The sequence below is a fragment of the Sander vitreus genome, chromosome 1 (assembly GCF_031162955.1).
Source record: "Sander vitreus isolate 19-12246 chromosome 1, sanVit1, whole genome shotgun sequence".
Taxonomy (NCBI): Eukaryota; Metazoa; Chordata; class Actinopteri; order Perciformes; family Percidae; genus Sander; species Sander vitreus.
The window spans coordinates 16,396,153-16,467,786 of NC_135855.1; the positions used below are offsets into that span (position 1 = coordinate 16,396,153).

The window sequence follows — 71,634 nt, forward strand, 5'->3', positions numbered from 1 at the left end:
AAAAAAGTCATAACAGGCAAAGTATACTGTGTTGGAAATAAGTCATGAAAGTTATAGTATAGTATGTCGAAAAAGTCATAGTACAGTATGTCGAAAGAAAGTCATAGTACAGTATGTCGAAATAAACGTTGTAAAAAAAGTCATAGTGTAGTATATTGAAAAAAGTCATAGTATTGTATGTCGAAAAAATTAAAAAAGTCATAGTATAGTATGTCGGAAAAAGGGCAAAAAAGTCACAGTATAGTATGTTGAAAGAAGTCATAGTAAGTATGTTAAAAAAAAGTGATAAAAAGTCATAGTATACAGTAGTATGTTGAAAGTCATTAAAAGTCATAGTATAGTATGATGGAAAAAAAAAGTCAGAGTAAGGTATGACGAAAAGAATCATTAAAAAAAGTCACAGTATAGTATGTTGAAAAAACTCACAGTATAGTATGTCAAAGAAAGTCTGGAAGAACATGAAAACTCCACACAGAAAGATTCAGCCTGGACTGGGGATTGAAACAAGGACACTGCAATGGCTACTTTCTGGTTTTTGTTGGAGCTTTGCTAACCACTGAGCCACTGTGTCACTAAAAAAAAATATGTCAAAATAAGTGATAAAAAAAGTCATAGTATAGTATGTCAAAAAGTCATTGTATAGTATGACAAAAAAAAGTCATATTATAGTATGTCGAAAAAAAGTCATACAAAAGTCATGGTAGTAAGTCAAAGAAAGTCTGGAAAAGAAAACTCTAACCAAATAAAGGCTAGCCTAGAGATTGAACCAAGGGTGAAAGTCTGCAATGTCTTCTTGCCTACATGCTAGGCTTAGTTTGAGCTGTGCTAACTACTGAGCCACCAAGCCATCAAACAAAGTATGTCAAAAAAAGTGATAGAAAAGTCATAGTAAACAGTAGTATGACTAAAAGTCATGAAAAGTCATGGTATAGTATGTCGAAAAAAGTCATCATAAAGTCAAAGTATAGTATGTCGAAGAAAGTGATCAGAAAGTCATAATATAGTATGTTGAAAAAGTCATAGTACAGTATGTCGAAAGAAAGTCATAGAAAAGTCATAGTATATTATGTTTAAAAAAGCCATCAAAAAGTCATAGTATACTTTGTCGAAAAAAGTCATAGTATAGTATGTCGAAAAAATGTCATAAAAAAGTCATAGTATAGTTTGTCAAAAAAAGTCACAAAAAGTCATAATATAGTATGTCAAAAAAAGTCATAAAAAGTATGTTGATAAAAAGTCATAGTATAGTATGTCGAAAGAATTCATGTCGAAAAAAACTGATAATAAAAAGTCTTTTCAACATACTACTGTAAAGTATACAGTAGTATGTTGAAAAGTCATAAAAAGTCATAGTATAGTATGACGGGAAAAAGTCAGAGTAAGGTATGATTAAAACAATCATAAAAAAGTCACAGTATGGTACTGTATGTCAAAAAAAATCCTACAAAGTCATAGTATAGTATGTCAAAAAGTCATTGTATAGCATGTCGAAAAAAATGTATACAAAAGTCATAGTAGTAAGTCAAAGAAAGTCTGGAAAAACAAACTCTAACCAAAAAATATGGCTGGCCCAGACTGAGGATCGAACTGAGTGTCAGAGTCTGCAATGCCTACTTGCTGGGCTTAGCTTGAGCTGTGTTAACTACTGAGCCACCGAGCCATCAAATAAAGCACTCCTAAAAAAAGTGATAGAAAAGTCATAGTATGTCGTAAACAGTCATGAAAAAGTCTAAGTATAGAATGTCGAAAAAAGTCATAGTATTGTATGTTGGAAAAAAGTGATAAAAAGTCATAGTATAGTGTGACGAAAAAAGTCAAAGTATAGTATGACAAAAAAAGGTCATAAAAAAGTCATAGTATAGTAAGCTAAAAAAGTAATAATAATGTCAGAAAAAAAGTGATAAAAAAGTCACAATAGGATGTGATGCATAGTGGCTGGTTCTAGTTGGAGTTGTGCTAACCACTAAGCCACAATGACACCAAATAAAGTCTGTTGAAAAGAAGTGATAGAAGTCATAGTATAGTTTTAAAAAAAGTCATAGTATAGTAAGTTGAAAAAAGTCATAATGTCACTTAAAGAAGTGATAGAAAAGTCATAGTATAGTATGTCGAAAATAGTCATATGACTATTTTCGACATACTATACTATGACTTTTTAAAAAACTATACTATGACTCCTATCACTTCTTCGGAAAAAAAGTCATAGTATACAGAAGTATGTTGAATAGTCATAAAAAAGTCATAGTATAGTGTGACGAAAAAAGACGTGACAAGTAAGTTGACAAAAGTCATAGATGTCAGAAAAAAAGATTAACAAAAGTCATAGTATAGTTTATCGCAAAAAGTGATAAAAAAGTCACAGTACAAAGTCATAGTATAGTATGTCAAAAAGTCATTGTATAGCATGTCGAAAAAAAATGTATACAAAAAGTCATAGTAAGTCAAAGAAAGTCTGGAAACAAATCTAACCAAAAATATGGCTGGCTCCAGACTGAGGATCTAACTGAGTGTCAGAGCCTGGGGCTCTGCTTTGCTGGGCTTAGCTTGAGCTGTGTTAACTACTGAGCCACTGAGCCATCAAATAAAGCACTCCTTAAAAGTGATAGAAAAAAGTCATAGTATGTCGAAACAGTCATGAAAAAGTTTATATAGTATGTCGACGTCATACAAGAAAGTCATAGTATAGTATGTCGAAAAAATGACTAAACAAAGTCATAGTATAGTATGTCGAAAAAAAGTGATAAAAAAGTCATAGTATAGTATGTCGAAAAAAGTCAAAGTATAGTATGCCAAAAAAGTCATAGTATTGTATGTTGGAAAAAAGTGATAAAAAGTCATAGTATAGTGTGACGAAAAAAGTCAAAGTATAGTATGACAAAAAAAGGTCATAAAAAAAGTCATAGTATAGTAAGCTAAAAAAGTAATAATAATGTCAGAAAAAAAGTGATAAAAAAGTCACAATAGGATGTGATGCATAGTGGCTGGTTCTAGTTGGAGTTGTGCTAACCACTAAGCCACAATGACACCAAATAAAGTCTGTTGAAAAGAAGTGATAGAAGTCATAGTATAGTTTTAAAAAAAGTCATAGTATAGTAAGTTGAAAAAAGTCATAATGTCACTTAAAGAAGTGATAGAAAAGTCATAGTATAGTATGTCGAAAATAGTCATATGACTATTTTCGACATACTATACTATGACTTTTTAAAAAACTATACTATGACTCCTATCACTTCTTCGGAAAAAAGTCATAGTATACAGAAGTATGTTGAATAGTCATAAAAAAGTCATAGTATAGTGTGACGAAAAAGACGTAGACAAGTAAGTTGACAAAAGTCATAATGTCAGAAAAAAAAGATTAACAAAAGTCGTAGTATAGTTTATCGCAAAAAGTGATAAAAAAGTCACAGTACAGCATGTCGAAATAGTATAGTATGACAAAAAAAGTCATAGTATGGTATGTTGAAAAAAGTGATAAAAAGTCATAGTATAATACGTTTGTATATCAAAAAAAGTCATGGTACAGCATGTCAAAATAGTGAGAAAAAAGTCATGCTATAGTCTGTCAGAAAAAAAAGTCATAGTATAGTATGACGAAAAAAGTTAGAGTATAGTCAGTCCCTCCAGAAAAACGTGATTATGCGATCGCATAATTCAATGCATAATCAGCCAAAGTCCGCATATTTATGCGGGGGCCGCATTTTTTCAAATTCACCGCACTTTCGTCGCATAAATTGCCGATTTCCACGCAAAATATGCGGGGCTTGCATGATTTCATAATCCCCGCATTTTCGTTGCAAAAAAGTCACATATCTTAGCAGAAAGTTGAAAAATGTTCCGTTTACTTCACACAAGAGCAGCCATTTTCCCCTGTTGCCATGGGAACGTTATGAAGTGACGTTATGAAGTGACGTAATTACGCAACGTGAACATCATCGAAAAGCTGCAAACCCCGCGATGAAGTCATGATGAAACCACAGTTTTTGCAAGTTCCCGCAATTTCATCGTATAAAATTGCATAAAAATCCTCATCCGTATAATCAAGGATTTTTGCCCGCAACAATCACAAAAAAACTCTGTACAGTATGTCAAAGAAAGTCTGGAAGAACATGCAAACTACACAAAAATAGCTGGCCTGGACTGGGGATTGAATCAAGGGTCAGAGTCTGCAATGCCTACCTGCTGGTTTTAATATAAAGTATGTCGAAAAAAGTGTTAAAAAAGTCATAGTACAGTATGACAAAAAAAGTCATAGTCATAGTATAGTTTATTGGAAAATGTGATAAAGTCATAGTATACAGTAGTATGTTGAAAAAGTCATATAAAAGTCATAGTATAGTATGACGAAAAAAGCAATAGTAGTAGTAGTAGTAGTAGTAGTATGGTATGTCAAATAATTGATAAAAGTTAAAGTCACAGTACCCGGCATAGTAGGCGTGGACTGGGGATCGACCCAAGGGTCAAAGTCTGCAATGCCTACTTACTGGTTTTAGCTGGAGCGTTGCTAATCACTGAGCCACCACGCCACTGAAATATGTAGCATAGTATGTCAAGAAAGTCATGAAAAAGTCATGACTAGACTGGAGTTGGTTATTGATGTTATAAGATGCACTTAAACTCTGCATGTTTGCAGCCCTCTCCTCGGGAATGTCTTGTCTGGGAAATCTGGTGTTTTTCAATGTGGTGCCACTCATTGCAAATGAAACACATCGCCATGGGGGTAAAATTACCAAGTATTTTTCAGTCCAGGCAGGGTTAAACCGACAGTTTTCATTATCAATTGTTCATTCATTTCCCTGTTTGTATTGTTTCCAGAAAGGCTGGACCAGTTGCTCAACATGAGAAGACAGGTCTCATCTGTGCAGTGAACACTTTGGAAGTCATCACTTCATCATCACTGATGTCAAGGCATCGACTCATAAGACATTACGATTTTGCCAAATTATGACACTGGGTTGTTATTTATAGGTTCTATTATTATCACCGTTTTACTGCTAATTCTTTTAATTTAAGTTTTCTTAAAACATATAAAACAACTTTTGAATTTGTAACCTGTGAAATTGATGTTTTCATGAAAGCAAGATTTAACTTGTATGTCAAACTGCTGCTTGTGTATTGGTAATCATTTCTTATATAAAAGAATCAGAATAAATTTACTTCACGAGTTAAAGCACATTCCTAAAAGCTGTCATTGATCAGTTGCCTGTTATTTGTAAATATAGTGATCTATATGCAGATGTGTTAATGGCTATTATAGCTTCTTAGGTTCTGGTGCTGAGTATAATCTTCACATAGAAAGTTGAGCAGAAATAGACTGCATAAGACTGAAACACGCGGGAGTATTTTCACTTTCCTTTCTTCCGTTAATGTTTCATCTGAATTGTGTAATTTGCTTGTCCTTTAAATAGATATATTTGAATAGGGAAATCTAACATTTCAGTCAGTAAAGACAAAAGCAGTGCAAATATATTGAATTTAATATAAAACTATACAACAGTAAACAGCTACATCAGCTACATAAACAGCAGAATGGGTCTTTATAGTGGTAATAGCTACGCCCAACATAGGCCCAGAGAGGCTGTAGAGGGAAAAGAGGATGAAGAAAGGGTGGTAACAGTGTGTATGCTACAGATGTTATTTAACTAAAATCCATAATTAACATATATGAACACATTTTAAGGTATGAACAAATGTAGACTGTTGATATATTTCCTGGCCTTGTCTATCTTTGCCGGATTGGAAGCAGCCTTTCACCTGGCACCTTTAGGTCAGTAAAAAACATTATCTTCATGCCAGGGTGTAAAACACTAGTGCAGGATCTCCATCACAGAGATCAGCTTGATGCTCCTGACCGCCATATGGGATGATGATACCTGGAGTTGCTCTTCTGCAGTGAGTGGCAAAAAAAGGGGAGAAGATGAGAAATGGATTAGACTTACTACGGGAGAAAAAATAAATGCTTCAGGTAAAGAAAAATATAAAGTTAGCTATATGTTTATATTGACAATACTATTGTCACATCTGTAGGATAAAATGTAGGGAGCCTAAATCTCAAAATATAGATGACAGTAAATACTTTTTTGTTGTTTTCCTTTGCAGACCGCTAAGGTAAGTAGCCGAGACTGTTACTCAGTTATGCTGTGTGGTGAAGGTATAACAGGTGCCTATGACCTCTACAAGGACCGAAATAAACATCTTGTAACAAATATATATATAAGTTGGCTTTTTTTTCTTAACAGTCATATTTCAGATAATCACGCAAAACGCTGTTGATTACTGTAACGTAACACAGTCCCCTGTGGACGTCTACCATACAGTGTTTGCCACAGAATAAGATTGTATAAACTTTAGCTGACAGGTGTTGCGCGAAAAACGACTGCCTGCTAAAATAGGACTGCACCCGACGTGAAGGCGAAGCAATATATATCTTTTCACTAAATGCACTTGTTGCAAACATACTGCACCCCCCTAATCCTAATAGCAGGAGCAGAGCTCTGTGGCGCTGCTAAGTCGGTTCCTGCTGCTGACGATCCATGGCCGGCACGTTCCCAGATAACGTGGTGAACATTTATTTTCCAACCTCACACAAACAATAGTATTATCACGCTACATTTAAGCACTTGTCTATGTGTGTCTAAGTTGTGTGTTGACTTCGGTGCATGCCGGTTTAAAGGTGCGATGTGACGCGTTTTTTAGGCTACAAAATTTCAGATACATACAGCAAACATTTCTTCACTATCCGCTATAGCTGCCTGTCCCCTGAACACACTGTAAAAACACGGTCTCTGTAGACAGCCCAGGCTCCAAAAAAGGCAACAAAAACAAACTGGCCAACCTGCACCATTAAACATAACAAACAGTGTTCCAGCCAATAACCGATAAGAAGGATTTGGGGGTGGGGGTTGGGGGGTTAGTGCCGTGGATGTATTAGTGCGCGGAAGGGAGGGGGAGGGGACGGGATGAGGAGGAGGGAGGGGCGAGCTTGTGACAATACATCGCTTAGAGCACCTTTAAAGGGGTGATAGAATGCAAAACCGATTTTACCTTGTCATAGTTGAATAACGACAGTTCGGTGGGTAAATAGGACATACATAAAAGCTCAAAATCCCATTGATACCCCTATCCTCTGCAAATCTCACATTTTGAAACTGCCGCTGAAAACGGGCGAATCTCAACAAAGCTGGAAGCTGACGTAAGCATCCCAAATCCTAGTCTTTGTCACCCCCCAACATTTGCATAGGCTACGCAACTGACCTGAGGTCAGCTTAGTCTTCTGAATCTAGCTAGGTCATGCAGATCTCCAGAGGTCCGCTATTTAATTACTAAATTAAATAGTACAAAAATGTACAACTATGTAGAGGTCAAATATGGGCCGTTTTACAAAAATTGATGGTTAATTGCAAATTTTGTCCGACTGTGTGTTGCAGTTCAGCAGGAGCTCAGCAGGCTACGTGACAGCGGCCGGTGCTGCCTCACCGCCCGGCATGTCCTACTTCATAGACTCACTGTGAGCTAGCTGGATCTCCGTCACAAAGGGAAGCCCGCGGCGCTCCATACCCACGCAAAGTCACCGGTTCTGGGTTACTGGACTACAAAATGCAGAGGCCCTGATGGAGCTCCAGGCCCTGCAGCTAGCCGCGATCTGTACACATAGGATTGAAGGGACAGTAGCAGCTAACGAAATCCCTAATGTTCACAAAAATGCATTAAATTGAAATTGGACACCATTGTTAGCTGTATAAGACCTTGGGGTATATGTTATATAAGTGGCATGACGAAATTCAAACTAAATATGCTCTAGTTATGCCGGCAGCTGGCAGCCAGCCAGCTCCACGAAGCTCCGCAGAGCCCCGAGCCCCAGTAGTCCAGTAGCCGAGAAACGGTGACTTCCACTGGGTATGGAGGTTGCCGTTTTCTTGTCAGACCATGTGGAGCTCCTAAAGTCCAACACGTCTTACCAAATTTGCAATTAGCCATAAATTTTCGTAAAACGGCCCATAATTGAGCTTTATAAAGTTGATTTCTCACATAAAAAAAGTCTCAGAAGTGAATTTAATAACGAAATAGCCCGACAAACAACGTATAACTTTGCAGTGTCTGAAATATGAGACCTGCTGTCTCTTCTCCAACGTGTTCTATGGGGTTTGCTCAAACCAATCAGCGTACAGCTCATCTAAATATTCATGAGCATACCATATTTGGAAGAAAAGCTTTTGTTCCAAATAGAGCCATATTCACAGGGTAGTTAAGGACCTAATAAAATAGCATTCGGGCAATTTTCAGCCCAACCAATGTAACATACCCTATTAGGAGACCTTAAGGAACAGTGTGAAATACCCTATATAATCATTCTATCACCCCTTTAACGTTACTTATTGTGGCTAACTTGGCTCCCATTAGCTGGGCGTCTTGCTCCTAAGCTAATAAGCTAGTTAACATGAAAATAATATTTCATTCACCGAAAGAACTGGAGCATACTTGCGTTCTTGGAGGGTCTGTTAGCACAATTAAACATTCAATCCACATCATGTGTCGGATATCTTCATAAAACATTCTCCAAAAAGCATCAACACGGCCGGGAGGTCAAGTGTAGCTTTAGGTGAAGATGCTGGACGCCTACCAGAGCTGCAGCGCTTAAATGTGGGTGTGGCCATGCCCAGCCAAACCGACCAATAGAAACTCTTATCTAAGCCATTTTTGACTTGCAAAACTTTTTGACTCAAAACTTTTTAATTAAAAACGTTTGCACTCAAAACTTTTGCACTCACAAGCATAACTTTTTGATTCAAAATCAAAACGTTTTGATTCAAAAGGATAACATTTTGGGATGCAAAAAAAGACACTTGCTTTTTGATTGCAGTGAGAAATATGCTCTCAAACCTTTTTTGCTTGGGGTATAAAGAAACAAAAATAACTCCATTAAAAAGACGTCGTGGCATTTAAAAAAGCGCTCAGGACTTTTTTGAAAACCCGGTTTTCCATGGGATTATAATGTAAAACAGACGTTGGCAGCTTAAAAAAAGATGCCAAGTGTGAACATAGCCTTGTGTTGTATTTGGAGTGGTTCCTTAATAAGTGAATCCAGATACAAACAAATAGTAGCGCCTTTAAAATTAGGTGTGTCAGTTATATTAGTGTTGATATTGGATCATTTATTAAGATGTAACTGCCCGTGGTGGTGGCTTTGTAGCCATGTCGGCAACAGTTTGTGGACACATCTGTTGTTCTTTTCACCAGGTGGGAGGTACGATCAGAGGTCCCTGATATCTCTGACTAAGAATTATAACTCAGAGGCAGATGTGAAAGTTTTTTCCCCATTTGGCTGCCCGTAATTGCGGTCTGAACGATAGGATGGGAATGCATGTATTGTGGTTTGCTGTTGGGCCGAGCTTTTTCAGCTGCCTGGATTTGGTTGAAGCATTTTGCCATAAACACAACAGTTTGTTTCAACTTTATAATTGAAAAATACAGTTGTTTCTGTGGTTGTATTCATCAGGGGCATTGTGAAAAGTTAACTCTGAAAAGTTAACTACCTGCTGGCATTAATACACAATATGTGCTTAGGCATAGTTTTTGTTCTCTAAAGCATATTTCATTACTTTTCTAGTAGCTCTTCCTGCACAACTGGGGAATAAATGAATCAATAGTACAAAAACAAAATTGCACTAGAGAAAATATTTCCTGGCTCAGCAAACAACTGCATTCTCTCTCCAGCATCAGCTCCTGAAAGTCCTGATACACACCTGATGAAAGGCCAAAGTAGCAAAGACAGACAGAAGGAGATTCACATCCAGTGGGCTGGATGTCATATACCAAAGCTCAATATTGGTTAATAAATGATTAGGACAGGGTATGGAGACCAAGTAGAGAAGTACAACTCTAATAAATAACCTTTATCTCCTTAATGAGACAACATTAATTTTGGTCTCAAGGTCTGTCAGAAAGCGAGCTGATTTATCGACTGCCTTTAACGTTGTGGGAATTAGTCTAATTACCAAGGGTGCGGAGAGCTGATTTTCTTTGCACAGACAGCCCATTGTGCACCTGAATCATTTATCACAGACGCGGTTCGGATGTTGTACTCCAGGTCTGGTGGGAAAACTGGTGCTGGAAGACAGCGTCCCTGAAAGCTACACGTGTCACAACAAGCCTGAGAGCAGATACAGGAATGTGCTCTTACGATGCAAGTTTAATCGGAATGAATCAACATGTTTTACAGTGAATCTGCATCTTTCATGGGTCGTTGTATGGTGTTGGCATGTTTTCGTATAATATGATTCATGCTATCAGGCAGACAATGTGTAGAAGCTTCTGAACAGTCTTCAATCAGTAGGTTAAGTAAACTAACGAGGATCAGTGTACAATGTCGAAGTCAACAATGTGCTGACTGTAGGCAGAGCACAAAAGCACACCCGGATTAGTTTTAGGACAGGCAGGCTGTCTCAGAGCTACGGTAATGATTGAAAAACATGCCTGTAATTGCTGATAAGCTCTTTAATGTTTCAGTAAACTCCTGTTGGCCGCTACGTTTACTGACGCATAACTCGTCGATAAACTCTGGCTTTGTAGTCAAGGGCCGGCGGTCTCTTTGAACAAATTGTCTCCTTACGGTGTGAAAGGTGTGCGCCGCACTTTGAAAGTTCGGCAAAAGGTTCAAGAGGGCATGTGTGAAAGAGGAAGTGAGAGTTTAGGTTGGTCACATTAGATTCAATTTTGCGATAAATAAAACTTTGAGATAATCACACAATCTATCTGACGAACTACATCTTGCTATTGCTGTTTTTGACTCAGTTTTGAGCATCATCCACACTGTTGAAGTGGCCCTCAGCAACACAGTAAACCGTACTAGTCCCACTGCACTGTGGCTGACCCTGACCTAAGAAAGCTTTTTCCTTAATGAATCAACATATGACCCCATTATTATCTCTGCTATTTATAAGTATAATGCAAAAAAGAAGGGAAAAAAGCGCCGCAATGCAGCTTTGTGAAGCTGTACTTAATACAGTATATACGTAAATATATTTAAAACTTAATGCACGTGCACCGCGCAGAAAGGCAAGACAGATACATGCTTATTTTGGGCTGTTAGTAGATTAGCAACAAGGTAAAGTCCCAGACCCACAGGAGCCCCAGGAAACCTGGGTTAACTGCATGTCAGTTAAGTTGCAATTTGATTAATTAAAAGTATGTCTCGGGATTTGCAACACTGAAGTTCAGTATCAACTAAGACAGTAGGGCTTTTTTGGTTTGGTGAGGTATTAAAGAGGGGCCCTGTTTTGAAATCAACTTTCAAGACCTTAATTATTTTAGTTCGTTTTGCGCTTACATTTTGTATTTTCCTAAATAAAGTTGTGCTTATTCAGATTTCCTCATAGGGACCTAACAAGAAATATTTGCCCTGGGGCCCCCAAAGTGGTCCCTGCATTTTATATTGTTTGTCTAAAAAAAAACGTCCCAAAATCAGCCTCTATTTATTTATTTATTATATATTAATTTTTGTTGGCATTTTGCCGTTTTAATATAAAGAAAATTACCAATATTGACTATCGTGGCTTTTATATGCACACATACAGCACAGTTTGATCTCTTCAAGGAGAGCGACAGTGTGCATAGCTGCTCAGAAGGCAGCTGACACTGGCAACACACTGGAGGCAGGAGCGCAGGTTCAGGCACCGATTCAATTTCATTTGTGCGCCTCTGTCAACAGGCCCGGGTGACGGATTTACCCGTGGCCTGGCTATTTAAATCACTTTCAAATCATAAAAGCATGTGGGGACGAGGCATTGGAGGGGTAAGAGGTTGAGAGAAACAGGCAGAAAGCAGCACTGATTTCCCTGGAGCAAATTACCTCTATATCAGCGCCGGAGACAGGCGGTAATCTGCCTGATAGAGAGCGGAGGGCGAGAGACACAGAGCCACACTGGTGAAGGAGAGAGAAACAGAGAGAGAGAGAGAGAGAGAGAGAGAGAGAGAGAGAGAGAGAGAGAGAGAGAGAGAGGTGGGCGGACCTGCAAGACCGCTCCAATTTTCTGGAGGTCAACGTACACGCGCGCACGCCCGCACGTGCACCAGCCAATTACATACCATGGTGTGAGGTCTTAGAGTGGGGGGTCTTAGAAAGATTCTCCTAGTGTATCTGCTGAATGGATTTCAATTTCCTGAGAGACACCATTTACAGGTTTTTCAGGCGGGAGCTGCAGTTTGAATTAAACTGCAACATTGTGACATCTGCACTATGATGTTTGTTATTGAGGGTGTTTGAAGAGACGAAGAACCGATGACGACACTTAAAAACTGGTGAAACTCTTTTAATTGATGTCTTCAAGACCAAACACCAGCTCTTTATTTCTGGATTAGAAGTTAATTTCTAGAATGAAGATTCGATCGCTGAATATTGTCTAATATCTAGGCTAGGGCTGCAACTATCGATTATTTTCATTATCAATCAATTTAAGTATTTTCTCGACTAATAATTAGGTCCCTAAAATCTTAGTCAATAGTGAAAATGGCCCATCATAAATTCCCAGAGCTCATGGTGGCACCTTTAAAATGTGTTGTTTTGTCTGATCAAAAGCACAAAACTCACAGATATTCCGTTTAGCTTTTTAAAAGACAAAAGAAAACAGAAAACACTATATTAGTATTAAAAATAGTAGCCTACATTAGTGCCATTTCTGCTAAAAACAACTAAACGATGAAAATTGTGGTTGTTTGATTTTATGTGCATCAATTAATCGAGCAATTGCTTCAATTCTGTTGTCTAATGCACACCTAGACAGGGCTGAGGACACTTTTACTATTTTTAATTGTATTATTCTTTTCACATCCAACAAGTGTACAAATGTGCAGATGTTGAGTATAGTTTTCCATGATTACAGTAGCTATATTGTTATACTCAGCATATATTTAGATTTTAGGTCAACAAGTAACCTAAGTAAATAAGGAATAAATCAAATATTCAATATTTTTTAACCAGAGAAACTCTTTAAAACAACATTTAAACATTTGTTCTGGGAAAACATAACTAAACATTTTACTAAATAAACAACATTTGACATATCTGCATAATTAACAATTAGAGGCTTTTATTTTGAAGACTGGGTTGGGCTATTACACTAAATTTATTTAAAAACAAACGACGTTTCGGTAAGATCCAGAGATCTATGACAGAAACGTTGCACTTTCACAAACGTTCACTATCTTCTCTTACATAACGTCAATCCTAAATGTTGAGCATCAGTTTTGGCCCATATTTTGTTTTGACATGCAGACTTTCATTTTAAAATAGTTCAATTAAACATTTCAGATAAGAAGCATTGTCTTAATTCATATTTGAACAAACTGATTGTGTCTGCAGCCCAATTAGACACGCCTTTTTTATACTGTATCATTATTTGTACATGGTACATTCTTTTAGTCAATGAAATAACAGGGAGTATGTTAGACCACTTGTATCCAGCGGACAGACATGTAACCATGTTGAAAAGAAGTCAGACTCCACTTCAGCTGATACACCTTCGCTTTTTCAGGTCTTAAAATGGCATTAGTTCACCTCAAGCAGAAGGCCAATTAACTTATAGCCTCTTCTGCCAAGTCATTACACTTTTATATGGTCTGTGTGCAATTCCTGATCGTTAACTTTAATGGCATTGGTATGGCCTCAGTATGAGAATGAAGCCATCCATTAATATTAATGATTTAAATAGCGGAGTGGACACAATGTTGTTTTTTTTACTTCACCCATTCATCGTAACCTCAAGACTGCAGAAAAACAGCCATAGCCTATTTGTTACTAAGGTGTGGAGGATGTTTGCAGCACTAATAATTAGTTTGGATAATCAAAGAGGTGGACATAATTCTTTGTTTATGGCATGGTAGATGCAATCTGTGTTGAGTATGATATGCTGGCAGTGAGATACTGAAAGTACAATCGCCTAATCTTCTAATGTACCTCCGCGCTTTGATGCAGTTGAAGGTGTTTGCAGGCGGGACAAGGGTTGGACATTACCTCACTCTGAGCGCTTTCTGGGGGGAGAAACGAGCGAGTAATTAGCTGATTAGAGGCCCGTCAGAGCAGCTCAGCCTCCAGCCAATCCCAGCTCACATCGGCCTGCAGGGCTGGAGAAGGAGGGCTGATAGAGTGTGACATACGCCTCTTTGTGAAGTTAGTGTTAAACACCGAGACGGAAGCAATGTTGCAGAGTAACATGTGCAGGTAGCTACGATTCAAGAAAATAGATGCAGGGATGAACAAGCAAACGCCAGTAATTTCGAGTGTCAAAAAGTTTTTCTAAGTCGTTAAGATACAAGTTGATATTGTATTAATTATTATTTTTGAATAACGTATAATTGTGGTGGTCTTTCCAGCCTGAGCCTTTTAGGAAAAGATAAGGAGAACATATGAGTTTGTGACTGAAGGAGGCTCCGCTGTCTGCGCGCTGACGCACGGCACAGGTGCGCACCCGCCAAGCAAAACACGTTTGTCTTGTTTTGAGACTCTGCAGTCCTCCTGAGTGAAGCCGTCATGGAGAAATCGAAAAACTTCCGAATTGATGCCCTGCTTGCTGATGAGACCAAACGTGTGAGCCGAGACCTCTCCCCTGGTCTGAGCAGCGACAGCCCAGCAGGCAGCCCGTTATCCTGCCGCCGCGCGGACACCCCGTCTCCGCGGGCCGCACAACTTCAAGGAATAATCCACAAACCGGGTGTCCTGAATCTCCCGCATCCAGGTCTCGCTTCAATTCCCGGCATGTATCATACCCCTATGTACCCATTATCCGCGTTGGGTGGACAGCACCCTGCGTTTGCATACACCGGTTTCACACAACTAACACAGACCTACCCAGAGCACCTAAAGGCAGCTGCCATGGCGGGATCTCTGCCCCTGGAGCACTGGATCCGCGCCGGTATCATGATGCCACGACTACCAGATTACAGCAGTAAGTATATGATGAAATAAAATGATTTTATAGGCCGAAAATATCCAGACTACAGAACACAAGAGAATTACTATGTACATATTGTTTATCCTGACCAGATTTGATTTTCCAAACACAGGCACACATCTGTCACTCAAGAAACTGCAGTTCATTTTTAACTTGACTGGATTTGTGTTCTGTTTATATTAGTAGGAGTAGCCTAGTAGCAGTAGTAGTAGTAGTAGTAGTAGTAGTATTTTTTTATTAGCATATGCAATTAGTATATAGAATATAAAAGGCCTTATTAATCGTTCTTTGTTTTTGCTTGTTTATTTATTGTTTGTTTTCTTCTTTTCATTTTCAGAATAATCAAAGCCACTGATTTAGTAGTTCAATTATATCACTGATTAGCCTATCAAGTCTGCTACAGATGATTTTTTTCATATGCTTCAGAGTTTTTAATTTAAAAAATTAAATGCAATGTCGATGTCTGTGGGTTACAGAAACAGGCAAACAGAAAAAGCACAATGTGCTGAATTGATTTGACAGTCACTATAATTATACTTGTTATACTTTGTTTTCCAAGCCATGCTTTGTAGAATATTTTCTTCAATGTAATGCCGGAGATCTTCGTAGATTTAGTGTAAATAACACCCACACACTGTCCCGTGCAGTAGGCCACGCTTCTGTTAACTGCTTATCTGTGTGTCATATTTTAATTTTGGCCCATTTATTTCTCTATAAACGCCAACCAGATGGAAATTGTCTTTGTGTTACGAAGAAACTATAAACAAACACCTAAAACGTTCTGTAGTTCATCAATAAAATCCCAAAAGCCTTCATTGAATTTTCATTAAGTTAATGGCATGCCTGTGTTTTTATGGCCTCTGCGCCTGCTTCTGCGGTGTCCCCCCCGTCAACAATAAACTGGAGTAAAGCTATTATAGTTAATGATGGCGAGAGAGTGCAGGCATATGTGTGCCTGTTCCCACCCACAACATTATATTGAACTCCCTATGTCCTTGGTGTTGTATAAATAAGACTGGTGGCAGTTACTGGCAAAATATTTCATGTAAGACTTGTATATTCTTTAAAGGGCAAATATTCATAAATCAGTTTAAGTTGAATTATCAGAAGAAAAAAAATTCAGACATTGTGTGTTTAGTATATAAAATCCCTAATTAATAATGAATCAACAATTAATCAATCAATAATGAAGGGAATCCATGAATGTCTCATATCAAATAAGAAATAAGTTGTCATAAAATCAATAATAAATGTAAACTGTCCACTAGCCACAGACTGATAACTTTGCTCTTCCTCCTCCAGCGGGCCCTCAGTCTGGTTTGTTGGGGAAGTGCCGGAGGCCCCGCACCGCCTTCACCAGTCAGCAGCTGCTGGAGCTGGAGAACCAGTTCAAGCTCAACAAGTACCTGTCCAGACCCAAACGCTTTGAAGTGGCCACCTCCCTCATGCTGACCGAAACCCAGGTAAGAAGAGACGGACCAGTCCACTTTGACAGCCAACAGGTTGATTTCAAGGTTAAAAACAAAATTCACAGAAACCAGAATGAGGCGAGAACTCATCGCAATGAATACTCCAAAACAAAGTCTACACACTCATCGCAGCACACTCATCCAACATGATAAATGGATTTTAACAGACTTCTAAGAGCAGGCATCTTATTTGTATAACTCCTGTAGGTGACATACTTTTAATTCATTTAGTTTGATTATTTATTTTCTTAACTATTAACGCCTAACTGCAATCAGAAATCTCTTTTTCAACAGAGTACTGGCCAGAATATGTAGCAATAACAATGAGTTACAGACTGACAACATAAGTAATAAATATACACAAAATCTGAATTAAACAGTAATGTTATTCTAAAACCATGAATGACATTTCTAAAACAACCATGTCAAATATTTAATCCTAAAAACAACATAAATGGCACCTTAAAACAACCCATGAACTGTCTAAACCCATACAAATAAGTAAACAACAGTTCATTGGTAGTGTGATAGCCATTGCACTAAGTTTAGTCTTTGTGAAATACTTGCATTCTTGTTCATTGCTTAACACATTGTGACTGACACATACTAAAACATCACCCTATGCACGGATTAAGCTGACAGCTAAAATTCGTTTATTTGAAAAAAGGGCAAACAAGTCATGCAAAGATGCAGACTGTAGAACAGACACATTACTATGTCTCCACTTTATGTTTCAATATTGTGGTGATATCTCATCAACCATCTGTGACTCTAAACTGGTGAGTTAATCTCCCAAAGAACCAAACAAAGACTTCATTTGGCTTTCTCTAGATTTTATCTGTAAGATTTCAATTTTTAGTTTTCTGTTTCTATTTGATAATTCTGGTAGTGTTGATGACTTATAACAACAGTATATTTGATCATAAATAGTCATATATTTCAAGTACATTGTTTAAAGGTAGGGTGCTTTTATTGTTGGATGTCCCGAACAGATGCAGGAGAACAAAGATAAAGCGTTAGTATTCAGTAAAGAGTTCTAAATAAATATTAAGGTCTACAGATTTTGTGTTACTGATCTTCCTCAGAGGATTTTACAATCAGAACAGCTTTGGCAAAGCTGTAAAAAAAAGGTAGAAACCTCAGACAGAAGTCCTCTTGCAGGACTGGCATACATAGTGAGAAGATATTTTAAAGAATGAAAACATATTGGCAGCTTTTAGAATAGCTTCTGTTCAAGAGCTGCAAATAAGAGATGCAATAACAAAAATATACATCTAAATCTGTTCAGACAAACTCTGGACTACATTTCCTAAATGTGACCATCTAGTGAACAAATTGTCTTTGCTCTTTTGTCTCGCCGCAGGTCAAGATCTGGTTCCAAAATCGGAGGATGAAGTGGAAACGCAGCCGTAAGGCGAAGGAGCAGGCCACCACTTCTGCACCGTCTGAGTCCCAGCGAATACGCAGCGGAGGAAAAACAGCCACGGACAAAACTGATGAGAGCAGACGAGCTGTGAAACCAGACAATAGAGGGATTGATCTTGATCTGGAGGATGGAGAAGAGGAGGAAGAGGACGAGGAGGAGGAAGAGGAGGAGGAGGAAGAAGAGGTGGAAGCCCAGCATGGTTTTCCTATTGGGATGCCACGATCCACAGACTTCTTACAGCGTAGCACCGACATTGGCTACAATCCCCACAGCCCTTTCTCTGACGAGGAGCTGGAGGGGGTGCAAGTAGGAGGAGGTGACAGGAAGATCGGGGCAGGACTGTGAACAGACTGTGAGGAAACACCGCTTTGACTTCCTGAGTGTTACAGAGACATTACACTGGGACATTACTGTGTTTGTGGTCACTAGAGAAGACAATTTACGGTAACACTTTACTTGAAGGTATCTTCATAAGCGTGACATGAAACTGTCAAGAACACATGACACTGTCATGACACAGTCATGACACATGAACCCTAACCCTAACTCTAACCCTAACTTGTCATGACAAAAACTGAATGACACTTACTAAAAGAAGCGTTATGTCAGAAACGTTTATGACTTGTTTATAATGTTTATGACACGTTCATGACAGTGTCATGTCACTCTTATCTAGATACCTTCAAGTAAAGTGTAACCCAATTTACAAACACACACAAAAGACACAAATATACTGTATAAAATATCTATGAAAAAAATCATCTCTAAATACTGTAAATTTTGTAGCATGCAGGAGAAAAAAAAAGGTGCTCATTTCCTCCCTAAATGTAGCTGTTTTCATTCCAATCACCTTCTGGTCACCTTGTCTTTGCTCCATCCACTGACAGCTGGAGCTCCAGTGAACACATGGCTACATGAATGAAGGATGCAAAGTGAGACAAGTGAACTGTCGTGCGTTCAGACAGCGTGAGAATGTGCAGTACAGGTGCAGCCTCCACTGCATCATGAAGACAAAAAAAAGTGAAACAAGCAGTGTGATGTTGTAAATGAAGAAACAATACAAGCTAACAAATATCTGCCGTTCCAGATGTTTTTAGGTAGCAAATACTTTGCAGAACATCTCATGTATTACATTTACTTTTGTGGATTTTATGTGTAAATATTGGTGTGTCTTTTGTTCTCGTGAGGTTTATGAATTTGTTCTCGTCACTCACGTCATGTAAATTAACTTAATTTATTTGAAAGATTGAAAAGATGAATCATACATGTATTTATCTGAAACGTGTTTGTAGTGTAACTGTGAATTTAAAAAGAATGACAGCAAAAAAGAAATAAAAAAATATATAACTGAAAAATGAATGAATTATTGACTAATGTCCCATAAAATGTTAATTCATGGATTTTAAAAAGAAATAGTGATAAGCAGGGGCATAATACTGGGTTTAGTAAACAGGGTCCCAGATAGATAGCTAGATAGATAAATAGATAGATAGATAGATCTGTGTCTATAATGTAAGATGAAGAAGAAAAGAACAAACACTAAGAGTCTATCATGGTGTTCAGCATAATGGTTACCATGTTTACCATCTTATTTTAGCATGTTTGCAATCCATCCAATAGTTGTAGAGACATTTCACTTAAAACCACAAATTTCAACCTGCTGGTGGCACTACAGAAGAAAAGCCAGAGAATCACCAAAGTCATTTATTTATCATTATTATTTATTTATTTAGGATTTATCCTCTGGGGACCATGAATGTCTGAATAACATTGTATGGCAATGCATCCAATAGTCTTTGAGATATTTCAGTCTGGACCAAAGTGGTGGACAGACTGACCTACCCTATCATAATTCATGTTAAGACAAATATGTGACTTGTGATCAAAAGAAAGTAAAGTAAGTAAATCTCACTCACAGGAAAATGGTCCATATTTTCATTAACAATCCGACATAATGAAGAAGAAGAAAAACCTTATTGTGTACACATCTCCTTCAACTCCTTCTCCCGCTGCGCTGCCTCTGGTAGCAAAAGTAATTCTTTACTGTTTTAATTTATTACAAAGTCTCTCAGATATTAATTACTCGATGGGGTTTACTGATAGCCAAATAATTAAGTTAATGAAGAAGAAGTAAAGCAATCAAAAGCCTGATGGTGATGTCACACAGGCCCATTTTAATTTCCAAGAGCAACAGCATGATGAGTGTGTGTAACTGCGAAGGGGCGTTTTAATGGCCACACATGTAAGGGTTGTGATTAGAGATCAGATTGGAGGACATGCAGTATGGTGTCATTTAGCCCCTTCTCAGACCACAGTCCCATGTTTATATAGTGATTAAATGCATTCTTAACTGGCTGGACACACACTCACACCCCTCAAAGCTGTGCAATGATTGGAAGTGCCTTTAAACACTGATGGGACTTTTAGCGGAGACTTTGTTGTGGTTATCATGTATTCTGCTCAAAAGCACAGAGAAGGTGATAACAGTCTCAAGATCATGTATAACATGCATGAATAATCTTAACATGCCTGTACATGTCCTACTTTGCATGATACTGCATTCTAAGCTCTTTATTCTGTTCAGCTGTTTATGTTTTGCTTTTTCCTGTTTCTAGTTTTACCTGTTGTGTGTTTTATTGTTGTTTTAATTGCGGACTTAACATCTGGCCAAGGGACAACAGTTAAAAAAATTTGCCTTTTGGCTAACACTGTCACATTTACAGTGATGTTGATCTATGTGCATTGTCCCTGAGAATAAATAAATAAATCTTACAGTTTGTCAGAAAAGTTCTTTTAAATATCCACAATCATCTTTTAAATGATTAACTACAATATCTCTAAAGGAGTCTTTACAACATCATTACATGTCATTTAGCTGACACTTTTATCCAAAGTGACTTACAATTGCTATATATGTCAGAGGACGCACGCCTCTGGAGAAACTAGGGATTAAGTGTCTTGCTCAGGAACATACATTGGGTGATGTATCACAGTGCATTGAGGGAATTGAACTCAGATTGCCCACACCAAAGGAACGTGTCATATCCACTGCACCATCACCACCCGCAACAACCCACAACAAAAGTAATTCTAATGTCCAGATTTTATTCAGGATGTATGGCTACCACCTCATGATGACAAAGTATCACTTTTATTGTGAATGCAGTTATCAGATGTAGGTTTCTTTATTGGGTCCTGATTGTCCCACATACGTTAATTACAGCTCAATGGCCACCAAACCAAAAACAATAGGCCAATACACTTTCTAAAAATAAAAAAAATAAACTGTATTGGTATGAAAGTAATCTATGAGAAATCTTTACTAGATTAGTGGTTTAGTAGTGTGGCTATGTTATCTGGAGGTTTGGATATATACATTGATGTGCTATCATTTGAATTAAACTAAATTATCCACTTACATTCATAACTATATGTGTATCACTAACATTTCATTTGTATTTGTGTTTCTGTCTTATGTTTTCCATTTAATCAGTGCAGGTCATGAGCAGTTTCATGCAAATAAATATTTTGATGTAGCCCAAAATCACTTTTTTTAATATTAGTTTTTATTTATTTAACACATATTGACACATAACATATTTTGTCATTTAATTTGGAGGGCTTGTTGTCTGTGACCTAAACAGTGAATTTCAGCTATACTGCTCCTGCAAATGTTTTTTATTGTAGTTTATTGCATGCTTTATTTTGCCACCCAGTATAAGGTCACAAAATTTGATAATTGTGATTTTGGTCGAAATTTGTGACCCATCAGATTCTGTGACACAAGAGGATCAATTATAAAAAAGACATACGTGTGTGTGTGTGTGTGTGTGTGTGTGTGTGTGTGTGTGTGTGTGTGTGTGTGTGTGTGTGTGTGTGTGTGTGTGTGTGGACCAAATATTCCTCCCATCCATGTGTTAGTACCCTCTACAGTTGGTGCACACATGTGCTATCAAATATGTGTCTCTGTTATCCTAATATATAGGTTCACAACTCTCAGAATGTGTGACCTGGTTTAAATACTATGGGGTCACCATGTTTGGTAACAGCTATCAAAATAAAGCATGACATTCTCAAACCTGAAATGGAAGAAACCTAGAGTAACAGAAGGATGGGAAAATGTATGCACACAATTAGAAATGCTCTGGAGTAACTTTCATTACAGTTTGAGAGCTAAACATGCAGTAATTTAAGTGGCAGCATGGCTTTAACCAACCCGGTAAAGGCCTGATGCAGCAGCATCACATACTGATGTTCAATTCAACACACTTTCAGTTACAAATTGAACTAAAAGAACTTCAAAAGAACTTCCATTGAACTATTTAGACTTGATTTAATAAGGGTGAGTAGAATACATAACAAGCCGGCAGACTGAACCTCTATCAAACTGCAACTTTTAATTTGGCTGATGAAAAATCACAGGAATCAATAGGAGCTCATTTAGTTGTGTGACTTGTCAGCTGCATGACAAATGCCATTTGGCTTGTTTTATGACACAGGCCCCTCTGACACAGTACAAAAAATCACAGCTAATTGATAAGGCAGTGCAGCAATATATGGAGGTCATTGATTCCGTTTCTCTTCTAATTTAATCTGAATACACCAGTCATGCTGATTAAAAATCCCCTGCGTAAATTACAGTTACTGCTGATAATGCTGTCAGTTTTCTCAACTAAAGTGCTGACGGCCTTCCTACCTCTTTCTCTTTTTAACCAATAATGCATAGTGAAGCCTGTGTCTTTCTATAAAAAATGTTTCTCTGTCTATTGAATCACTTAACTTGCCCCTGAGATGTCAGCTCGGCCCCTCAAACGCAGAGTGGTTACCAGAAACTCCCATTTTCATAGTTAGACAAATAAATCGGCCTCTTTTTTTGCTTTGTTGTGTTATAAATCAGCTGAGCCCTTAAAATATTTACACCCTGTAGTTTAATCAATCAGGAAAATGTGGGGCTCATTACGTAAATATGAACAGATTGTGCGATCTTTTAACGTAATCACACGTATTGGTGCAGGTTTCCCCGGGCCCTGTCCTGTCACTTAACTAATGGGCGAGTAAAGGAGTGAGTGACGGGCCCCAATAAATTCACATCTGTCCGACTTAAAACGCTGTTCCAAAGCAGGAAAAAGGCCCCGTTTTTTTTTTGCCAATAAAGATTATTGAAAAGGCGTGGCGTGTATTCATGAGCGTCATTTATTGTTGTAGGAAATGTACGTTACAGGTGTTTTACCAATTTTAGTGGGCATAGTGATGCGCGTGGCGCTTCTTGGTGTCAATGTAACCTTCAATTGTGCTGATCAGTGAAAATGATTTAACCTGCATCAAACAAAAGGAAACATCAACACTAGTATGCCTAGCCTATGTGTCCTTTTATTGAAGGATAATCAATTTTATCTGACCTTTTATCTTGAGGTAAAAAAGAACACCTACGATAATCATATAGGCCTAATCTATAATCAATAAAATATGCAAAAACGTAATAATTAGGAGTCTCAAGTTCAAGTTGTTTTTATCATATGCACAACAAGGCTACAGAGAAGCAGTCGTTGGCAATGAAACTGCAATTTTAAGTCTCAGACTCCCCCCCCCCAACAGTGCTAATTAAATAGACCTACGTATAAAAAAGATCATGCAAGTAAAAACAAAACGAGAATCTAAACATAGTGCAAGTTAAAATAGGGATAACACATGGGCTAACATAAAATGTATATCTGTCTCAAAAATAGAAGTTGTGCAGTGACTCAAAAGTTCAGACACAGCTCTGCACATGCATCTCAAGTTATTAAAATGCGGATTATGTGTGGAGAAATGATATTAATCTAAATGATAAAACTGCTATCTTGATGACATGTGTATGAACCATAGGTCCATGTCTGCCATCTTGTGGCAAAATAAAAGGAGACACTTCGCCTGACTTGACTGCGATATATTGTGTTCGATGTGCTCAATTAAAAATATTTAATATTAACTCAATGGTTCTTAAATCAGAACATAATTAGATATATCTTTACGTTTTGTTAAATTGCGCATATAAATAATAATAATAAATGTGTTGCAATAGCAACAATCGGTACGATGACTATTATTCGTCATACTTAATATTATTAATAATTAATTGTTGTTGTTGTTGTTGTTGTTGTTGTTGTTGTTGTTGTTGTAGTAGCCTCCCCCATAAATATTCCGGCTCCTTTTCGCGGATTAAATGCGCATTTTGTGCGCCGTGTGGCTCTTCTGGGTGCGCTTGTGTGTCAGGGGCGGGCCGACCTCAGCAGGGCGGGTCTTTGTAGTTTTCAAGCACATAAAGCAATGAAAAACTTGTAGGTTTGTCTCAGCCACTACCTTCCTCCTCTACAGTCTTGCTCTGCAGAGTTTGCTTGAGTGAAGACTGCAGCGAAGCCGTTTTTACACCTGAAGAGACTGCAAACTACTGTGACTGAAAACATGGCATCCGCAGAGCTTGGTAAGAGTTTTCATTCAGATTTCATTAATTCTCTGTCGTCATTATAAAGTTTTGTCCTGCGACATGCAGGATGCTAGCTCTCTGGCTAACATTAGCCAACGTGGTCAGCTTTACCTCGCTGAAACATACAATTGCTTCTCTTTTGTGTCCGTCAAAATGCATGAAGATGTTTTTTTTTAAGCCTCTTTATCTGTCCTCGCAGCACTTTTGAGCGTGTCAGACAAAACTGGACTGGTGGACTTTGCCAAAAAGCTGGTGGATGTTGGACTGTCTCTGGTCGCTTCAGGAGGCACGGCCAAAGCCCTGCGTGATGCTGGGCTGGCTGTCAGGTGGGTGCTGAAGTGCTCTTGTTTTCCCCCATATTCACTAAATGTAGCGGCTAACCTGTGTGGGGGCTTCTCTAACCTAACAGTGTGTCTGCTGTGTGTCAGGGATGTGTCTGATCTGACTGGACACCCAGAGATGCTGGGAGGCAGAGTGAAGACCCTTCATCCTGCTGTCCATGGAGGCATCCTGGCCAGGGAAACCCCCACTGACACCGCAGACATGGAGAAGCTGGGCTACAGCCTGGTCCGGTGAGAGAAGCACGGCAAAGAAGTCTAAAACATTCAAACACAAGACAGTCATGTTTCAAAATAGTCTCAGGTTTACATGGTGGATATTTATTTACATTCAAGGGGGGGGAATAAATGCTGAATAAAATAATTCCTGCAAAGCGCAGTTGAATCAAAGCCAACGCATGACCTGTGGCAGGTCACTAATATATGGTTAGAGTATAGACTTTCGTTGTCGCATTAGGAAGCACATGTAGTTGATTTAGCGGCTGGTTAATTGGAAAAGGGCTGCTCCTGCTATAAGCTGGTCCTGTGACTCTCATTTGTTTAGGACAAGAAAAAGAATGTGAGTAGATCAGAGATTTCCCACTTCTGCCATCAGAGGCTTTTACTACACACTTTTTTTTTATATATATATGTCACACATTATTTATTTTTTTTGAAGGTCAAACAACTCTCTTAATTGGTTCATTCTGAGGGGCCATGATCCTAAACACAATCAAAGTCAGAATTACAGAAGTGCAAGTCTTACCTTGTCACTGTCTGAAAATTAGAAAGGTCACCCTTAATGGTAATCTTGTTCATGATATGTATGTGTGCTTATGTATGTATTTGTATTGTTTTTTCAAACCGATGCTCTTTATGAAGATGGTGACATTCATTCTGTGTTTGCTCCTTTTTTAAGAGTGGTGGTGTGCAACCTTTACCCATTTGTGAAGACCATCTCTAACCCGAGTGTTACGATGGAAAATGCTGTGGAGCAGATAGATATCGGTGAGATTGTGCATGTAGTAAATTACCTAAAGAAACCCTGATTATTAGCATGCACTTTAAGTTTCTCTTTCTTCCCAGGTGGCGTAACTCTGTTAAGAGCAGCGGCCAAAAATCATGCTCGGGTCACTGTAGTGTGCAATCCTGCTGACTATTCGCTGGTTGCCAAGGAGATGGCGAGTTCAGGAGACAAAGATACAACCGTAGAAACACGCAGGACTCTGGCCCTCAAAGTAACATGACTTTCTATCTTTACCCCACTATTTTAACTTGTAAAGTGTATGAACTGAATTTGTACAAGACTAGTATGTTTTTAGGGTGACTACTCTGACTAAAACAATTGCAAAAAGTACTGCACATTCATGCAAGAGTGACACATTTTCCTTTTACCCGTTGCTTAACTTTTGGATATATGAAGAGCTCAAAGTATGTCGATGTTCTAAAAGTAATTTGTGTCTTTTGTAATGTTTTCATTGCTTGTGTATAGTTTTAGGCATTCCATTACTGTTTAATCTCCAGTAGTTGGCTTTTTGGCAGCTGCTTTTTCAAAAGTTGATCTGGTTTTGAATCCGAAACCAGAAAGTTATACATTAGAGCTGGAAGGATTAGTCAATCAACAGAAAATTAATCTGCAACATTTTTCATAATCATTTTAAGTAAATTATTTTTTTTTAATCAAAAATTCACTGATTCAAGCCTCTTGAATGAAAAATGTTTGCTTGTTTTCTTAGTTTTCGATGATAGTAAACTGAGTATCTTTGGGTCTTGGACTGTTTACAAGCTGTTTACAACTTTAGCTTTGGGAAAGCATGATCAGCATTTCTCAGTTTTCTGAAATTTTACACACCAAATGATCGAGGAAATAGTCAGCAGATTGATAATTAAAAGAATGGATATTTGCAGCCTTGCATTACAATCTTCTTAAAGTCTTAAATAACTTAATTACCTCTCTTAAACCTGTTGATGCTCCTTAAGTATAGCACCAACATCTTCAATACGTTTGAGGAGATGTGAGAAAAGGAGCGTCATTATCCTGAGCTGAACATTTTCAAAGTTAAGTTTTAAGGACTTATATTGTCTGTCATTGTCAGCCTTCCTTGCTCTTCTAATCACATCTACCTCAAACATCCCTTAATCCCTGATCAGACTGGTTCCAGTCTTATCTCAATTGTGAGCAAAGACTCTGGAAGACTTTGGAATAAGAGGTGAATCTTTCCTTTGACAAATCTGAGGTATTTGGGATCTTTATAATAAATACAAATAGCTGACGCCTAGACAACCAGCTAGTCTTCCTGTGGTCCAAAACGACATTTAATCAGACAATATTAAAGCGTGTCATGACATATACAGAAAAGAAAACAATATCTGCTTACAGAACTAAATAACAAGACTCCAAAATCTTTTAAAATGAAATAAAAACAATAACAACCAAGCAAATTATATATTCCAGTATATGACATGACTAACATTAAGGTATCTCACCTATACAAAGAAGAAAATCAAATATTTTTAACCACACACAATAAGACACAATAAACAATTGCAGGTAAGATTTAACTTTATTTTTTATTTTTTTTTAAATGTACCTTTCCTGTGATAAAATGAATGTTACTTGGGATATTATTCCACAAAGAACTTGCTCTGTAAATGGTGTTTTTTTTTTTTTTTTTTCTTCAGGTAATTGGATTTATGGTAAAGGTCTGTTAATGTAATACATGTGATCATATCACTCAGTTTAGTTAGTTGTCCTTTTCTAGTCACCAAATTGTGTGTCTCAGTACTGATTATGCCCAGTCATGTTGATGGTGTTTACTTAGAGATGAGGGTCGGTGTAGGACAAAGTCCAGTGTGACTTTCCATCACAAGTGTTAAAATGTGTGTTTAGTTCACGGAGTTCAACATGATGACCTGTACTAGTCCAACTGAAGTTATGCGTTAAATAGATCTGTTTAAGCTCAGAAAATGTGTGGCTTTGCTTTGGGATACTACTAAACTTAAATAATGCAGATCTAGTCTCCAGAAAACAGTCATGCCCTTGAATTTAATATTTGTGGTAAATTTGTAAATGCTTTGAGGTTTATAACTCTGGCTTTGGTACACAGTAGAATATGTTTTGTGTGTCATCAGAGTGTGTTTGATGTCCTTTTGCTCTTCAGGCCTTCACGCACACAGCACAGTATGACGAGGCCATATCAGACTACTTTCGTGGACAGTACAGCCGAGGTGTTTCCCAGCTGCCTCTGCGCTACGGCATGAACCCTCACCAAGCACCCGCCCAACTCTACACTCTGCGCCCAGCCCTCCCCCTCAAAGGTAGACCTCACATCACAACTGTCTCAACTGATCTAAAATATGAGTCAGCGTTAGCATTGTTTTGTGCTTTGTTTTTAAAGGAGTAGTTTGACACTTAGGGAACTATTTGCTTACTGGTGGAGAGTTGGATGTGAGAGTGGTATCAGTCTTCTCATCTGTCAGTTACATATGAAGCAGCATTCAGTTAGCTTAGCACACAGACTGGAATGAGGGTAAACAGCTAGCCTAGCCCTAGGTAACAAAATCAACCTTCCAGGACGTCTTAAGCTAATTAACTAACTAATAAACGCGCTATATTTGGTTTGTTTAATTTGTACAAAAACCAAAGTGTAAAAATGACTATTTGCCATTTTACAGTGGGTTATGCCAGGCCAAGAAATAGTCCGGCTGGTAGCTGGATTTTGTTATGCTTCCCCATTTCCATAGCCTGGTTGACACCAGAACCTTCTCAGTTGTAACTGAGAGTGGGTCTGGGCAAGCTTCATCTGTAGCCCATTTCCAAAGGGGCGTCACCAACGGACACCGCTCAAATGCCTCTAGGCGCAATTGGGTCAACCAGTCGGACCAACGATCCGGGTGACGTCGCAGCGACGGCGGCATCATCTGGTTGCTGCGCTTCGGTGGGTGGCCGTCACGTTGAATGTAAACAAGAAGCTGCTTGCCGTCGCTGCGCTATCGTCATCGTGTAAAGCCCGCCTCAACGGTTATGATTGGTGCCTCGATTTGGGAAAAATTGGAAATGGGCTTGAATGGGCCAGACTGACTTACAGAGCAAATCTCAAATTTGCCGGAAGTTCGTCAGGGTTTTCCCAGGGTACCATTTCCAGTCTTTAACAGACATATTTAACTGACAAATATAAGATTGGGATTGATCTACTCATCTTCTTTACACCAGAAACCGAATAAGTGTATATGACCAAAGAGGTTTTGGCAGCAGTTCCCTGTCAATATCCCCGTCACCCTAAAATGGCCATGTCAGAACAGCTGATAAAAGAAATGAGACCGGAGGAGAGAGAGATTGATTTTTTTAAATATGTTAATTTCCCCCTCTAAGTTGTCAACGGTTCCCCTGGCTTCATCAACCTGTGTGATGCTCTGAACGCCTGGCAGCTGGTCAGAGAGTTAAAGAGCGCCCTCGGCATGGCTGCTGCCACCTCCTTCAAACACGTCAGCCCTGCTGGTAAGACAAAAAGTGACATGCTGATGGTATAAATATGGACCTGAACATTTAGCACCTAAAAGTGAAAATGACTCTTTTCACGCTTCTCCTGAAGGAGCTGCAGTAGCAGTTCCTCTGACTGAGGAGGAAGCCAGAGTGTGCATGGTGCATGACATGCTGAAGGATCTCACCCCGCTGGCCACGGCCTACGCCAGGGCAAGGGGTTCAGACAGGATGTCTTCTTTTGGAGACTTCATTGCTGTGTCAGATGTTTGTGACGTTCCCACCGCCAGGATTATATCGAGAGAGGTAAGCTTGTGCTGCAAAGAACAAATACAGATGGAAAAAGTTTTTTTGCTGCAACATTGCTTTGCTTAACTAAGCCTTTGCAGTGGCTGCTCCAAACCTCTGGAATAGTTCACCTATTCGTATAAGAACATCTCGGACCGTTGAAACATTGAAGTCTTTGCTTAAGACCCACTGCTATTCGTTGGCTTTCAATTCAAATTGACCTTTGACACCTTGTGTATTGTTTGTGTATATTTTTTATTTTTTTAAGCACTTTCGGAAACTATGGTTTGTTTTTAAACGTGCTATATAAATAAAATTTAACTGAACCAGGATTCAATTTGTTTGCTCTCAGGTGTCCGATGGTATCATTGCTCCTGGTTATGACGAGGAGGCACTCAAGATCCTTTCTAAGAAGAAGAATGGCAACTACTGTGTGCTTCAGGTGAGAGATTTTTATCATTCACAATTTTTGTATTTTTAGATAAGGATCATTGGTGTCAGGGTTTAGTTAAATTTCCTTTTTTGTAAAATGTGTTTTGTCCCAGATGGATCCCGACTACGAGCCTGATGAGGCTGAGGTGAGAGTGCTGTTTGGTCTCTATCTCAAACAAAAGAGGAATGGAGCGCTTATCGAGAAGGAGTTCTTCAGCAACGTCGTTTCCAAAGGATCGGTGAGTCACTTCCTCATCCTGCTTTTAAATCATTCTTTTATGATGTACACAGTCCTATTTAAGTGGCAAGTATTCGCCCTTTTTAATTGTTTCTGTGTCCACAAGCTCTCAGAGGAAGCTGTGCGTGACCTCGCTGTGGCCACCATCGCTGTCAAGTACACTCAGTCCAACTCTGTCTGCTACGCTAAAAATGGACAGGTAAGATCCAGCTGATGGAGGAGAGAGAATTCTGTATGAGCCGAATTTTTTTTTTTTTTTTTGGTCTAATGTTTCGTCTGTGTTTTACAGGTTGTTGGCATTGGAGCGGGTCAGCAGTCTCGTATCCACTGCACACGCCTGGCAGGTGACAAAGCTGATAACTGGTGGCTGAGACACCACCCTCGTGTCCTGAACATGAAGTTTCGCAGTGGTGTGAAGCGAGCAGAGATGGCCAACGCAATCGACCAGTATGTCAGCGACACCATTGGAGAGGTAAAAGAGTAGGCGTAGCGCTGGTATGGCTAGCAGCCGATCATCTTTGTTTATCATATAAAACGGTTGCCACGGTGGTCGTCAAGTACACACTGTTCACCTTTCTGCCCTGTCATGTCAAGTTCGAGACATTGAAAATAGTTTTGTGTTGGCAGGGCCCAGACTTTGCAGTTTGGAAGTCGATGTATGAAGAGGTGCCCGAGCCTCTGTCAGAGACTGAAAAGACCAACTGGATCAGCACCCTGCAGGCCGTGGCCGTCAGCTCTGACGCCTTCTTCCCCTTCAGAGATAACATAGATCGTGCCAAACGGGTAAATATAACGCACACCTTTCACAAAAGCATGGGTTAATACTGTATGCATTTTTATTAATACATTGCACGGGAATGGCTTGCAGACACCTGCTGAAACATTAGTGTACTGACAAGCTTTACTAATGTTTCTTCCCTCCGTGTGTCTGTCTGTAGAGTGGTGTTGAGTACATCGCAGCTCCCTCTGGCTCTGCTGCTGACGAGGTTGTGATTAATGCCTGTAATGAACAGGGCATCACTCTGGTGCACACCAACCTGCGGCTCTTCCACCACTGAGCACCTTCTGAACGCTTCTGCGTCATTAGAGTCAAATTTGTTTTCTAACCTTGATACTCAAAACATTCCGTCACCATGCTCAAGTGTAGAGGTCACAAATGCACTGTTTGTAACACATTTACTGCATTCCTTACTCGTGATCCTAACATTAGAGAGAGATACAGTAACTGTTAATGTTCATTCCAGGTCCATCGTTTATTTAGTGTGAAATAAATGCTGTTAATAACAGTTTGAGTATTTTGTCTGTTTTTAGCCATGCTAGCGGCATCACTTTGGTCCACATTTTGTACACGCATTCATGTTCCCCAGAGGCTGAAGCCTACTGACTTTTTCTCCGTGCCATCAGGTTAACATTTTTGGAATTAAGTGAAATAGCTAAATTTTTAGATTGTACAAAATTGCACAGCAATCAGTCATTCATGGTGCCCCTCAGGATGAATTTGAATTACATTGGTCACCCCCTGACTTTTCAACTAGCTTTATCATTAAGTTGAAGTTATTCAGCTGTACTGTGTTTAATGCTGTTTAGAAGATGGTGAACATCAGCATGCTGAGATTAGCATTTAGCTCAAAACACAGCCTCAGTCTTGTAAGAGACAGTTCAAAGATACAATTTAAACTGTACTTTGTTCATGATTTTGTTATCTCCCAAATGGCCTCAGCTTGGACCCCAACACTTTTTACTAATCTTTTTACATAAGTCTTCTTTTTGGGCCTTTTTAACAGCTGACAGTAGCGAGATGGACGTGGTAAGTCCTCTGCAGTCACCTTTTGTTATGCAAAACTAGTCCTTAAACTTTTTATTTAGAAAAAATAAACATAACATTGTGGTTAGGTTTCAGGATCTCTCCAGCTTTATTAAAATAAGGGACTTCTGTTAGCAACAACTTTGGCACGGACAACAAAGTACAAAAATAGAACAGTTCAAATTCTCCCATCCCAGTTCACACATTCACACGTTGAGATTAAAGGGTTAAATTAGTAAAAATTAAAAATCAATGTGTCAATCACACACAGTGCGACCCCTCAGTAACAAAAGAAGGGCTACAGAAGAGAAGCACATTTTCATGGACAATTTAAACATTAATACTGTATCTACGCTGACATTCTTTAACACAGTGCTTACTTTCTAACAGTTTATGCTCTTTGATTATGAAATGTGTCTGAATATTTTTATGGGAAACGAATGCCAATTTGAGAAGTATACAAATCTGACTGGTGACAAGTCCTAAATTACTTAGACGTACACACCCAAGTATGTGGAGGGAGATGTTACACCAAAAAGAAAATGGCAGGAATATTCATTTTTCAATAGAGCATGGAATTAGAGACTCGACAGTGAAAAGACTGGCTTTAGAGGAGGATAAGGCAGCAGGGCAGTGTAACATCTTTGGCTAAACATTTGTCAGAAAGTGATAAGGCAGTTAGTTCAGTCGCAGACAGCGTGGCTACTAAATGGTGAGACAGTGCAGCGATTGGACGGTGAGGGAGCAAAGCAGAAGACCGATCCTTTTACTCCCGAGGATTTTGAGGAGCGTGTGCGTCTGCCAGCAGGTCGGGTCGGAGGCACTCAACGGGGCAATGGATATTCTGGAGGAAGAGTTGAAGACGTAAAGTCACATGCATAGGTACAAACAATTCTGTATTTTCATTAGATTTGATATTCATCGGTGTCCAAGTGAGGACATTTGATATGCATGCAATGCTTATTTATTCATATTAAATAGACAAAAATAAATAGGTTTGAAAAATTTTGTATAATGCAGTTCAAATATACTCATTTTCTGTGACAACTTGACAATCTTGGGACCACAAATAGTGTAAAGTGCCAAAAACAATGAGAAACCATGTGCTCTTAATTAAAAAGAAATAAAACATTTTAAATGAATTCCACTCACGCGTACAGTGTTTCCATATCTAACAGGCTGCAGCAGACTAGCATCGACCTCGCCACCTGGTCTGCGGCAGTTCTCGCATCGCCAGCCCTGATGAGACCAAACGTACACAAGCATACATTTAAACATGCTTCGTTTAACTTGTAGAATGACCACAAGTTAATAACAAGTCAATATAAGTATCACTGAACATCAGACCCAAAGCCAGGGGGGCTGATGTGTCGTACCTGCTGTCCTCCAAAGCATGTGCAGGTGCAGATAGCACCCAGGTACTCCTTCTGCCACTGGTTCCCCACCTGGTAAGTTTTGCCATCATCGTAGCACACTGAATCATCTGTGTGAGTGTACATACACATTAAAATTCACATGCAACTCCTCCACACCTTTTTGAGATGGTCGTAGAATATTTCTTTGGGTCTTAAGAGGCCTTACGTGGTTCACACTTGAACTCTCCTTTGCCATTTCCCAAGCAAGTGCAGCTCATCAAGTGACCATTTTCTGCACGGCGGTCCCACTTCTCTCCAATGCGATAGTTGTTTCCATTGTCATGGCACCACTCTAATGATGGACAAAATAAAAGTTAGAGAACCTATGTTCAATATATTCCAAATATGCTCATGTACCTCCAGGAAAACAATATCCAAAAAACTTACTCGATGAATCACATCTGAAGTGGCCACTCCCCAGACCCAGGCACCTGCACCACAGCTTGAATCCTGTCTCAGACATCCGCTCCCATTCACCACCAACATCGTGGTACGTTGCAGTAAAGGCATCATAACATGAGTCCTTAGTGGAGGGCACTCCCTCTGGGACTGAAGAAAGATGGGTAGGGAAACATACGACAAAAAAGCTTCTAGTTACTTGAAGATTGATTAGCCAGAGTAACTGCCTGAGCCCTATTAAATGAACGAATGAATGTTTTGGGCCATTATGGTTTTTATTTAGTTATTAATAATGATATTTTTCATCAGTATCATGACTCTTAGATGATAAACTAAAATACAAAAGCAAACAAAATAAAGTGTGGCAACAATGTAGTTTTAATTGTACATCTGTGCCATTGCACGAAAACACAGCTGCAGCTAACAAAATAATTACTTATGATCAACTTATTACTTATTTTGATGCAAGCCAACAGAAAAATCCTATGGTACATCAAATGTGCCAATTATAAATTTGATTAGATGCAGCTAGTGTCTACCCTTCTGTGAAAAGTGTAGAGTAGTAGTGGTCACTTCCAATCACTGAGATTAGTTTTGAATTTTGAAACAACGGCCCGGTTTCAAATGATGGGTTGTTGCCAGCACAACTGGAATTATTTAGTGAATAAAAACAATTTATGTCAGAGAAGAGAAACTCATGCCCCTGTTGTTGAACTGATTGACTGTGTTTTGAAATGTATACTATACTATATTAGTAAAGATTACACGTAAACATAGAGGAAGTTCTGAGGTCACAGGGAAAATCAGGAATAAAAGCCTGTGTCCAATTTAAAACTTCTGAGGTAAATAAAGGCCCTTAATTAATTAGCAGGAGTTGCTTGTCACTGAAGTTGGACTTAGTTTAGTCCAGTTTAGACACAGCAGTTGCTGTAGCTTACTTGTGTTTCCAGCAGTGACGACCTGCTCCAGTATCTTGTGTTTGAGCGCCCCCATCAGAGCCTCCACCATCACATTATAGTTCGCTCCGGGGGAGAGTCCTATCAGGGTAGCAGTGGTCGCTGTACCTGGCAGGCGGAACTGGACATGTAGAGAGAGAGACAAGGTTTGTCCATATGAAATAAAGAGATTTCATCTAAATTGACAGCACGATAGGCTGGCCTGGAAACCACGGCCCTTGTCTCTTACCTGGAACATCTTCTCCTCTAAGTGCGTGAGGGGATGGCAGGACACCAGGTAGGCGTCGCTCTGCTTGTAAGGTTTCCAGGAGATGGTGGTCTGAGTTTGGGCCTCCTGCGGCACCCCAGTCTCATTACCAAATATGGAGCCAATGGGCACGTTCAGCTTCAGGATGGGCAGTCTGCGGCCCTCTGCATCAGGAAGGGGCACAAAGACCAGGGGCTCACGAACTTGCCCATAGGGAGACTGTGGGTTGCCACTGTTCCCATTATATCTGTTGTCTCCATTGTTGTTGTTGTATTCTGTGTACTCCACAGTCTGGCTCTGGCCACTACTCCCATCCTGGCCATTGTTGCCAACTACCTGGACTTTGTTGTCAAGATCAGGCACATCCAGCTTATCATCAACACCTCCAGGGCGGTTGGGCAGAGGCAGAGGAAGCAAGGACTCTGATTCTGGGCGGGAGAGACGGGGTTAGGGAAGCAAGCAGGTTAGATGAGGGGGCATGTAAAGCAGTGGTGCAGTAACATATCTCAGCCAACAGGAGGCAGCGCAGATACAGCATTGCTGAGGTACTACTTCACGGCATAATGCAGTATTACAAACACACAAGATATTTTGAATGGCATTTCTGGAGGCATTCAAAATAAAAAAGGGGTATTATTGTTTTAGGAGAACTAACGCTGATTGACTGCACAGTTTATTTCAAGGCATCTGAGATGTTGCAGCAAAACATTTTTGATTCAGCTAAGCAGATTAAAGCTGCCATTCAAACCCTTACATTTTATAGGATGTTTACCCATAACTAATTAGAATTTTCGCACTTTATTACATAATTCAAATGCATCACCTTCACATTTGTCACTGTACAGTGCAGAAGTTTCAAAATACTCACGAGTCCTGATTTTGCCCACCAGAGGTGTGCTCCTCTGTGTGTTCTGGTAGGCGATGATCTTAATGATGTACTCTGTGGCTGGTCTCAGGCCTGAGGAGAGGAATAATTATCATATAGGGGAATTTGTAGGTTGCACCTGACTCATGTTTGTAAATGTAAGAGAATGATCTAATCAGAGGAGCCTGTGTGAAGCTTTTCCTAAATCTAAAACAACAAATTCAATCAAAATGGAAATTAAAAATAAACAAACATATGTATTATCTTACTGGCAAATATGCCCTATACAATATCTGCAGTGGAAATATTGTTTGTAGTGACAATGGACCAGTTGACAAGCGCATACCAGATATGGTGGCGTAGTTTTGGCCGGAGTGGGGTCGTGGGGTGAGCTGTTGTGGTGCTCCTCCTGATTCCTCGTAGGTGACGTAGTATCCTGTGATGTGTGTGGCAGGTGGCTGCCACGAGAAGGAGATGGAGGTAGGGGTCAAAGATGTGAACTGGAGGTTGGTGGGAGCCTGGACCACTGGTTCAGCTATGAAGAAAAATATCATGTTAGACCATCTTATTGCTTGTGTGTTTGTGTGCAGTTGTGGTATTAGTCCAGTGCTACAGCTGCATGTCATTTCAATTTGGTTCTTAAGACCTGAGTTAAAAGAGTACTCTACTGATTTAGCAGTGCACTCCTATAACATTGTTGGAGGAGGGAAATGATGCGACAAAACCAGAGATATCATCATTTCTATTCCAATACTACTTTATCCTTGTCAAAGCCTGGCGCCTACATTACCCACAATGCAACTCGACAGCCGAGTGTTATGCTAGTAGCAGCTAATGTAGCCTCAATCAGAGATGAGGAGCTATCATGGTATGGTAAACTCACTTCTTTCTAACTCCACAAACAGATGTTTTTATTTACACTTTTGAAGTATTCAGCCCCAACTGACACAGACTCAAGTGACATCACTTGAGGCAATTTATCAGATTCTGTGCAGCTACCTCTGGAGCCACAATATAGGTGCATTTACTGTGGCTGCATTTAAATAAAGCATTGTGTAGCTTATTTGTTTCCATCTGTCTCTCGTTGTCCCTTTACATTGCTTGTATTCACATAGCACTGTACATACATTATGTACTGTATAATGATAGAGATTAAACACCAGCAACTACATTTAGATCAACATTTCTGGATATGGAAAAGATTTAAACTTAAGTTCACATAATGAAATGTATTCACAAAAAGGGAGAGATCAGACTCAGATTTGCATAGTACCTGTTTGTATGATGAGAGTAACTGGGGCGCTCTTTGTGTTGCCATTCAGAGTATACAGGTTAACAGTGTACCTGGTGCCTGGCTGCAGACCTTAGAAAAACATAACAATAAACAGTGAAATCACACTTCTAAAACTTACATCTATAAACTGTTTCCACCTTTTTAAAAGGTCTGTTTTAGCAGAAAGGTGTGGTGTACCTGTCAGAGTGTAGGTGTTTGTTTCTCCTGGGATGTTTTTGCTGATGGTGGGGTGCGAGCCACTGAGGGGCATGGCATTGATGAGGAAACCAGTGATGGTTTCCACCTTTGAGCGCCAGGTCAGTGTGATAGAAGTATCCTTCACATCAAAGATACGCACACGTCGAGGAGGACTTACATCTGCATTGAGGAAGAAAGAAAACAGACATAAAACAGAGCAGTGGATAATAACTGGTGGGGACTGGAAATGTATTAATTTATGGTGCAGCCAGTTACCTTCCAGTGTGGTCATCTCGCCCTCCAGTGGTCTGCTGGTGACAGAGTTCTTCAGAGCGTAGACATATATCTGATAGGTGGTTGCCACCTACAATGCACAGACATACATATAGATATTTACTCACTGACTGACTATACATCCATGTAAATAATGAGACAAGAACATTTGTTACCATGAGCCCTGGTACGACGACACGTGTGGTGTCCGGAGCAAGGTTCAACTCTTTGGCGGGGCCGTTGGTGTTCTTGGGGTTGACGACAACGCGGTAGCCTGACAGGCGTGCATTGGGGGCTCGCCATGACACAGTGAAGGTGGAGGGACCAACCTCTGAGATCACCAGGCTGGTCGGAGCAGGGATCACTGAGGCAGCAAAAAGAACATTTAGAAATGAAGTCGGGGAACATAGAACACATCTATCACATTCATGACTTCATTTATATGTATTTCTACCTGTGGACTGGGTTCCCACCAACGGCGTGCTGGGTGTGCGGTCATGGAGGGCGATGACTTTAACGGTGTACTCTGTCCCGGGGCGAAGGCCCCTCAGCACTGCAGTGTCCTGGTCACCTCTGGGTGCAGGACGCAGCTCCATCTCGCTCTCCTCTGCGCTGGAGTACAGGACGCGGTATGATGTCACTGTGCCTTCTGGACTGTCCCAAGTAATGCGCATGGAGGTGGAGTCAATTTCAGAGAAGGTCAGGTCCTTGGGTCGGTCCATAGCTGCAGGAGAGGAGGAAGAATGTTGTTTATTTTGTTTTTGATTAAAGTACATTTACTTCTAAATCTTAAAGCGACATATTCAAGAATGAACTTTGGCTTAGGTGGCAGGACTCCTGGTCAGAGATCTGCCAATTAAAGATGTAATGCAGCACCTAAAACTGAAATAAAACTTAGATTTGCATTATCTAGTTCCAGTGAGACATGTCATAAGACTAGGCAACCCTAGAGGTTAGGCAATAATTATCTTCTTGGCTCTTAGCTTAACTCTTGGCTACGATAACTACTTTTATTTCATTTATTGTACATGACCTATTGTTTTTTTTGTGTCAGTTTATGTAAATGTATAACGTTTTTGTAACATTTTCTATAATTTGTATGCAGTATTTACTGTTGTGTTCTCTTAAATGTCAATAAACAGATTTTAGAAAAAGAGATCTGCCAATTAGCAGCCAGTTTGTGAATGTGAACAGCAGCAAACTTTTGCTGTAGAGCATATTGACAGATACTATAGTATATAATAAAAATCTTGAAATCATTTTGAGCCATAACAGCGTGCAAAAAAGCAAGTATGAGCCATCCTCTGAGCGCTCCCCTGGAACTGTTTTGTCTACTAAACGCAAGTATATAACTACTGTTTGCATATCATGCCACATATACATACTGTATATCACACTACTGCATAGTAATACAGTGGAATTTGTCAACAAACTAAACTAAAATAAATGTTTAAAAGGGGGAATCAAGCATCAGAAAAAAATTGTTTATACATGGCTTCCTCCAGGAGAAATCTAGCTGAGGGAAGTTTCCCCACCCTGATTAGGAAAACCAGGTTAACATGAACATTAAGAAATCACAAACATAAAGGAGAGGCCTGTGACACGGTTACTTAAGTGCATGTAAACCCACTGCATAACGCTAACAGAGAGTAACTTGCATCACAAAACAATGCTTAGTTGAAGAGTTAAACTAACCAGTGATAGCATTCTCCACCAAGGGGGAAGAGGGTTGTCCATCATTGCCCAGGGCATAGACACTTACGACATACTCAACAGTGGGCATCAGACCTGTGAACGTCATCTCAGTCTGATCTGTAATAGAGGGGCAGAAAACAAGCCAATGAGGCGAGGATATCATTTTGGAAATGTTATATAATATATATATATATATTAGAATATATAATTATGATTTCAGCCTAGTTCTGAACATCTTTTTTTTTTTCCACCGGCCTATCTTACCAGGGGCCACCACCTCAGAGTAGGAGGGTCCCAGGCCATTCTTAGGGACACTGGTGATTCTGTAGCCTCTGATTGGTCCCTGTGCAGGAGACCAGCGTACTGTGATGGCGTTGTCACTGACATCTGTCAGTTTCATTTGTGTGGGGGATTCAGTATCTAAAGGAGAGACGGACACATAAAAAGCTTTAGATTCAGTTTACCCCTCAACATTTATTTTTTCCAGGGACATTTTTTTTCACATTGCTGTACCAGTCTTGTGCGTGATGTAGACCGGGGTGTTGGAGGAAGGGCTGTCCCCTCTTCCAGTAACCGCATAGACCGTGATGGTGTAGTCAGTACCGGGCTTCAGACCGGTGATGGTGGCGGTGGTCTGTGTGCCTGGGATTGTGAACTCTTGAGGAGCCTCACCACCTAGAAAGGGAGAGTGAAGAAGGGCTTGAGTGTTACACACCAAAAATGGTTGAGGTTTAGAGGAAACTATGACTTAAAACACATGTACACACTTGTGCCTCCGTAGGTGATCCTGTAGTTCTTCACTGTGACAGAGGGGGCGTCCCAGCGAATGGTGATGCTGGACGGGGTGGACGATGTTACCTCCAGGTCAGTGGGAGCATCGGAGACTGAAGAGGATTAGAAGAGGAGGGGAAAGATGTGCATTAATATAAAAATAAATGCTATAAAAACAAATGGTAAATTAATTATGATCAAGATTCAGCTGATTAGTGTCACTTAAGAAAAAGAGAGGTTAATATAGTAGAAACCAGTATAGAAACTCACTGGTGGCCTGTGTGCCAGTCAGAGGCTGACTCTCCTGATTGTTGTTGACAGCATACACATATATCAGGTACTCTGTCTCTGGTGTCAGTCCAGTCAAAGTGAAGTGGTTCCTGGATGGGGGCAGCCTCTCGTCTTTCGGCCGCCCGCCGCTCGTCTTCTGAAAGCGGAGGCGGTAGCCGGTTATGGCAGCAGTTGGAGCCACCCAATGAATGGTGAAGGAGTTGGTGCGAATATCGGAGAAGTCCAAGCCAGTGGGGGAGTCAAGAGCTGCACAGAAGGTGGACGGAGGTATAAGAGAAAGATTTTAATCACATGCAATGATAATGGCAATTACAAAATTGCAGGGCAACACTATTATCCATTTAAAAAAAAATAGTATTATGTTGACTTGGACTGTCGTAATCCAGTGGCTCCCAAACCTTTTTAACAACAATGGCACCCCTTCAGAGTGATTGTGTTTTAATGATAACAGCAGAGCAGTCATGTAACTAATCTTAACTACCGCATAATTGCGTATCTAAGAGGGGCTTTATGCAGTGATTTGCTGATTTGATGTTTATTGCTTCTTTTGTCGGTTGAAAATAAAATGGTTAATGTAAATATTATTGTCTTTTATATGTGATGAAACATTAAAAATGTAAAGTGAAAATGGACATGAACAAGTCTTGCGGCAGCCTTGCCCTCCTTGGGAAACATTGTTATACTCACTTGTCCTCTGAGTCCCTGTGGCTGGTTCACTTACTCGTTCACCGTACACACACACAACACTGATACGGTACTCAGTGTTGGGCAGCAAGTCTATATGGAAATGGAGAAGTATTGTTAGAATGACTTAATGCACTGCAAAGGAAAACAACTAATTTGGACTTTAAATCCAGCTTTCTGTCAGACACTTTTAAACAGACACAATCTTTATGTTGTCTTACTCTCCAGCACGAAAGTGTTGGTGGCTCCGCCAACATTAACCTCCTTGATGTCGTCATCTGTGGCTACAGGGTGGTAACGGATGACAAACCGAGAGATGTCGCTTGGTGTGGCAACATTTGGGACTGTCCATGTCACCCTTATGTGGTCAGGACCCACCCCTTTAAACTGCAGGTTGGTGGGAGCTGGAATGGCTGTAAGAATGAGGGGTTAAAAGTTATAGCTAACACAGGAAAAACAAAGAGGTTAATTAAATAAAAGCAGATTTACAATGGCATAAAGAAAATATCATTAATGTGAACATTTCTAAAGAGTACTGTAGCGTTTGACTTTATGTGCGTGAATAAAGGGCTGGTAATGTGCCATCATCAATTCTTTCAGATCAAAACCCAAGCCCTTCCCACGGATGGAGTGAAAGATTAAATCACCAGCTTGTGTTTGCTTTATGTGTGTGGTCGGCTCGCTTTCCCCATCCTCTGTAACAGTGAAGATACTGATGTCATAGTCCACGCCTGGCTCCAGACCACGAATCGTGTAATAACCAGCAGATGCCTCCACCATATCTTGAAAAATCGGCAAGTTCTCGCCTGACGTTACTACCATTATCCGGTAACCAGTAATGGTTAAATAGTTCTGAGGGATCCATCGCAGGCCGATGGTGGTGTCAGTAATGTCGACAAAGTCAATGTGACTTGGTTTGGGGATTTCTGAAACGGTTAGGCCAGTTGCAAAGCATGTGAAATTAGAGAGACAGAAAGACCCAATAGTCATAATAATTACATTAGTTATATCAAAAACATTCATTTCATTCCCAATAAAGCAGTCAGAGATCTGAAGTGTAACAGTAGCCATGCTAGATATAGATCATTACAAATTACTGAATTCACAATTTACTTTATAATTGAAGCAGTGATTTATTCTAGACATGCTCAAAAAAAATTAATTCAGCATCCCAATTAAAAAAACATGACCACCATGCATGATATGTCAGCCATTGATCATGTTAGTAGTAAGTTATGATAATTAAAGGTGTTGTAGGTAGAATTGTGAAGATCAAGGACTTAGCCAAAAAATGTGAACATCGATAACTTCTCAGTCCCTCCCCCCTTTCTGCTAAAGCCCAAAACGGTCTCCTAAGCCCCTCCCCCCACAACGGAGAAGGAATGCGTGTGCCTGAGCAGTGATTGACACGCAGTTAGACACCCCCCCCCCCAGCCCTGATTGGTGAATCTGAACAGGGAGCGGTGGATTTTTGCAAATCACACTACAGGTTGTAGGTGGTGCCAGACAAGCCAGATTTTTTTTTCTTCATGTAGTTCTACTCGAACATAGGGTCAGTACAGCAAGTTGGGTGTGTGATGTCTATTAACTTCTGTGAATGCTTTCCTAGTGGCTCCTACCTGGAGTGACAATTGTGGACACAGGCACACTTTCCAAATGACCCTTGTTAGTGAAGACACTGATGTTGTACTCCGCTCCCAGATTCAGGCTCTCTAGCAAGCACGCGGTTTGATCAGGTCCGACTAACTCTTCCAGGGTGTTTCCCCGCTGGCCGTTGGTCGGCGTACTTGTCACTCTGTAGCCTGTGATGCCTGCAGAGGGAGAGGGAACATGACAAATATGGAGGAGGTAATGTCAAGAGGTTCTTGCAATGTATGAGTCAAAAGGAAATACCGGGAAGACACATTTGTCCTTGTGAAAAAAAAATACCATTCAAAGGCTAGACTAGAGCCAGTGCGTGGAGCACAGTCAATATTTACCTGGTGTTTTGGAAGCTACCCAGTAGACAGTGAGAGCTCCTGTGACAGTGTTGGACTCTACTCGGAGGTCAGTGGGAGGAGACAGGGCTGCGAGGAGAGGAAAGCAGATCATAACATAAGCATGAGAAACTTAATTCAATGCAGCCGTTCTTAACTCATGCCAAATGGTTATAACTGTGCTATGTGGGCTCACAGCAGTATTAAATAAATATAGTGATCAGATATACAATTTATTTTATAGTGGTTTTTTCTTCTTCTTTTTCTTCAAATAAAGTGAATTGGATACGCACAAGTGACAACATTGCGGGTGATGGGGTTTCCACGGTTGCGTCCGCCGAACATGGGCTGAACGCTGTAGGTGTACTGAGTTCCAGGAATCAGACCGGGAATATCAATACGTCCAGAGTCAGAGGTCTCTTCTCTGGGAGACTCGCCTTCCTGGCTGGGGAGCACAGACAGCTGGGGAGAAGGAGGCAGACAAGCAGAGATTAGAAACCTAGAAAATACCCTTAAAATATACTGCAGCAAAGACATCTGCATTAAGTGATTTTATTGGCCACCTGGGGGCAGCGCAACAAGCTGTAAACACAACATTGACACATATCACCTTAAACAGTTGATGCTGTCACTATGAGTAACCCCTTTCACATTACACATAGTGATTTGATTTGATCAAATATTAATTAGAACAGCTTTAATTTTGTTTGATTATGAACAGTTCTTCCTCTAGATGATTTACTTTTTGTTATGTAATGAGAAGATGCAGGTGACTACCTTGTAGCTGAACCTGCGGACAGGTATCCAGCTGATGATGATAGAGGTATCAGTGACCTCAGTGCTGAAAGCAGGAGCATTTCCCATCTGGGGACCTGGGAGAATGTCAGAATGAGGAAAAAATAAATTAAATTTCCTTGCAAAAATGTATTCCACCCTCTGCAGATGTTGTGTTTCTCTTTATACTGACTAGTGGTGAAATATGTAGTGACGCCCTTGCTGAGATCATTGTCCAGCTCAGAGTGAATGGTGGCAGTGTACTGGGTGTCTGGACGTAAATTCCTCAAAGGGTACTGGGTGACCCTGCCAGGGATCCTCTTTTCGATGGAGCTGGAGCCCTCAATGCTCAGAAAGAGACGGTAGCCACTGACGATGGCGCGGGGAGCCTCCCAGATGACCAATGCACTGTCGGGGCCGATGTCAGTGAAACGCACATCGCTGGGCGAATCAGGTTCTGGAGGGAATGGAAAATATAACACATGTAAGGCAGAAAATCTCTCATCTTGTGTCGTAATTGTAATCTCTCTGCGCCTAACTCTGGTTCTTATGTCCATTGATACTTACTGGTAGACTTTTCTCCCACAAGCGGCTTGCTTTCCACTCCCCCATTTATGGCGTAGATGTAGAAGCGGTACCGTGTTCCTGGTTGCAAGTGGGTAATGTCAGCATAGGCGTTGGGAGAGATGGGCAGCTGCAGGAGTCTTGTGTCAGTGCCGTCAGGACCAACAGGGGTGAAGTGCACCCTGTAAGCGGTCACCTCGCTGGGTGGACCGGTCCAGGTGATGGCGATCTTCACATCTGAAACCTCGTAGAACTGCAGGTCTGTGGGTGCCGGGACCTCCTCTGTGGACAGAAAGTGGTAGATTGATTGACAAGGCGTATAGTCCGAATCAGTCTTGACAACTAGTAACACTACGGAGCAATGTCTTTACGAGTCGTCGTCATTTTGTTTGGAGAAAACCAAAAACTCTCACCTTTAAGTTTATGTGTGGATGTACTGTACTGTACAGAGCTAACCTAAAACGCTAAGTACAGTAAAATGCAATAAAAGGCTTTTAACAATTTACAGATCTCAACAATGGCACAGATAAAGCAGAAAATATGAGAGAATGCCAAACCAGACACGGGTTAAAAGAAATTCAGAGCCATTCTCACAGCATCTGGTTTTGTTTTTCGAGCATAACAAACTAGTACATTTTGCCCTGCCAGGCACAAGGAGAAGAGAGTCAGAAATGGGAATCCAATTTAAAATATACTTTGGCTTTGTGAAGTGTCTGTGCCTCTGTGAGGGTGTGGGCTGTACATGCATGATTGCTTTCATAAGTATTTTAACTACATCTGAACAGGTGTCTGTTTCTGAGCCCACAATGGATTAAATTAGAGGTCATTCAGGGGCCATGACAGACTAAGACGAAGATAAGAAGATATCACCATGGTATAGCTATAGCTGTAAAAGCATAATTTGACAAGGCAATGTTTTGACGAGCTCAGTCTTTCCCAAACACTGAAAAGCCCCTTGTAAAGCTGTCTGGCCCTAAAAGGAATCTTCAGCTGCGAGTATCAACGTAATCTGCTCAGTTTTCACTTTCAGCCAAAAGACAAAAAATTATATAAACAGAATAATTTACCATTTAAAGAATAGTATAACACATTGTGAATGTTTTAATAAAACAAAAAAAAATCGTACTGGCTAAAGTTATGTTTTCATACATTTCAGCTTCTTTATTAACTGAAAGATATCGTATCTGTTTAAAAATGTGCACCTGGATGAGGGGATCCGGCGGTGTTGACCTGTACAAACACAGGCTCACTCTCCTGGTCCTCCTCCACAGCGTAGATGCTGATGTTGTAAAGGAGCCCGGGGCGCAGGTCAGCCAGGGTCACTGAGGTCTCCGAGTCTGGCAGGTTCAGCTCAGTGCTGCTGCCTTCCAATGACGGCGTGTACACCACACGGTAACCTGGCAGCACAAACAGAATAAAATGAATCTTTATATCAAGAACTTACTAAGTTAAAAATCACATATAAACACACATAGTGTAACAAGTTCCTTACCAGTAATAGGAGCCTGAGGCCTGGACCAGCTGATTCGGATGGAGGACTCACCCACCTCGTCGACTGCGTGCTGAGCAGGGGCGTCAGGAGCTGGTGGAAGGAAAAGAATGGAAATCAGTCACGTTGTAGTTTGGGTAAAAAATTTACAACATTTGCATAATCCTGATCATATTGTCATGACAAAGAGGAGGAGAGGGATTCTTCCACCTGTAGTCTGGGACGTAGTCAGAATGAGGTTTGGTTGTCCCTGATCTGGGAGCTCGTAGACGTTGACGTTGTATCTGCGTCCTGGCAGGAGGTCCGCGATAGTGACAGAGTTGGCTGTGCGAGGAACATCTGGAGAAGCCGATAAAAAGATAGTTAAAACACATACCAGTATATCCGTTTTATATATTTATTACAGTATGATTATGCCATTGCAGCTACAGTATTTATATACAGTATTTTTTTCTCCATTTTGGGCAATGTTGCACATCAATAAGGAGCTGCTCAAAGACAACACTGGATTTATTATTAAAATTTTGCATCAATGTGATGAAGTGCATTGACTCGCCAGGTATTTCATTGGCCTGATTAGATAACAATGGAAAGAGTTGTTGGTTATTTTTTTAGAAAATGTACTATATGACAATATTTATTTACGAACAAATGCTAAATATCACTGCATCACTACCAAAGGAGTTAATTGATGGAACAGCTGCAGTGAAGAGATGAAATCATGTACAACAATGAGCAATTTTAAGAGACTATTTAAAATGAATATATTGAAAGGATTCGAAAAGTACTCAAGGTGATAGTATTGTATACTGACTGTATGGTTCCTGGGCTTATATAGTCTAGTTTGGATGGGTTATTATTCAGTTTGATATAGATATACGGAAACGAAGAAAATACATGGAAAAGAAGAAAGAAACGTGTAAATGTGTGTGTATGTATGTATGTATGCATCTGTGTCTATGTGTACGCATGTGTTTATGTCAGTGTAGGTAGGTAGATACACGGTACATGTATGTGTATGTAAACATGTATAAATAAGAGAAGCATCAAATTGTTTTGTATTTAACTAAAGGATAAAAATAGTAAAAGGGGGTAGGACCAGAAAAGTTTTTTTTTTTTACTTCTTCCTACTCCTTTTTGAACATGGGAATTTCTTATTTGAATCATTTATAATAATTTTGGAAGATTTTGGAAGAGATGTACATGTTCTTATTATCTGTTATTTTAATTTTATTATATATATATATATATATATATATATATACTGTATATTTTCACATGTTCAAAATAAACTACAAACTAAACTAAAATGTATCAATACCTTGACATAAAATGGACAGATGCCATGATAGAGGATTTAATCCGTATTGCCTACTCATATTGGAATTTGAAATGTTGATCACATTTAACCTGAGATACATCATTTAGAACCACAACAGAAAATCTATCCAATTAATCAATGCATTCAATTATTTGCATGTGACTTTACGGAGGTATGGAGGCTCTCACCCAGGACTTTTGTTTTGGCCCCTTCCTCGCTCAGCTCATACTCCACCCTGAAGCCAGAGATGGTAGAAGAGGCTGATGTCCAGGACACAACAAAGCTGTTTGAGGTGATTTCTGTCACTGACTCAGAAGTGTCCACCTCTGGAGCAAGTTGGGTTGTCTCTCCCTCTGATGTTTCAACTTGAGAGATAAAGGGATCAAATGTTCTTGTAAAACATCTATTTAGATTTGTGGCATTGAGGAAATGTTACTGCTCAAGTCTACTCACAGGAACCATGGGTAGTGGTGAAATCGAAGCGTGTGACCTCACGACGTCCGTAGCGCAGGATGCTGATCAGCTGGCCCTCATAGGTGATGCCTGGACGCAGCCCACTGATGGTGTAGGAGTTGAGGTGGCCGGGGACAGTGACTTCCTTCCAGGGCGCACGGGTATTTTTCTGCCAGTAGGGGTGAAAAGATTAAAAAAGTTAATAAGTTATAGGTCAAGTTTTTATGACAAAAAGCTTACATTGAAGAGTGGGCAAGCATACAAAATGGCCCAGCATACTTAAAGTGCTCAGAAAATAAATGTTAACATCTACAACATCTATTTCAACTAGGAAAACTCCATCTGTTGATGAAGAGCATGCTATATGATTAAAAGCTCCAGAACGGCTACTAAATGGACCTTGTGGTGAGATTGTTTTCTCAACTGGATAATCTGATTTCTAAACTCAGTAATAACAGTAAACAGTAATGAACATTTTTGACAGCACAGACATGATATGGAGTTAATTACAAATATGTGAACATTTGAGAGAATTTACTGGAATCATTAATTCAGAAAATTAAGACTTTGCATGGTCTAAGTGTATTTTGGACTGGACTCTGGCTCAGACCTGTTTACTGCCACATCCTGCATTTAGACTGGCTTTGCACTCAGTCGGAAAACTACAAACTTTCTCAGCAAGAGGGCCAGATGGGGGCTTTAAGTGACTTTGCTGTCCAAAATACACAAACCCCTTCAGAGAAAATGTGTTTGACTTTAACTAAAGCTTCATAAACAGTTCAACTAGCTTGTCAGTCTTTGAGGTCTTCAAAGAAAAAAAGATGTGTGAGAAAAGAAATCACAGATTTTCCTTGGAGTCCAATGTGTTTATGCATGCAGACTGTGAATGGGAGTTCATGTACTCTCTAATCACCTTGTTTGTCCATGTTCAAACTTCAGTCAACATTACCAAACCATTGACTGTTTGCTCACCTTACTAATGTAGTGGTCAGCAAATTTAAAACAACCTTTAACAGACAAAAAAAGAGCTTATTTGCATTTACAAAGGCAATTTCTAACTGGAACCAAAAGGGTGACTTACAATTCTCCATTTGAGGATGTACTGGGTAATTTGAACAGATGAAGGATTGTTCCACTGAATGGGGTGGGAGTCTGGCTGTTTTCCTGCCTCTGTGATGATCACCTGGACAGGTCTGTGGCCATCTGAGGAGTTAGAGCAGTGGGTGTAGGAAAAGATTTAGGAGACGACATCAAGAGAGAGTAGGAGAGACACAGAACAAAGCTGCTATTAGCAATGGGAAAAAGACTCACACGTTGTCAAAAACATATAACAGGGTTACCTGTAGAGAGTGTGGGTGAAATTTGGCTACTTTTTGGTGAGGCTCTGTCAGACAGATTCATTGTTTTGGGACAGAACCAAACCACCAGACGGTGCTAAACCAGCTCATACATCTCAGAGTCTGACATAACACCGGAGTACTATATTCATCCCAGTTTATCAAGCTAACATATAGCTTTACAATCCCTGCTCTGCACACACCATTGATCATGGTAAGATACATGTTGCAACAGTAAGTGGTTAGGTCAATGTTTCATTAGGGACACAAAATATGCTGCAGTACAAAGTACCACATTAAGCAACTTTTACCAAGAAAGAAGTATTGGCAGGAAGTATGTACAAGCGCCTTCCCTACCCTCCCAACCCAGCATCCCTTTCCCCTCAGCAGGTCAGCACAACAACACCAGGCGGGGGAAGGAAAAACCTCTCCAACTACAAAGACCAAGGGGAAGACAGGGGTGATGTGATTGGCAAGCACTTCTCCATTTGCCAGACTTCAAAGTCGAGAAAAACGACAAACCCCCGCTTACCTCCACTAACCTGGCAAGTGAACTTTTCATTCCAGTAACGTGTGATGGAAGTTAGGGGTAGGTGAGAGGAAGGAGGTCAATAACGTAGGCGGATTAAATAAGTAAAGCAAACACACATTAAGCACACACAGCTGTCTGACTCTGTGGGAAAAGCTGCAGGAAAGGACTAAGAGTCCTTGGAGGAATCAACACTTCCCAAGTAAGTAATTAATTAATTGTGCCTGAATCTTGTTTTGTTTTGTTTGTTTGTCTCTATTTCTATACCCTGTAAAGCTACTTTGAGTTCGTGAAAAGCGCTATATAAATTCAATTTATTATTATTATTAATACAAATAAATAATCCTATTTAATAATATGCATGTTATCTTGTGCAAGGGTTTAGGGATTTAAATCTCTCATCCCATGATGGAGCCTCAGACAAGCCAAAATTATCACAAATATATCGAATGGATTGTCCACTCCACAAATTAAAAATGATGCTGAAATCTGATTGGAGATTTCCTATATTTGTTTGCATTTTAGCAAATTTGCACCATGAAAGGTCATGCCGAACCCCCAAATGTGACCAATTAGTTATTTGCAGTTCCTGTTTGGACGCTCTAACTTCCTGTTATCATCGGATTAATTTGATTCTGATAATTCTGAAGCAAACTTCCAAATGCAGAAAACTTCCAAACACAATGATTATGAGGAATATCTGAAGAAGAAGTGTGCTTTTTTCTATGATGTCTATGTGGATTTATAAACGTTTATCGTAATGGACATCACATATAAAAGTGAAAGTCTATATCGCAATATATGTATATCATGTCTGTGAATTATGACTGATGACTATGAATACATCAATGAGTGATGTGTGTGATGAATACACTTAAACCACCATATTCAAATATTGACCACGAGGACTCTGCAGAAACCAATCTGTAAACCAACTGAAGTGGATAGCAGTTTTCAACTGATGATGTTGGGAAGATAATTTTTCGCTACCTTGGGAGGTCTGCTGAGGTTCACATCTCAACTCTCCAATGCCTTTGCCATAGCAATAACAGTGGTAGTGGATGCCGTGGATGACTTTCTCCCATGTCTCTCCAATCTGATAGAACGCCCTGGTTTGTGGCTCCTGACACTGATCTATTTGCAGAAAACAGAAGCAAACAACAGAGATTGGATGATACAGAGAAGGGTGCGGTTGTAATTTTCAGATGAAAAGTGCATTAGTATTTTAATCCTCCAACAGCTGAGATAATGAGCCATGAACGCACCAGTAGCGTCACATTTCCAGCGCCCACGTCCCTGTCCAAAGCAGGTGCAGTTCATCATGTAGCCCTCGTCGTGGCGCTTGGTAAATTCCTGGTTTACTTCATAGGACAAGGCATCAACAACACACTGATCTGGACATGTTAAAAAAAAAAAGGAGTGAATTCAACATAAAACCTTTATGCTTCAAGACAACTTAAACCGTTTTGTTTTAAATCCAAATGGAGTTAGCTCTCTGACCTCGCAGCTGTGAGTGAGCAACACAGCTCCACTCCCCACGGCCATTGCCCAGACATGTGCACTCCATCATATGACCCAGGACATCATGGCGTTTGTCCCATTTGTCGCCTACACGGTGCATCACTCCTTCATTGGTGGTACATAACTCCTCATGGGCTTTATAAAGAAAGAAAGGAAAATAAATAAATAAAAACAAACAGTACTAAGTGTGTTTAAACCGGGAATTCTCCTTGGTCCATTTAGCACAGTGGCATGACTCTACATGAGATGAAATGCTGTAAATGTAAGAGCCTTGACAGAAACCCCAATTAGTTCCCAATTGTCTACAAGTGAGCCATGCAACCAAACCGTCATTAGCATCTGTGACAACAAGATGAGATAAAGACCAAAGCATGTAGTGTAATTACATCCTCTACAAAGAAAATATATCTATTGCATGTTAGTTAAGCATTTGAATAACTTTCATCTTTCGCTTTCTCGTTCTGTAGGTTCAGGTAGATGGATTGTTTAACCTTTGAACAGAGCCGGGCTAGCTGTTTCCCCCGTGTCCAGTTTTTATGCTAAACTAACCGTCTCCTAGCTGTAGCTTCATATTTATCGAATATGTGAATTTTCTAAAATGTCAAACTATTCCTTTAAACACATCTGTTTGCACTAACATTATGAAGATTTCATATTGTGAAGGTAATTTGGAAACCCTTTAAAACTTTCTCTAGAATTAAAAAATACATGCACAAATGCATGGTGTGGAACAAACAAAGCAGCACACATACACACTTACCAGCCATGGGGCAAAATCCAAAGCGCTGCTCTGTGTCGTAGTCGTGGGTGGTGCCACACCACCTCATGCCATCACGGCGTCCGTCAGAGGTGCAATCGGTGTAGTTGCGGCCACTGTAGAGGAAGGGGAAGTGGCACAGGCCGCCGTTGGAGTTTCCACCTCGTGTTGCCACAATGGCTGGAATAGAGACAGAGACACTGTTTATATCACCATGCTACCAGGTCATGTCTTCTTAAGGGTTTTTGGGACTGTGATAGATTCGCCAGGGAATTCTTGATATGTGTAAAATGTTTTGTTTTTTTTGCAGGTTGTGGGTGACATTGATGGGCAAAAGGCTTGATTTAGTAAAAGGTCAACACCAGCCCAATATATCCACAAAACCAACAAACCAATAACGTGGTAAAGCCCAGGTATACATCACTGTGCCTGAGTCTCACCATTCTTCTCAGTACAGAAAGAGTACTGCTTGTCTTTCTCATAGTCTGCGGATGTAGAGCACCAGAGCTGGCCATCTGTGCGTCCGTCTGAGGTGCAGGAGTAGTAGGTCTTTCCCATGAAGACGAACGGGAATGCACATGGCTGGCCGTCAGAGTTGCCACCATACGTCTGCTTCCTGGCCTCTGCACAGAGGAGAGGAGAGGGAAGAACAAGACAGTGGTAATTATAGTGGAGACAAAGCAATGTGCATCTTTTAATGGTGATTATTTGAGTGTTGTTACATGTTACGTATTTAATGTCAAGGAAACCCAATTAGAAACATAACAGACCATAGAGTTCATCATCATAATTCCTCTTTTCTTCACAGAGAGCCCATCTTTTACTCACCCCACTCCTGACAGCTGACTCCATTGCCCAGACAGGTACAGAGCATCTGCGTGCTGCCCTGGCTTCTGAACCAGCGCTGCCCTTCGTAGTAGGTGGCTCCAGAGTCCGTGCGGCACGTCCCCTCGATGAGGGGCTCGACCAGCTGCCGAGAATGTGTGGGGGTCAACACGATAGCACCTGGGGCTGTATACCACCAAACAGATTGAAAGAATGATGAATGTCAGAGAAGATCAGAGTAAAGTTTTTGCAAAATGTAACTTGAGCAGGCGTCTCACTTCGGCCTGCGTTGTGTCTCTCGCACTTCCACTCCCCACGCCCGTTTCCTAAGCACTGACACTGCAGGATGTGTCCACTTGTGTCCGTCTTTGTCCATGTGTTTCCAATACGGTAGGACTTCCTGAGGTCCTGGTCGTTGCAACGGTCTGGTTGGAGAACAACAGTGGTCAACAGCTGCTACTGAAGTATGCAAAAGTGTGTGTTCATGTGTGCGTTGTTTATACTCTTCTTACTTCTTGAGGTGCATGTGATGCGTCCATTTCCCTCTCCCAGACAGGTGCAGTCCAGCATCATCCAGCCTTGGTACGGCCTCTCCCACGTCTCCCCCACGACGTACGATGATGCAGCGTTGTTGTCGTAGCAACGCTCAGCTGCACAGAAAACGCCCAAGATTTATTGCATGTGCAGTTTATATTTAAAATCTGGCTCAAAATTACAGCGTGTAAATCCCCCCTAGAAACCAAGTGTAAATCAATAGATGTGGCGTAATATGGGCAAGGAGGAGCGCCGTGCTCTTTCACACACTTACCGTGTCTGTCTGGACTGTTGTCAAATATGTCAAATATTTACAATGCTATCAAACACGGTCTTGCTTCTGAGAAATCTGAAATATCTGTTAAGTGTGTGTGTGTGTGTGTGTGTGTGTGTGTGTGTGTGTGTGTGTGTGTGTGTGTGTGTGTGTGTGTATCAATATTTCACATTTATCTGCATTCCAGAGTTCATATGGAAAGTGTTGACCACTTAGTTTCCCCGCAGGTTTAAATTTATGAGGTAACTGTACTCACCCACAGGTTTGCAGGTCCATTCTCCTTTGCCATTTCCAAGACACATACACTCTAGCATGTAGTCAGCGGTGTCATGAGGCCTTTGCCAAGTGTCCCCGATTTTATAAGACATTACACCTTCATGGCAACGATCTGTGAAGGACAAAATGTACTAAGTTGCATTGGTTTACAAAAGATGTCCTTAATAGGCTATGCACTATGGCACATATCCATCATTCAGATTTTGTAGTCATTACTATTTAAGTAAAACATTTACAACATCCTGAGGTGATGCTGTATGTTTCCAGTGAATGAAAGAAGCAGGGAACATAAGTAAAAGAACCTACTAAGAAGAGACAAGAAATGTCAAGAAAAGTGCACTAGACAATCTAAAAAAAACATTTTTAAATTAAAAACCACTAAAATTGGCTTATTTTTTAAACTATTTTTTCCACGCTTCATACTGATTTTTGAAGTGCAGGCAGTTTAATATTAAGGTTACTCACTTGCAATGGTACAGCTGATCTTGCCTCGACCAGAACCAATGCATGTGCAGTCCCACATCATCCCGTCCTTTGGTCTCTCGTAGGTTTCACCCACACGGTATGACCGGTCATTGTACTTATCATAACAGGACTCCTCCGCTGAGGAATAAAACAGAGGAAACCCTAAAGGTCAAGAGATTGTATTGCTGCGTAAAGACGCACTGACGATTTAAAAAGTGGATATCTCAATATGTTCCAACTTTTTTAAGTAACTTTAATTGTTGGTATTGACGCAAAAGTTCTGAAACAAGTGATTGGGTGAGGCAACTATTCCAAACCAAAAGTTTCCACTCGCATCCAGATGTGGAAAGTGAGCCTGAGAAGAACAGGTCTGCTAAGACATTTCTGTTACAAACCGGTTATCTTACTGACCTTCAAGTTGACTTTTACATGTGATGCCTGCTGCTCCATTGCAGGTGCACAACAGTGTACTACCACCAAGGTAGGGTTTCTCCCACTGCTCGTTCTGTCTGTATGAGCGACCGTTGTCCTCACAACCGACTAGAAATCATAGGAATATATGTCCCATAAAGATTATTATACATTTGTACCGTAAAATGGTCATTCAAGTTTTGACTGATTTTGCTTATCACGAGGGGGCGGGGGGGGATCAAGTTAATGCAAAATAAAAGCATTAGGTATGACAAAAGCTACTGTAAAGTCATTACATTTTAAACAACATACACTAATGCAGGAGGAAAACATTTGACTTTTCATGCATTAAGGAGAGTTAAATAACTCAAGAACACTTGATGATTATAATGGAAGTCCTTGTACCAACCTGGAGTAACAGCATCTGCGTCATGGAGGACAGGATACACCTGATACTGGCCACTTTGTCTTTTGCCCTTCTTTGGCAAACCGTGGACTGCGCTGCTTACGCACAGCGCAAGCAGTAACCCTGTCAGTGGGCCACCAGTCATTTTGTAAAAGAAAATAATGATTTCAGGGTAAAGTAGAAAAAGACTAGTTAACAAAGCACGTTATACAGAAGAAGCGAATGCAGAGCTAAAGTTTAGCTTGGAGAGATCTAAATATCTGTTACTCTCTGCTCCAAGCTGCCACCTCGCAGCTGGTGCACCAGACCGAGGAGACGGGAGCGCGCTGCTTTTATACTCGGACACCCCGCTGCAGCCTACTGAAGGGGAGGGCTTTAACTGGAGTTTTGGATGACCCGCCCGGGTGTGAGCAATACTGACACTCGACACTTCACTTTCAAGACAATAAGCCACAAGACAAGAAAAAACAACATTAAGTTGTAACAAAGATTACTGATCATCTGAAGTCTGTTCGTTTCAGAGATGAAATCAGAAATCAGATCAGGGGAGATGGCACCAGGATCTTTGATACTTGCTGGAGAGATGCCATGCAGAGAATAACTTGATGGTAACATAGAACATCAGAATGACAAACCACCATAATTATAAACCACCCTAAAGTAGCCTACACTACAGCTCGCTAAAGACCCAATTAAGTTCTAGACACACAAAAGATATTAAGAAATAGTTATCTTAACATAGTCTATTCTTTTCTGGGGCTCTTTGCGATTCATTTTTAGTATAATAAACATTGCAATGTGCATAAAAAAATCATTGTAACTCTCATACAGTGTCATTAAAGTGCCAAAACAAAAAGGAGCAAGACGCATTTCCAAAGCATGGTACAGCACTGACAAAATGTGTTATAACCCCAGAAATTTCCAGAAAGTCAACTGTTATCTCTTTCGTCTTGTCAACGTAAAGAGACAGCTTGTTTTCTTGTCTTCGAATACAATTGAATTTTAGCTTAATAACATTTAAAATTAGTAAAATATTTACATTCAACATGTATATTTTTATGGCGGCACCTTTGCATTTAATGGATAAATCCAGAAATGTAGTGCAACATTTTATACACTTTACCATGTTATTACACAACATATTGTATTGTTTTGAAACCTTGAGATCTTATAGATTAGAAAAAAAGCTGTAGTTGGACTGTCCACACATAGCATATGTGATGGTTGTTTAGTCATAGTTATGTACCCACCAAAGGCCTGTGGGTTTAATTTGTGGGAAGTTAATTCCTCTACCAAGAAAGGAAATGTTTTTAAAAACAACGTGCAAAAGGGGGAAAGCATAATAAAACTGACCACAGCATGCTGCCTTGGTCACGTGCAGGAGCTGCTGGTTCCACCAAACTTACTCATAGTTCTGGTCTGGAGAGCTGCTACTGTGTGTGAGACTGCAATTTAATAATTCCTGTCACAGGGCTTATGGATCGTAACTGAGGGCTAAAATATGAAACAGCTGGTTTTGGGGAAACAGAAGGAAGAAAACAGCAAAACACGATCCTTTTTCCTCTATTCATTTTTAAAGTGCAACTCACCAATCTCCCCTCGGTGGAAAAAGCCTCCACATACTTTCCACTTTTGAAACAGCGGCAAACTGTGGAGGATCAAAACACAGGACCGTTTCAAGCTGCTGCAGAATCTTACTTTAGAAAGTGTAATTTCCACATTCACTGATGTTATACAACACATTTTCCCTGAATTGTGCACTTATGTTGTATCTGGGAGGAACCGGTGTAAAAGAACGTATAAATATTTGTGAACAAAAGAGACATTCAGTTCCTACTAGAATGGTGTATTTGGGGTATGACTGAATTTCCTGGGCTGTTTGGTCTCACTATGAGATTTATGAGCTGTCTCTGTCGAGGGCTCTGAAAAGCTGTCTGGTTTATATCAAGGTGATTCACCTCACCTCTTCTTCTTTATCTGTCTCGGCTTTCCAGTCATCAATAATTCAACAGAGATTGATCTCCGCTCTGGTTGTTTCACAGTGATTTTCTTTGTTGACCCTAAGTGTGAATGATTTGTATTTAGGAGATTAGTTTAGTGAAAACCTACATTTGCATGAGAATGAAGTTGTAAGCTATAGGTTGATTTGGAAAGTCTGCAGTGTATGTGTCTTTGACAAAAATAAAAGCAGAAACACAATGTTTCTGCAAGTTGATTTTAACGCTGTACAGTAATTAATGGGGGGTGGGGGGAATACACGTCTTCACTTTCCTGCCAAGAGTAAGATGAGAAGATAAAACTCTCATGTTTGTGTGCTAAAGATGAAGCTAGCACCATCAGCTGGTTAGCTTATTTTAGTATGGACTGGAAACAGGAAAACAGCTAGCCCTGGCTCTGTCCAGATGTAACAAAATCCATCTCTAAAGCTCACTAATCAAAAGTGAACAAAGCTTTAACACATGTAGAGCCTTGGGAGCATTTGTTTTTAACGTGTGGTTCTCCACCCCGGCTTCACCAAACTGTGGAAGGGAGCTTGGAGAGAGTGAGAGCCAGATGGCCACAGCTGGATGGAATAATTGGGGAGTTTTGGGGGGATGTGTTAAGTGATAGAGAGATGGAAAGAAAGAAAGTTGACAGGGTTTAACCCTTGTGTTGACTTCGGGTCACATTGATCCGTTTTCAATTTTTGTTTTATATCAGAAAATGTGGGACGTAGAAATAAGCGCTGAAAATGTGTAGAAGAAAAATTTAAAAATGTAAAACGTTGGGAAAAAAGTGTTTTTTTCAAGGTTGACGGGAAGACAACACAAGTGTTAAAAGACAGAAAGTTAGAAAGTTGGAGGTGGCTGGTTTATGTACTAGAAGGCTGGGGGGTGAGATGAGCAGCAATGGGAACATGTTTGTATGTAGGCCTATGTACATCAGTCCGTCCGTCCGTCTGTCTGACTCCAGTTGAAAGCTCCAGTTAAAATATGAACAGAATAATGCACAATGCATTCGAAGGCCTGAAAACATGCAGTTATGCAGAATTTCACACATTTCAAATGGCTGGAAAACGGTTGAGCAACCTAATTTGAGGTTGTCAGCACTCACTGCTCCTCGTCATCGCCCAAGTCTGATTCAGTCTGAAATGTCTGCACAGGATGTGAAGAGCATCTGTCGGTCTGCTGCTGACAAATGTTAGAGGTCGCAAAGAGCAGGCGGCCGTGCAGAGACCAACACTCTGACGAAGCACTTCCTGAGATTCCACAACACAGTGCTACAAAAGAGAGTTACCGTGGAAACCAGATTGGGTGAGGCTGCTTGGAGAGTGACAGCGAGGGTTTGACTTGACAAGTGAAGGGCAGCGATGGCAGTGCTTCATCGACTGAATTATATGTTGAGTCACACAAGACAAACACGGTGTCACGAGTCCAGAGGAGGAGCAGAGGGACCAGATAAAACATATTTCATATCATCATATAAAATATCATAATTTCAATTATTTGATCCTCTTCAATCTACAGTGAGCAGAGCTGTTTTGGGGGTCTTTAGGGGAAAGTCCAAGTGAGGTTATCTGTCAAGTAACAACTTTTTATAAGCAAATTGCAAGTCAAGATAAGTCTTTCAGGTCTCAGAATGCTAAAATTACACATCATTTGAACATTGTTATACATACATACTTCCACAGTTGTGTTAATAGTGTTTGAAACCGCACAGGCCCAATCATTCAAGGTGTGCAGGATCTGTCTGTCACTGTTTATTTTGTATTGTCTGAGATTTTAAGTCAAATGATGACATGAATGTTTTTGCTTTCAAGTCTCATGTCATCTTAATTTTGTGACTTAACAGATTTTTGAGAAATGTCTGTCTCTTTAGCTGCCAAATGCTTAACTTTGTCTGCTGAGAGTGAACTAGAAAGGTTAATTTCCGATTCCGATTTATAGAGCTGAGGGGACCTGTAGCATGGGATGATTCTCTGTGGGTTTGTCACTACAAGTGACAACTTTCAGGTAAGTAGAGCTTTGGGTATGCAATCTTAACTTTAAAAGACACTTTGTTCACCTGTGGAATATGGAATATGACAAGGTTGACAAGGTCTACCACCTCTTCCACCTATTTAACCCTAGGCCCATCCTGATACAAGAACAGCGCACCCACTGAAAACCTTCGTCATCGCTGACCTACACCCTCCACCTCTGCTGACAGCTGTGTGTGCACAGTTTATACCTGATCCAGTCAAACCTGACATTAGCTGTGCCATTTCCAGGACAGCAGTCTTTCTTGACACTTCTCCATCAATCAGGGATGTGGAAACCTGTGTATTCACACCATGACACCAAGTGTAAATAAGCATGACCTTAATAGGGTAACACATGTGTTCCACGTTTGCAGTGTGCTCTGTGTTTGTGTGAGAGAAAAAGAAGAAGAGAGAGTTCTTGGTGGAGGTGTACGCTGTTTGCGTCTAGTGTGCTCCTTTCACCTTTGCCCTCACACACAGTCAACCGTTTGGCCATGGTGAATATACACAATGTGAAAGGGAGAAACATTTCCTGTGGGGTTAATTTCCCAGACTGTCCCAGTGGTTTTAATATGGCCAATGAGAAAAATAGAGGAAACCAGTCTGCATCTTGTTTTTCCGCCAGAATTAAAAAATAGCCACTTTGTTAGCATTGCTAAATGAGCTTCGCAAACACGCACAGAATTTGGGACTCATGTGAAAATGTCTGTGCCTTTTCCTGCTGTCACACCAACTAAGACTGATTGTCTTATGAAACAGAGGCCACAATTCATCACATTAATGAAATTATGATTTCAGAAAGCCAGCGGAAAGGTGATGATATTCACACAGACAGGGCACATTTCCAAAGGAAACTAAGCTCCAAAGGCAGTGAGGTAGAGAGTCACTCTGACTGACCTCGGTCAGTCGTGTTACTCACACTGTTGGTGTGTCTGCAACGTGCGTTTGCACACCGCCACCCTTGCAACAACCTGCCTTGTCATGTCTCACTGAGCAGGTTGTCCTCAAAAGCTCCAGGAAGAAGGAGACAAAGAGGGGCTTTGACTGGGCAGAACTTTAGCTGGCCTTCACGAGATGTGAAACAGACCGATAAGCCAGCCAACAGTCAGGCAAAACATATACAGGAACACACAAAGATGTTGTTGTTGGTGAGTAAATACATGAATTTTCTTCCGCAGTAAAGACTGTTTGTGCCTAAATTGCTGAGCCAATTTGGATCCATGTCCTAGCTGTTTTACTTGTGGTATTTCTCCCCGTCTTTTAAAACATTCATGAGTAAGCAGTTTCAATTATGTTGTGTTTCACTATGTGCTTTATTGGACAATAGGTTGTTTTCTCTAGATTATGGTAAGCAGACATGCACACAGGTCAGAGCAGGGTATATTCCAGCTTCCTGATGACATTTTAGACATAAAGCAGACTTTCACTGCAGCGACCCCACAGGGAAGCTGAACGGAGGTTTACAAGTGCCTAGCAAGTGAAAACATTTAAATTGTCTCTCTCTCTCTCTCTCTCTCTCTCTCTCTCTCTCTCTCTCTCCCGTGTGTTTTTCTCATTGTCTGCACTTTCCCTCTCGATCTCTCTCTCGCTCTCTGCAAATGTGGACTTTTAAGGCCTGAAGGCAAAACTAATATATCTACTAAAGAAGCAATCCTTTGTTGAGACTCCCTAACTTTGTGCGCCAGAAACACACACAAAAATGTGATTATCGTCATTAAATATTTTCTGAGCCCTGATGATGCAGACACACTTTCCAAAAAGTGAGGGGAAATATCATTAATTGTGTACCTTGCTGTAAGCATCATCATTACTCACTTATTCCTGTCTAGACGACATGGACATGCCAGCGCACCTGGGGCTGTATGGAGGAGGAGACCCACCTGCTTCACCCCAGGTGAGGTCAGCCTGTTTTGGGAAATGCATGACAAGCTCCACTACTTCTATTAACATTATATGGTAGGGCTTGGTGGAAATTACAGTAATGATCAACAACAAAAATAACAACCTCTGTCATTTGAGATGCAAGTGTAGGAAACAGTGTGGCTCGTTCCTTAACTGGAAATGGTCTTTAACAGAATCATGTACAGACCACCACAGTCCCCTCAACACACGCACATAGTCAGACACCTCCACAAATATACACATCCACAGAAATACACAGACACCTCAGCAAACAGTCTGAAAAGTACACTGACTTTTGTGTGTTGCATGTGGTCACCTCAGGATCGTGTAGCCTAAATGAAACAAGAATTGAAGAAGTACTTCAGTGTAATACTTCTCACAGCAAAATCTTTCCTCCCTGTCTTTGGTTTTGTAGACACACTTGTGTTAGCTTTCTGTTTTGACACCTCTGCTAGATATTATTCACTGGCCTCCATATCAGCCGTGCCAACATGAGCACAGTAGGGCTGGGGAGGCCTGATTCAGAGGGGAAGATTGTGGAGGAAGGGCGGAGCAGCTGTGGATGAGCTGTCTGCTGTAATTGCTGAGCGAAGCTTGGGTCACGGTTCACACCCAGACATTGGTTCTACCAGTGGCTAACAGGAGGGATATAATAGCATTTCTTCAGCATTGGTATGGTGGTGATAATGTTGGGACTGTATATTGTGATCTCTCCTGCAAAGACAGACAAGTAGTGAAATTACAAAACTATCATCAGACAAGAACATCGAGGGTGCCTGGGTAGCTCACCCGGTAGAGCGGGTGCCTGTATATAGAGGTTTACTCCTCAACGCAGTGGCCGTGGGTTCAACTCCAACTTGTGGCTCTTTGCTGCATGTCATTCCCCCTCTCTCCCCTTCCATGTCTTGAGCTGTCCTGTAAAAAATAAAAGCCTAAAATGCCCACAAAAAAAGACAAGAACATGGATATTATATGATTCTGCAAAACCCTGGATTATATTCAGCTTGACCTCACTTAAAAAACATTTTTTATTCTTTTTTGGTTAAGATAAGGAAATCCTCTGTCCTTAAGAAAGTAATTCCCAGGGATACAGGGCTTGGTATTAATGCGTTAACCCCTTCACTTCAAATCAACCTGTCCTGCTTTTCAGGTAGTTGTTTCAGTTCTTTTGAGTGAAGTAAAAACTGATTGTTGAAAAATTTGGGTCTTAGACCTATTTAATTAAGTTTTGGATATGCTTGTTAATACAGCACTACTAAACAGTTACATGTTAAACTCTCTGATTCTACCCTGTAGTGTTTCAAGTCTTATCTGGGAACTATCTAGGGCATGTTACAAGTCTTTGCAAGTTGGTTTTCATATTATGATAGTAAATCAAAGAAAACCTGATTTATGGTTTTCTCCTGACAAGGGGGGGTCAGTTTCCCACACATTTAAACCTTTATGGGTTGTTCACACATTGATGTCATATTATCTCGACACCTGACCGAGACTACTGTTTATTTTTATATTTCTCAATACTGAAATAAACTGAGCTCATTGGCTACCTGGACACTAGAAATGTAATCTAAAAACCTATGGTGGGTTTGGAGAAAAAAATAATTGTGAATTTGTAGTTAAATTGGTAAGACAAAAGAACCACTGGAATGATATTTCAAAGCTAAGATATAATGATCCAAATAGTGTTCAGGCAAAGGGAAAGTGGAGGCAGTTACATCACAGCAGCATCATCAATGAATAATTTTATGTGGGCAATGATATCATACCACCTTGTATTGTATTACCCTTTCTTTTTTTCCAAGGCACCATCCCCCGCACTCCTCTTTCCTCTCCACTACCTTTTTTGGTCTCAGTCTGAATGCCTTTCTCCATTTGGCTCTATGTGAGACTGACTACAACCCTCCTCACACCATTTGCCACAGTGCTGTTTTCTGAGGGAAACGTTTTACAGGCTTTGCAACAGAGAGCCAAACACTATGACCACAACGCTTTAAGCCTACAGTGTGTTTGCTACTTGAATGTGACTGTTAATGGTTTACTGGGGAGCATCTTTGACATCTCAGACTGAGAGCCAAATAAAGGAAACTTATTGTTATAATAAACTGCAGGGCTTATTTGGCTCTAACAATACTCCAGGTTGGCTGTGACTCACATGGCAATGCAGCACACAAAAAAAAAGAATCATAACCCAGCTGTGAGAAAATGACTCACAGTCTGTGGATGGGCACACTGACAGACCTTATTACATTATTTCCCAGCAGAATACTTTTCTGCATGGAGAAAACATTAAGAATGAACTGAAAGTAGTTTCCAAAGCTTTCCCTGTTAAATCGAAAGTAGGCACACCATTTTAGTTCACCACTGCAAGTGGAGTTACTCGCACTCTTGGAAACAAAATGATCTTGTAATATAGCCAGAATAGTTTGATGTATGACTTAGTACTTCCTTACTCAGTCATGCCAGTAACAGACATTTCTGATTTGTGCTGTGCTTACGAGAAATAGTAACAGGCGAGAGGGCAATGAAGCTGCAAAAATCACAAAGGACCCAAGGCCCAAACCACAATCAGACTTTTTGTGAAACATCGTCCGCTGCCTCACATCCACCTTGGCTGACTTTGTAGTTTATTTGTCAGACAATATCCAGACTGTCAACTCGGGGTAATCTGTCACATCCTGCAGCTTTGAAGACTGTTAAATAGATGATAATAGAAGACACAAGTATGACATCATGACAGTGTGCATGTGCATGTGTTTGTGCATGTTTAATGTCTCTCTTTTCCTATAATTACACAGCTCATCCTCCCCTGAAGGAGATGATATCATAAACCACTAGCCAGGTATTTAAAGGTGAAAAATGGGAACATCTTCACAGGTTCACACATTATAGAGACTTATGTGACCTGCTGTTCATCTGATTCAGCTGAGACAGTGTGACGCAACAGAAGGTGTGAAGTGCACATACAGGTGGAGGGAATGGCATATCTGGGATTAACCACCTTTCAATACCTACCTGTGTGGAAAACAAACATCTATTTATGTGGATACTGTATATCAGTTTGAACTATAGTTGAGCTAAACATTGCAGACATGGATTAAATGACATTTAAATGCAGAAGTGTTTGACTCATATATTGTAGAAACCTATATTTAACTCCTGCTGTTGCAAATGTGCAATGATGTGGAGAGGCATTGTGAAAGTGTGTGTTTGTTGTGGCGATGCTTCGGTCAGCGGTGAGTGTCTTAGAGCCAAAGAGGAAGTCCAGATGTTTCTAATAAATCCTTTGTGCAACGCAGTAATTAAAACTTTAGTGCATAACTTTTGATATTAATGAACGTCCGTTACATTCAAGCCATTGCCAAATGAGTTGCTACAAAGCTATTTAAGACTATCAGCTACACGCGGGCGCCCAGATAGCTCAGTTGGTAGAGCAACCTGCGGTCATTCCCCCTCTCTCTCCCCTTTCTCATCTGTCCGGTCAAAAATAAAGGCCGAAATTGCCCAAAAAATAATCTTAAAGAAAAAAAGAAAAGACTATCAGCTCCACACAACTCTCTCTGTATTTCTCAGTATGGCTATGTTCAGAAAATGGTGTTGTGGGGAGGAGGAGAGGTGGGGGCTGTGTGCGATCACAGAAGGCTTGTATCATGTGGACGTGCCGACAGTGTTGTTGTCATTACTTAAAATTCCTCATGAGCACTAATTTCTGTAGGTGGGCACCATTTCCATGCACTCTAAAAGTCTTGATGAGTTGAAGGTAAAGTATCACTCTATTATTCTCACTTTTTTGATTTTTCATTGGCCGTGAAGACATGCGAGAAAAACAAATTTTTATTCAAGGTAACACGGGATGAGTCAATTATATACAAATTATCATTTTGAGGTTGAAGTATCCCTTTAAGTCAAGCATATTTCCTTAGCAACATTCAGTAGAAGGTAACTGAGCAACCCTTTCTGCAAACGTGTAGAATACAAACATGTCTCGATAAACATGCCTAATACTCGAGATAGACTGGTTTTAACAGCAAGTAGTTTGAAGTTGTCAATGAGGTAATATCCGAGTGTATCATTTGAATGAATTTGAAGAGCATTAACGGTATCTTGGAAAAAGCAAGAGCTTGTAAATAACTCTGATGACTCTGTTTCTTAAAAAACTAATTCTGACATTCCACACAAGTCTCTTTAAGAACATGTGTTTGGTGTTTTATCCACATCAGCAGGAATGCTTCATCATCATGTGTCGACATCTTGCTTTTATCTTCATCAAACTTATTAGCTAGTGACTCAGTGACATCATTATTTGGCAGAAAAATATTAGACTAATAAAATATCCTGTACTGACATTTAAGATTCACTTGGTGTAGTTTTCCAACTGTCTGCATTACAGGAAAGAGGAGGAGACAAAACAGAACAGCTGTTTGACTTCACTTCCCACTACTATTTTTCCAAGAGGTTTCGGCTTTCTCAGTTAAAATATGAATAATTCCAATATAAATTTAATATAATTTATGCATGTAATACAAAATGAAAGAATCTTTCCATTTCCTACACTCCATTATTCTTATCTCGTTAATGCCATTCTGAGAGGGCAAATGTTTAATGTAACCATAAATTCATGGAGGAAGAGTAAATACACTATGAAATGGAGAGCCGCTGTGCGTGCGTGCGTGCATGCATTATTGACTTAAATAACACTGACCCAGACGGTGAGGCCCTGAAAACCAGACCAATGAAAACAGCAACTCTCTTTTGTGGTTGTGTTCAATGCAGCCCCCTTCCCTATGCAAACGCAGCCACTCTGACTGCACGTCACTAACTCACACACACACTCGCTTCATCTCTGCAGGCCCTCTGCTGTGGTGGAAACTCTGCGGACAGTGACATCATCATTTCGAGACCACTGAGTAACATTACAGAGAAGACTGGAAATGTAGTCCCAGGCAACGAGTACCATCACAACACAACGGCACCTTGTTACTGTCATTACTGTACCACAATCTCTCTCAAACACACACACACACACACACACACGAGCAAAAACATCTAAGTAAGCTCATTTAATCCCTAAAATCTTCTCTGCTCCCAAAAAAAATCTTGCTTCATGATGAAAACATGAATCATCACTGATGCTTAAATTATTTATTCTGGACAGCCATGGATGGTATCTGTGGACTTGTTTGCTATGCTATCCCTCCTTCCATCATTTGTTTCTTCAATATCTCAAAAGTCACCTTTAAACAAACACTGGGGCGGGTCTGTTTATTTGTGCTGTGGAAGATAAGAGGTTCTGGTAAATTGTTGTGCTTATTTGCTCTTGACTCTCTCCCAAGCATTGGAAGCATATGGCTTCATTGAATAACATAGACAAAGAGGGCAAACATGGGGAGAGATGAATTCACATAATTATAAGAAATGGTAGGTCGGTAGACTCCCCTGTTGGGCTACAGCTTTGAATTTTGACCACTTTCGTCCCCTGCATACCCTAAGCTCCTTATCACATGCCTGAAAACAAATGGAGTGTTAGTCAGTGTTTCCTTTTCCCAGGAATCAGCAGCTTAACACAGTTCGAAACAATCCAGAGGACGAGTTCCCCATCCACACTGCTGCATTAAACTAACATCTGTAAAGCAATCCAGACCCCTTCAAATTACTGAATTAATCAAGTCTGCAAACAACAGCATACAAATAAAGATGGAGAAAACAAAGGATCTAAAAAATAACATCATAATAAAATAACTGCGTTCACAAAAATTTTTCACTTTGAATTGCTTCTGGAATCCAAATCTCTCTCTTTGCTTTTACATACCAGTCTTCCCGAATGCACCAAAGACACAATTCGCATTTAAATTGGCTTTTTGAGAATCCACTCTGAATTTCATTGTTCAAGAAAACGTTTTGTTTTGTTTTTAAAATGGAGGGGTGAAATGGCAACTTGCAGTTGGTTCCTGTTCAGTTGACTATGAAGTGTAAACTAGAAGACCGATTAAAAGGCTGAAATACTTTCACTAAAACTATAAAATGTCAGCTTCTGTCAACTGGCTGCATAAAAGTGATGTATTTGTAATCAAACAACAAACTTTTTTTTATATTATTGTTGTCCAGCTTACCTATCCACAGCACTGTGGAGATAGGTCTGGCAATGCGAGACTACCCACAACCTAAACCATGACAAATAGGCCTGAATACCTAAGCCCAAGTTATCCAACCCTGGAATATGCAACTCTGATTCTCATGTAAACAAAAGAATGGCATCACCACTAAACTAACCACTGAAAACTAAATGCATGGACTCAAAACAGACAACAAAATAAGTTACTAATTTTGAGCTTTGTGAAACATCAGTTGACATTATAATCTGAACTCGAGGTGTGAAGACCATGGAAACCACATGATATGGTCGAAATGTCCAGAACGATCGAAAGTAGATCTACCTTAAGTTGAGATGTACAAAGTACAAAAAGGACACCAATTGTATCGATTATTAAACATGCTGGCCCCAATTTATTGGTTGAAGTCCAAAATTAGTGATCAAATGTGACATAGTTGAGATGCACACACAGATGATTTAACTAAACAAATATGCGCTGTTTGTTTTCGGTGTACTCTGACAGAAGCGTCTCCTCAGCAATGCAGAGGCAGCACGCACTTTGAGTCCAGAGAACAGAATGAATCATTTCTGTGCTGATGGGTGGGGGTCAGAGCCTGTCACTTGGTTTTATAAGGCCACAACAAGAGAGACCAACACACCCTCTGTCTCTGCACTGTGGCTTTTACACCCTTTGGTCAGGGAAATGGTCCTTTGTTACTTTACACTGCTTTACTAAATACAGATCAGAGTTTCCCATAACTTGTTTATGTAGAGGTAAGAGGGATAATTATGTAGCTCCTAGGAATGTTTAGCACATAGATGCAAACTTTTCAAGTTTTGAACCTTTATTTCACTCTCATTTTGTTCCAAAACAAAAATCATACAAGTATTCTCAAGGTTAAATGTGGTTGAACTGGCATGCTAGAGGCAGCGTGGCTACTTTGCGGTCTCTGCCATTCATTTATGCTTTCATAAATGGGTTTTGTTGTCTGTGGCTGCTGGCTAGCTCTGCAGACAATTACTGATCGTTCAAACAATGATCCAAGTCTTCTGTCTAGTTTTGAGTTTGTTTCAGAGCTAACTACAAATACTGTCCACATTCCACATATCCCAGATGTCATGCCCCCTCTTACAGTAGCAGGCACCATTTTTCACGTTGTACACATTAGTATTTGCCAGAGAAAACACTGCAGGTATGATTTGTCCTCCAGCTCTGAGCTGAACTAAAGCAGAGAGTGCATATCTGTTTATTCTTTGGCTAAACAGATGTGTTGAGAGAGTGAAGATCTTTGCAGGTTAAGGGCACTCTGACTGATGGGAAAGGGAGTCAGACTCTAAGCTGATATAACACAGCTGTCTGGCAGATTGTGTTACTCTAAAATGCCCAAACGTCCACATTAATCTTGCTTGGTTACATCTAATGGGCAGTGAGGAATAGTGAAATACAGTTGGGACGGAGAAAGTGCTCCATGGAGACTTTGTGAAAGCAGATCTGGGTTGAGTGTTTATCACCCCAAAGAGATGCTCCTCCAGATGTGCACACATGTAGACATGTAAAAATTCACATGCAGCCATGTTAGCCGCTCTGTGAGGCTGTATCCTACTTAGGCACATAGGTGCTTTTAGATAAATGCTTATGTCGGCATTCTAACAATGACAATACTAACAGGCTAATGTTAAGCAGGTAGAATGTTTATAAACATGTTCGCCATTTTAGTTAGGCATGCTAGCATGCTAACATTGGCTAATTAGCACAAAACACAAAGTACAGCTGAGGCTGTTGGAAATGTCTAAGTTTTGCAGGCACTTGCTCATAAAGTATTGGACAAATTAAAAATGTTTCCTAATGGTGGCACTAGATGAAAAGTCAGAGGATCACCAAAGTAGTAACAATTGATCCTGATCGGGCATGAATGTGTGCACCAAATTTGATACCAAGCCATTTATCAGTTGCTGAGACATTTCATTCCAAACCACCACCTGCTGTCGAGCAGTAGTTGTTTCAGTCTGGACCAAAATGGTGGACAGCCCAACCAACATAAATAACCAACAAAAAACACCATCTGCTGGAGAAGGATCGTGTGATATGATCAGAAGCTTCAGAACAGCTTATAAATGAACCATAAATGGAGATTGTTTTGTCAAGAGCTGCTTTCAAGGTCCAGAATGAACTCTGAAATTTAAGTAAGGGAAGCTGATCATTTTGGATTTGAAAGCTCACTGTACCGCCTCGCCTCCTTTCACAAAGACTTTGACTCAACAACAAAGAAGAAAAGATTTAGCTTATTTGCATTTTTCATTCTGTAGTTGTTCACATGCTATGACACTATTAACTGTTCATCTGTTAGAGCACGAACTTAGAAAACCTCAACTCTGTCATCCTATGGCTCCCGTCCACTGAGGCGGGGCAGTGTTGTGTACTAGGCCATGGCCTCATGGGAGTGATCTGTCCTCTTAAACCACACCAAACAGCACCAGCATTTATTAAAGCCCCTTTCTTGTTTACAGCCTCCCTCTTGAACTCATCTGCTTGGAAGTGGTTTGCCACTAGAGGAAAGCAGGGATCAAAACACTCCATTGAAAATGAATGCTACGAAAGGAGGATGCGATGAGTTGGTTCTCATTTGGGCCTCCATGCAATGAGTAGGAGCAAAGACTGGTAGATTTGTACAGGTGGACGAAATAAGTCAGACCAAGACCTAAGCATTAGTGAGTCTTCTGTCAAACTTAAAACTCTCCTCTTAGATAAAGCTTATAGTTAGGGAGTGAGGAGTTGCAGCATTCAGACCGGCGGGGGAGGGTGTGTGACTGCAGACGCGGAACCCCTTCTCTTCTCTGCTTCTCTTCATAGTTGTCAGATTCATCTACCATATAATCAATGATATAATCAAAGTAGAGGGAGTCAGGCCAGTACAGCCCGATCCGGCAGGGGAGAGTTCTAGCCCGACCAGGCTCCTCTCCTTAAAGCGTAACTCTTGCCAAAATGCAACCGGGGGTCTTTTTGAGAATGTACCCGAGTCAAACTTTCGTTTAAATGCATATTTAGGACGGAATCGCCACTTTTAAGATTTACTTTTCGTTTTTCAGTCAAATGGCCTTTTGAATGGGAGTGCTAGGGGCACTTTTATGCTAGCCTCAAAAGAGCTATTTTTAAAACACTAAGAAGGCTCGACACAACATGAAACTTTGCTCGAAGTATCACCATGGGCTCTACACCTTAACGAAAGCATTGACAACATTGTTTGTGTACACAGTTTACTAAAAAGAAAGGTTTTGAACAACTCACCGTAGGTCTTATTGTTTCCGGCCACTACCACCTCGGCAGTCAAAACGAGTCGATGTCTGAATGTGAATGAACAGACTCCATGTGAGGCTCCTTTTTCAACTACGAGGTCAATATTGTTGTTGAAACAAGAAATAATCTGTGCATTTATATGGACGTAAGCTTTAGGAGCTTTCCATCTTTACTCTCCTCCCACCCAGCATGTTTCCTTGGATTAGGGTGGCACCTAAATCATGGTTGCATTCCTGCTATGCCCTGTTACACCCTGCTATGCTCTGCAGTGCCCTGCTACACCCTGTTACACCCTGCTACACTCTGCAGTGCCATGCTACGCCCTGCTATGCTCTGCCGTGCCCTGCTATGTCCTGTAACGTCCTGCAGTGCCCTGCTATGCCATGAACTACTATTTCTCGTCACTGTTCATAATTATCTTAATTGTGACTATTATTGCCACTGTTCATTACACCCCCAACCGGCACCGTCAGACACCGCCTACCAAGAGCCTGGGTCTGTCCGAGGTTTCTCCCTTAAAGGAAGTTTTTCTCACCACGAGGTTTCTTCCTAAAAGGGAGTTTTTCCTCGCCACTGTCACACTAAATGCTTGCCCTTGGGGGAATTAATGGAATTGTTGGGTCTTTGTATATTATAGTGTGGTCTAGACCTACTCTATCTGTAAAGTGTCTTGAGATAACTCTTATGATTTGATACTACAAATAAAATTGAATTGAAACCCCCAAAGGATCAGGATTACAACCATAGAGTGGCAGCAAACTTTAGCTTAATCTAAGGAGAAGAAAGCATAGTTGAGGCTTATGTTATCCTGCTTTCAGAAAGAGACCCAGCACAAAAAAGCTAGCTCAGACTTGCGTGCTGCCCTGAAGTTTACTGAGGGGAAGTCTCTTATCTCGGCCCCAGAAAGATAACATTGTTTTGTTGTTGTTGTCCCAAAGCCCACGGCTTCTATGCAGGACCCATGCTAGTTTCATTTGAGTCTGTAATCTCAGTAAGACACATCCTGACGTGTTTATCAGGATAGACCATGTCTGAAAATGTCTCCATGATTTCAGCTGCCCGGAATAAAAAAATACTTCTAAGATGATTCAGCACTATAAACACAGTGGTGACAAATGAGAACACAAACTTGTCTGTGTACATACAGACAGGCTTTATATAGCCCTTCAGAGCTTTCTGGTTTTTAGAGGTAAGCTCCAAAACATCCATTGTTGCGATGCAATCACTGAAGATCACTATTTTTATGTAACCTTTTTATTTGCCTTTGCATCCACCTTAAATGCAAGGACATCAGCACTGTAACTTGCACAGTAAACCCAACAAATATAGCTTCACATACATGAAACTGTATTCATGATTTATGTGCAGAGTTTGACACTAGGAGGCTGTTTTCACATTCATCTGCTAAAGGGGGAAAGTTTATCTGTGGTCACCTCAAATCTGAGTTTAAGGCATCTACATACAAGCATGATTTTGTGACAACTTGTTTTGAAGCCAATTGTGGTCCACTA

The 71,634-nt window shown here is 40.4% G+C and overlaps 3 protein-coding genes across 5 annotated transcripts; 2 read left to right on the forward strand and 1 right to left on the reverse strand.

Moving 5' to 3' along the window:
• Positions 1-14,243: 14,243 nt before the first annotated feature.
• On the forward strand, positions 14,244-19,159 carry mnx2b (motor neuron and pancreas homeobox 2b). The gene is made up of 3 exons (XM_078257104.1): positions 14,244-14,936; positions 16,245-16,405; positions 17,775-19,159. Exons 1-3 carry the CDS (start codon positions 14,522-14,524, stop codon positions 18,180-18,182), a joined length of 984 nt encoding a protein of 327 aa, XP_078113230.1. The 5' UTR covers positions 14,244-14,521; the 3' UTR covers positions 18,183-19,159.
• Positions 19,160-24,139: 4,980 nt separating this feature from the next.
• On the forward strand, positions 24,140-31,341 carry atic (5-aminoimidazole-4-carboxamide ribonucleotide formyltransferase/IMP cyclohydrolase). The gene is made up of 14 exons (XM_078246030.1): positions 24,140-24,297; positions 24,500-24,626; positions 24,729-24,872; positions 25,537-25,625; positions 25,704-25,855; positions 27,779-27,935; positions 28,990-29,115; positions 29,210-29,403; positions 29,738-29,827; positions 29,931-30,056; positions 30,162-30,254; positions 30,345-30,527; positions 30,683-30,838; positions 30,994-31,341. Exons 1-14 carry the CDS (start codon positions 24,279-24,281, stop codon positions 31,111-31,113), a joined length of 1,776 nt encoding a protein of 591 aa, XP_078102156.1. The 5' UTR covers positions 24,140-24,278; the 3' UTR covers positions 31,114-31,341.
• Positions 31,342-31,944: 603 nt separating this feature from the next.
• Positions 31,945-55,159, reverse strand: fn1b (fibronectin 1b). Of its 3 annotated transcripts, none has more exons than XM_078246007.1 (46): positions 54,842-55,159; positions 54,433-54,561; positions 54,022-54,159; positions 53,537-53,668; positions 52,985-53,122; positions 52,751-52,897; positions 52,476-52,658; positions 52,088-52,270; positions 51,651-51,827; positions 50,870-51,025; positions 50,635-50,763; positions 50,360-50,503; positions 48,585-48,706; positions 47,504-47,672; positions 47,239-47,415; positions 45,940-46,068; positions 45,733-45,822; positions 45,443-45,637; positions 44,244-44,522; positions 43,870-44,133; positions 43,680-43,774; positions 43,196-43,364; positions 42,906-42,992; positions 42,546-42,737; positions 41,574-41,852; positions 41,148-41,339; positions 40,930-41,019; positions 40,222-40,488; positions 39,948-40,064; positions 39,694-39,855; positions 39,445-39,600; positions 39,181-39,297; positions 37,940-38,209; positions 37,662-37,849; positions 37,489-37,576; positions 37,213-37,392; positions 37,015-37,104; positions 36,088-36,276; positions 35,745-35,834; positions 34,859-35,304; positions 34,612-34,750; positions 33,662-33,823; positions 33,441-33,566; positions 33,236-33,342; positions 33,018-33,098; positions 31,945-32,703 (listed from the first exon to the last, which is right to left on the reverse strand). In XM_078246007.1, exons 1-46 carry the CDS (start codon positions 54,981-54,983, stop codon positions 32,626-32,628), a joined length of 7,380 nt encoding a protein of 2,459 aa, XP_078102133.1. In that variant the 5' UTR covers positions 54,984-55,159; the 3' UTR covers positions 31,945-32,625. The 3 variants fall into 3 exon arrangements, with proteins under 3 accessions (XP_078102133.1, XP_078102125.1, XP_078102143.1); XM_078245999.1 differs by having other exon boundaries at positions 33,012-33,098; XM_078246017.1 differs by lacking the exon at positions 41,574-41,852 and having other exon boundaries at positions 33,012-33,098.
• Between the last annotated feature and the right edge of the window lie 16,475 nt (positions 55,160-71,634).

Coding starts and splice junctions, on each gene's coding strand:
- fn1b (XM_078245999.1), bottom strand. CDS start 54,983: ATGACTGGTGGCCCACTGACAGGGTTACTGCTTGCGCTGTGCGTAAGC. Junction 38,210..39,180: donor GGTGGAGAATGCTATCACTG/GTTAGTTTAACT, acceptor CCTCTCCTGCAG/CTATGGACCGACCCAAGGAC. Junction 37,577..37,661: donor TCGTCGTACCAGGGCTCATG/GTAACAAATGTT, acceptor TGTGCATTGTAG/GTGGCAACCACCTATCAGAT.
- atic (XM_078246030.1), top strand. Junction 27,936..28,989: donor CCCAGCCCTCCCCCTCAAAG/GTAGACCTCACA, acceptor TCCCCCTCTAAG/TTGTCAACGGTTCCCCTGGC. Junction 30,057..30,161: donor ACGTCGTTTCCAAAGGATCG/GTGAGTCACTTC, acceptor TGTGTCCACAAG/CTCTCAGAGGAAGCTGTGCG.
- mnx2b (XM_078257104.1), top strand. CDS start 14,522: ATGGAGAAATCGAAAAACTTCCGAATTGATGCCCTGCTTGCTGATGAG. Junction 14,937..16,244: donor ACGACTACCAGATTACAGCA/GTAAGTATATGA, acceptor TTCCTCCTCCAG/CGGGCCCTCAGTCTGGTTTG. Junction 16,406..17,774: donor TCATGCTGACCGAAACCCAG/GTAAGAAGAGAC, acceptor GTCTCGCCGCAG/GTCAAGATCTGGTTCCAAAA.